At 41.7% G+C, this 72,089-nt stretch overlaps 1 protein-coding gene across 2 annotated transcripts; it reads left to right on the top strand.

The window, feature by feature from the left end:
* Window positions 1–20,135: 20,135 nt before the first annotated feature.
* TNFSF11 (TNF superfamily member 11) lies at window positions 20,136–64,982 on the top strand. 2 transcript variants are annotated; one of them, XM_010374492.2, is made up of 7 exons: window positions 20,136–20,354; window positions 24,051–24,189; window positions 28,412–28,571; window positions 38,205–38,372; window positions 57,709–57,754; window positions 57,840–57,938; window positions 63,470–64,982. In XM_010374492.2, exons 4-7 carry the CDS (start codon window positions 38,205–38,207, stop codon window positions 63,889–63,891), a joined length of 735 nt encoding a protein of 244 aa, XP_010372794.1. In that variant the 5' UTR covers window positions 20,136–20,354; window positions 24,051–24,189; window positions 28,412–28,571; the 3' UTR covers window positions 63,892–64,982. The 2 variants fall into 2 exon arrangements, with proteins under 2 accessions (XP_010372794.1, XP_010372793.2); XM_010374491.2 differs by lacking the exons at window positions 20,136–20,354; window positions 24,051–24,189; window positions 28,412–28,571 and adding an exon at window positions 30,927–31,291.
* Window positions 64,983–72,089: the final 7,107 nt, after the last annotated feature.

Genomic DNA, 72,089 nt, shown 5'->3' with positions numbered 1-72,089 from the left:
CACACACACACACACACACACACACACACACACCCTATCGGTTCTGTTTCTCTGGAGCCCCTTGACTAATGCAGCATTAATACTTAACATGGCTAAATGTCTTATTTTCTTTGGTTGACATTTGCATTTTAATAAGGTCTCAGCTTTAAAAACTGAGTGATGTTAACATTTCTGAACACCATCAGAGAGTCAGTTAAGAGTGGAGGGGTGCTTCCTAGTGACTTTGAAATCACTTCATATAAGCAGTGGTCTATTCATGAGATGGCCCTGGGCTGGTTCATATTTGGATTTATTTCCTCCTCCCTTGAAGCTGTGCATGGTACACGTAGAAATGACTTTAGCTATTGGTGCATACCACACACATTTCTTTTAGTCTGGGTTAATGTTTGGGAATCACATATAAATAAAAATAGCCTTTGTGTTGCTCTGTGCATCTGCTTTGAGTGTTGGTGTAATTCACCTATTCATCATAAACATAACAGCAAGGTAAACATGAATCATTGTTTCCTTAAGAGTCTGAAAGGAAACAAAATCAAATTTTTCTCAGAAACTTCCTGGAAGAAAGCCAATCTTCTACCCATTACATTAGGGCAGAAAAATCAATCAGTCTAAAGTCAAAGTCTTTTTCTTTTTTAGCTATTCATGTGAAAGACGGTCATCAATAAATCCTCCAGAGTCATCATGGTTCTTACAAGGGTAGTAATACTGCATCCTTTCAGAAATGAGAGGACAATGATAATGGAAGGCAAGGTGGACTTTGGAAAAGAAATGAGCTCCACCTGAAATGTGATAAAATAGCAAATGGTTTTGGTTTCTACAATGCAGACCACTATTAGGGGGATTTTTTTTTCTCTGCATGAAAATCTTGAAAATTTGTATTCATTGATAGAACATAGTTACTATATTTCTTTTTTATTGTCACTGTTTTGACAATCACTTATTCTCATCCATTCTCACTCACTCGCCTGCTCTTTTTTCTGATTTTTGGTCTGCCTCGCAAGATCATGGATACCATAAATTGCAAGAAGCAGAGGTTGTGATTCCATATCTTGCAATAGAAACAGAGCATCCAGGCAGTATTCTCCATGACAATGAGGAAGGAAGTCTGCAACAGAAGAACAATGGCAGAAATTTTAAGAAAAGTTTACTGCCTGGGACTATGACTCACCTTTTGGGAGAAAATGTGACTAACCCTTTGTGAGAGCTGGTTGAGAGCTCACTTTCCTGGGAGGAGTTGGGAGAAGGGGAGCATCAGCTGACGAAGAGGCGAAGGAGGCACCCAACAAGAAAAGCATAGAAGGACCAGGGATTTGGGGTTGGGTCTTCCTCCGGATTCCAAGGGATGGCATAAGGTATTGCCAAGTGAAGGAAGCAAAGTAGAGCCAGCAAAGGAAGGTGAACTGTTGTTTCATTAGAAATGCTATGTTGGGATAATTATATAAAGTGCTAATTAGTAAATTTCTCTCCAACCTCAACACTCCAAAAATCCCTGTACTTATATCTTGAAGGCCTCTTCTTCCCCAAGCTAGAAGACACGGTCACTCATTAGTCACCCACTGTCACAGGAGTAACAGAGACTACAAACTTTGGACAAGATGTAAGTGAGGGTTAAGCATGTGGATGCAGATGCATGAGAGAGGATGCAAGTCTTCCCAGTTCTCATGGACTTTGCGACAGATGCACAGAGTGAGGTAGGGGAGCAGACGAGGGAGGACAGTGCGGAATGCCACCATCTGTAGCAAGGCACTTCCTTGGCGAGAGCTGAGAGCTGGCAGATGATGAGTAGCCACTGACTGGTCATTCTTGCTGCTGTCTTGTGGACAATTTCCATTCTGTGACTCAGTTACTCATAAGGGTGATGTGAAGGTGGGGACCTGTGCAGTGACAAGATGGGTCTAGACTAGGGTTGCTAGACTCTGGCAATATTGATATTTTCAGCTGGATGATTGTTTATGGGGGGCTGACCTGTGCACTGTAGGATGTTTAGTAACATCTCTGAACTCTATCTACTAGATACTCTATCAGCAGCACCATCACCCTACTTATAACAACCCCAAATGTTTCCAGACATCACCAAACATTGGGGAGGAAAAATTGCCCCAGTTGGGAACCACTGGTCTAGACTAAACTAGCTTAAAATCTCCCACTGAGCCAGGATAGCAGTGAATAGACTGGTCCATTACAATAATCACTACATCTCTTAATTATATATGTATATATAAAATATCCTAAACACCTCTCAAATCTATCCTCTGTGCTCTGTCTCCAACACTGAATTTGGAGCAGCCTAAGTTTTAGGCCTCTTTAGCCTGGACAACTGCTGCCTCCTAATGGGTCTCCTATATTCCCTTCTCTGCCATAGTTTGGATGTTTGTCTCCCTAAACCTCATGTTGAAAGTTGATCCCCAGTGTTGGAGGTGGGGCCTAATGGGAGGTGTTTGAGTTGGGGAAGTGAACCCCTCACGAGTAGATTAACGCCTTCTGTGGAGTGGGTATGAGTGAGCTCTCATTCTTAATAGTTCCCATGAAAGCCGGTTGTTAAAAAAAAAAAAAAAAAAAAAAAAAAAAAAAAAAAAAAACCTGGAATTTCCCCCCACCCCCAACGCTTGCTTCCTCTCTTCCAATGTGATCTCTGCACACGCTGGCTCCCATAACTTTCTGTCATGAGTGGAAGCATCTGCATCCAGATGCTTGACTCAAACTTATTTTATTTTATTTTATTTTTTTTGAGACGGAGTCTCGCTCTGTCGCCCGGGCTGGAGTGCAGTGGCCAGATCTCAGCTCACTGCAAGCTCCTCCTCCTGGGTTTACGCCATTTTCCTGCCTCAGCCTCCCGAGTAGCTGGGACTATAGACGCCCGCCACCTCACCCGGCTAGCTTTTTGTATTTTTTAGTAGAGACGGGGTTTCACCGTGTTAGCCAGGATGGTCTCGATCTCCTGACCTCGTGATCCGCCCGTCTCGGCCTCCCAAAGTGCTGGGATTACAGGCTTGAGCCACCGCGCCCGGCTGACTCAAACTTATGTCCTGTCCATGAGTGATCCTCCAGGTGCAGATGCCCAATCTTGAACTTTTCTAGACAACAGAATCTTGAGCCAAAGAAACCGTTTTTTCTTTATAAATTCCCCAGCCTCAGATATTCCGTCATGGCAACACTAAATGCATTAAGGCACCCTCTGAAAACCTGTTCTCCACACTGAAGCCACAGTGATCTTTTAAAACATGTCTGTCTTGTGCTTAAAGCCCTTTGGGCCTTCCTATTTTCTTAAGATGAAGACAAAGTCCTCTGCTGCCTGGCATGGCCCTGTGTGGTCAAGCTGCTCTGTGTCCTCTTCTTCTCCCATTACTCCCTTGTCTTTTGGGCCCCAACAACCTTGCTCCACTTTCATTCTTCCAGTGTACTGTGATCCATCCAGCCACATGGCCTGTGCACATGCCATTCCTCTATCTGAGACTTTGTCCCACTTGTAGTGATATGTGCTTCTGGTGTTCATCTGTCAGCTCAAGCATCAGTTCCTAGGGAGAGTGTTCTCTGACCACACAGAAAGAATCAGGCTCCCCCTGCTAAATGCACTGGTATCATCATGGAGGGCTCCTTTGTAGCACTTGTCACCATCATGGTTTTACACTAGTGGGTAATTATGTAATTAACGTCTATCTCCTCTGGGTTGTAAGATGTAGAAGGCTGGTATTAACTGACTTCCTCCCTCCTTCTCTTCATCTTCTTTCCTTTTCCCTTCAGTTTTTATGGATACGTGGCCACCCAAGGCTCTCTAAAATATGACATCCATTTTTTCAGTTATTGATCATTCAACCAGCCTTTCCTTCTCTACCAACTGTAAGCTGTTCCCCAGCCCCTCCACTTTTCTGTGGAGAAGAAATCTTTTGAAGGACTTTTCTTTCTTTCCCTTCCTTCCTTCCTTCCTTCCTTCCTTCCTTCCTTCCTTCCTTCCTTCCTTCCTTCCTTCCTTCCTTCCTTCCTTCCTTCCTCCCTCCCTCCCTCCCTCCCTCCCTCCCTCCCTCCCTCCCTCCCTCCCTCCCTCCCTCTCTCTCTCTCTCTCTTTCTTTCTTTCTTTCTTTCTTTCTTTCTTTCTTTCTTTCTTTCTTTCTTTTTTGATGACCTCTCGCTCCGTTGCCCAGGCTGGAGTGTAGTGTCACAATCTCGGCTCACTACAACCTCTGCCTCCCAGGTTCAAGCGATTCACCTACCTCAACCTCCCAAGTAGCTGGGATTACAGGTGTCCATCACCATGCCTGGCTAATTTTTGTATTTTTAGTAGAGGCGGGGTTTCACCATGTTGGTCAGGCTGGTCTCGAACTCCCGACCTCGTGATCTGCCCACCTCGGCCTCCCAAAGTGCTGGGATTACAGGCATGAGCCACTGCACCTGGCTGAAGGACTTTTCATTACGATCTTTTGAATGAAAGCTGCTGGCAAGATGTGCTGGAAGCTCTCTTTGTGGATCCCTCCAAGGTAAGAAAAAAAGTCCCAGTCTTTAGTTCAAAGGATAGGTGGTCCTAAACCTTCCAATCACATCTCAGCCACAGCAGTGCTGCTCAGGGCTCTAGCATGCATAATTGGTGATTTTTTAAAAAATCAGATGGTGACAGTTAAGTAAAATCGAATTCATGATTTTTTTTTTTTTTCTTCAGACAAACTGTACTTTAGCAGAACTTTTCACAGTAGGCAAGAAAAAAAACAGTTAATGGTAACGGCTGATAGTGGTATTTCTGATGGGTCGTGAACTTGTCTGGCTCCTCAGTTTCTGGTTTGTGGTTCTATCCCAAGTCTGTAATGACATATAAAATAATAGACCACTTCTCCTGGTCATTCCTTCTCATTGCAAATCACATTTCTCGAGACAACACATGGAATTTACAGGATGTAAACGTGTCAGTACAAATGTGCATCATTCAATAGATTGCTACCGATTGAAGAACTCACACCTCATGTTCAACTGAAGCCTATTTCTGCCAACAGCTCCACTTTAAACAAATTCTCCTTGTTTCCATTTTGTCTACCCTCCATCTTAGCCCCTGCAGGCTGTTGAAATTCACTATTTCCATATAAATGCTTCAGAACGTGTTATACACCAAGGAGTAATGAAGCCTTGAGCTTTTCCAGTCTTGACGAGACAGTGATGGGAATAAAGAGCTCATAATCATAATGCAGAAACAATAATGGGAATTTATTACAGATTTCTATAGGTTATATGACACTTTTCACATCCATTATTGCATCCCAATGACACCTGTGGGATGCGAAGAGCCAATTCAAGGCCCCAGGCATAGATGGAAGAGGTGTTCTTCTCCACTGGAAATTCCCTTTTACTTGGATTTCTAGTGTAAACTCCTGGGGCCACATTCTTGTTTGCTTTGCAAACTCAAGGAAAAGTACTCACTGAGAAATTCACAGAGGACCTAGATGGGGGATTTAGCTGTTGTCCTAGTAACTGGCTTAAACTCCTAGAGCCCAGCAGAGTGCTTAGCATTTAATGTTCTCAGAAAATATCTGTTTATCTTCTGTATGTGTGGAAAGTAAACACAACATGGAGATGGCTGGGAAACCTCCCATGTAGATGGGAAGTAAGAGAAAATGTGGAAAATGAGGGAGAGTGGCAACAGGTGAGCTTACATTATTTTCTTTCATAATATTCCTTATTCAGTTATCTTTCCCAGGCTGTCTTTAAGACACCTTCTTAAAGGGATTGCTTCTTAAGGAATTGCTGTTACTTCCATTGTTCACAGCTGGAGACGGAAGAACATAAAGTCTGAGTTTCCTTGAGTGATGCAGTGAGTCTATTTAATCCTTTCTCTGTTTCAAAGTATTTTTGCTCTTTTTTGACCTTAATTAGGCACACATCTGTCTAACATTGTTGGAAAGTTCTGTTAGATAGGGACAAAAACTGTGCTACTGAAAACATGGTAGTCTAGACCAGTGAAACCTACAGGAGTGATCAGTTTCCAGTTTGTATGAACAAATTCAATTTCTCTTTTGACCTTCCATGACACTGGAAACCTTAGTCCTGTTGGAAGAATTTTCCTGGTGCTTGGGGATGGAAGTTTACCCATCTTTGTTTTCTCTTCTCCACTAGTATATAGTAGATATCATCAAAGGAATATGTTATAAACACTTTCTTAAGAAAGGGAGATGTCCATTAAGCACTGATTGGATGCCCTGCTCTATAAGATGTAAGGAACAGAGAATGCATGGTCTACTTTTTGCAGCTCAAATGTGGCTCAGCTCAAAAGTTAACAAGCTGGGTAAGGACAGTATATTACACAATAAAAAGACTGGCTTCTGATTCTCCTTTGAGGTTCAGGGCCTCGACAACTGCCTGCCACTCAGGCTTCTTATGTTTGCCACTCCCTGCTTCTATCTCTTTTCTAATTCCCAGGCTATGTCATGGTGCTAAAGCTACAAAGTCACATTACAAAACACACATACACAAGCAATTTCGTGGCTACTCATGATCTAATAGAACCACTCCACTGATTTTTTGAGTCTGAACCACTTGCTGCTAATTTGCAGTTTGACATCAGGCAGAACACTAACCTTGTTGTCCTTTTTTTTTTTTTTTTTTGTAACATTTGCCACTTGAAGATGTTCTTACTTATGCCACACAAGATAAGTCTAGGAGATTAGGGAGACATAAAGAAGAAGAAACAAGTCATGTTTCTATTTTCAGAGGAAATTCAAATGCACTTAGAGTTGCTCCCGTATTTCATTGAATCTGCATCAAATCTGCATCAGTATTGCTTGTTAACTGCAGACTTAATTGTATATGCCCTGAAAAAAACACAACACGCAGCCAATTAAACTATGACACAATGCTGTTTCTTTTTTATAAAAAAAAAAAAAAAATGAGATTCCTACAGTACATATTGTTGTATTTATTTTTATTTTTTAGAAATGGGGGTCTCACTGTGTTGCCCAGGCTGGCTTCAGACTCCCGGCTCGAGGGATTCTTCCCACTTACAAGGCATGGTGGTACATGGGACCACAGGCATAAGTCACCATGCCAGGCCACAATGGTGTTTCTCACAATAATTTTAATACATATTTTGATTTCAGAGATGTTAAAATATGAAAGACAATCAACAAAACATACATGTTCATTTCACCCATTGTTAGAGCCACTAATATGGGCATTCCCAATGAAAGCTACATTTCATGCTTTATAAAGTAGGCATTGTCAATGATACCAACTAGTATTTCAGAAACACTCTGTTTTATCACAATTATCACGTGAATTCTGAAAGAACTGAAAGCTTGGACCTTCTGACAGCTGTTTTCCTGAGTGTGGATGGACACGGTCTAATGCTCAGCATTTCACTTACATTACAGTTTTATTCTGCTTCCATGAGCCCATTTATTTGTTTTAAATCCAACATTCTTTCTATGAGAATTTCTTTTAAAATAATAGCCACTCTTTGGTGCCGTCCACAAATAACCAGCCTTGCACGCTTGCTGCTGACTCGGCACTGCCAGTTAAACAGCCTATTTCCCAGGGCTGTTGGGGTTCCTTCCGTCCCACTTGAGGGATGCTAGGGCTGAGTGGGCCAGGACGTTGCAACCCTAACTGGCTTTGGAGGTACAAGCTTATCAGTCAGGCTGCTGTCAGTCTCTGTTTAAAGGTGCAGTGGGGTTGATATTCTCCAAGGGAAAAATAGAAAAGTGTGACTTGTTTCCTTTTTTCATTTTATAATAGGAAACTTTGCTTGGTAAAGAATAGTTACATTTAAAACTGTGAGAGGTGAGTTAAGAGCCCCTGGGATCGCTTTCATCAGGAATGGTGACAGAATTTTGATGGTTTGCTTACTTGTCAATCAGCCTGACTTTTGCCTAGGAGCAAGGCGTAGGAGCTGTCAGGACGGAGGGGCTGGATGGAGAACGCTCTACGTTCCTCTGTCAATTTGTGTAACGGTAGCTATTATTTGCTGCAGGCTTACTGTGTGCCAGGCACTGTTCTAAGCAATTCACAAGCTTGAGCCACTTATTTCTGATAACACATACAATAGGTAGGTGGGTAATAGTACTAGCCTCATCTCACTGATAAGGAAACTGAGTGTTATGTGTTGCGTTGTGTCTCCTTAAAACTCTTATATTAGAGTCCTAACCCCTAGCACCCAAGGATATGACTATATTTGAAGATAGGGTTTTTACAGAGACAATCAAGTTAAAATGGGGCCATTAGGGTAGGCCCTAATCCAGTTAACTGCTGTCCTTATAAGAAGGGAAAATTTGGACACAGGCATGCAGGAATAATGAACGTTAAGATGGTCATCTATAAGCCAAGAAGAGAGGCCTGGAACAGTTCCTTCCCTCACAGCCCTCAGATGAAACTTCCCTGCTGACAGGGTGTTTCTTCTAGCTTCTGGACTAACTAGGAAGGAACTCTCAGACTTCTAGCTTCCAGAACTGTAAGACAATAAATTTATGTTGTTTAAACCACCTAGGTTGTAGCACTTTGTTAAAGCAGCCTAAGTAAACTAATCTACTAAAGTTATGAACTGACACAAGAACCTAGGTGTCTGAGTCTGGAGCCTGCGCTCAATTTGACACCACTCTCTGCATTCCTTACTGAGTTGGAATGAAATCTCTTCGTAGGCTTCATGCTCCATGAAAATGGATGAGTCCATCTGTGTGGGGTGCATGGTTCCTATACATTTTCAATATCGCATGGTAACCGCTTGTCTGCCATGTTACATTGTTGGTAAAATATCAGTTATATTATTCCCAACAGAGAAGCCAGGGCCAAATTGACCATGTACATTTGTCCTACAATCTGAAGACACACACAGGCTCAGCACCAGAAACAGACTTCAGGGATGCTATTGTCCAGGTCAGCCTCTGGATCTGATGATTAGGGTCACTATGACCTATGACTAGGGTGCAGTTTTTAAGGCATTTAAAGTCTCCTTAAACTCTATCTCTGATCATGTCATTCAATGTTCAAAGACTTGGATGGCCATCCATGTCCTTGACATGCAGAATAAAGTTGTTAGTCCTTTATCCAGCATTCGAGACCTTATACAGCATTGGCTAGGCCTTTGTTGTCAGTCTTTGCTAGAATATCCATGCCTTTTCTCCCCACATGTGCACAAGGGAAGGCATGCACACACTCAGACCCATTCTGGGCTCACAGCCGTGCTGGCCTACCCCTGTTAGTCCAGGATTCACCATGTATTTCTCATACCTCACCTCTGGCTCTAGATATTTTCTTGAGCTTAAACTTCTTCCTTTTCGTTTTTCACCTGAAGACATTCTACTCACTTGTACAGTCCAGTTCAAACCTCACAATCCCCAGACATTTCTCCCATCTCTTCATTTGAGTTATTTCCCCTCTAATTCAAAGTCTTAGGACCTGTTTCCTAGCCAGATTTCCAATGTACACAGTTGTGACTCTTAGCCCCATGAGCTCTTGGAAGGCTCAGCCTTTGTCTTTTCAATTTTTGTGTCCTGCACAGTATTTAGCATGGCCTTCTTCATACAGTGGATACTCCATAAACTGTTGTTGGACTTAATGCAGTATCCAGGTCACCCCAGTGAAGGCTTCCAAGCAGTCTCCAGAAAGTTCACCAGCCTTCAGAGATGAAAAGTGGAGACGGGGAGCCTCACCCTTCACTTTCATTTTAAGCAGAGCCAGCTCATAAAGACAGAATCACTCTTTCTCATGTTTTTCCTGGAAGACAAAGTGTGGGCATATGATCACCAAGTGTGCTTTGTGGTCTCAATTTCACTGCCTGCTAGCTTATAAGGTTTTATTTTGTTTCCAGACTTAACTACTTTGAACTCCAGGAGGAATATTACAGCATGCCCTGGCAATAACTCCTTTACCTCCGGTCAGGTAACAAAATGACAGCTCAGATAGCATGGTGGCCCCAAACAGAAACAACATTCAAGATCAAATTGGAAACTTCATATGGTCAAAGTTTACTGCATTTCTCTAGATTGCTTTCTTCTTAAGAAATGTGAAGGTAGCACCAAAGCAATATACTTCCCAGCTTATGGACCTCACTGAGCCTCCCTGTCCGGTTTAAAACTGCTCTTGACCCTGTGTCTTGATCATGATAACAGCAGCTTCATTAGCAGCATGATCCAAATCCTATGTCCCTTTGCCATGGGACAATTCATTTTGAATTTGATAGAAATTGTTCAGCCCTAAATGACAGCTGGGTGTAATTGTTTAGTGTTAACCTGGAGTCATTTGCTTGGGAACGAATCCTGGCTCCGGAACTTACTAGATCTTAGGGATCCGATATGTGACTTAACTTTCTGGACTTCAGTTTCATTATCCATAAACTGGGGGCATTTATTTATTTTAAATAAAGGACTGGTGTATAAAACTGTTATGATAAATTAATTGGTCAATACATGTAAAATGCGTTGACTAGGACCCTGGACATAGTAATTGTTGGATTTGTTAGATGTTAACTATTTTAAAGTGATCTCTTCACTGAAAAAAGGGAATGGCAGAGAATTCTATTGGCTTTGTTGTGAACTCTACCTCTAATTCCTTTCCCTCTGCTTCCTTTCTTTTTCTTTTCAGAACATATTGGAAATTATAAGCAAACATGTAAGTGATGTATGTATATTTAGTTTCATAGACAACCTCAGTGTTACTTTCTGGCATTCTTCCAAAGTATCTTACAAGTTATCAATCTTGCCAGGACAGAGTGTGTTTTCTGACCACTTCCCCTTTGCAATTAAGGACTGTGACCACTCGCTTACGCACAGACTGAGACCAGCAGCCTTAACCCCAAAGGAGGTCAGAAACTCCCAGCTCTCCCCGCCAAGGGGGCTAGCTGAGAACCTGATACTGTGTGTTTCAAGGCTGTGGCTAAGACTGTGACCATAGGAACTGGGAACACCCACCAACACCGTTTCCCCCAGCCCCACTTCCTTCGCTTCAATGCCATTAAGCATGGTTGCAGCGCCTTCGTGAATGTTTTGAGTAGAGTTAGGTTTCTGGTGTTTATTGTTGAATTGCTAAAGATTTGGAGAGAAGACAAACAGACAAACAGACATACAAAGAAGCAGATGGCAAACACCCCTGGACAGACTAGCACTATGAGCAGACATGCTCAGGATGACCCAGGGTCCTGCAGAGAGGTCTGGGAAGGTCTGGGTTCTCATCAGAACCTCAGGAATTGGTCAGTTGCTCTGCAAATAAAACCTGCCTTAGACATCCAGCAAAGAGACTTTATTTGCATAGGAAATTTGCCAGTCTGGCCTCCAAGATAGTAGGTCACAGTGAGGGTGGTGGTGAGTTTTCCTGTTTACTGTCTACCTTTGTGGACACATCGAATGTGGGGGCTGAAAGGGGTCAGCAAGGGCTGTCTCCTCTCCTGTTTTCAGGTTTGGTGTCTCAATGCAACCCAGTTCTTTGCCTCTTTGGTTGTGCTCTGTCTCAGTGCTCCTCAATAACATGTGAAGTGTAGAGAAGTAAAAGAAATGCACAAAGGTTTCTCTTCTGAAGGTGTGGGAGGGCATGGGAGGGGGCTGGTTAGTCTGATGATAGAAAGGTCAGATTGCATTGTGTCGTCCACAGGCTTTCCAGCTGGGCAGGAAGGCTTCCCCCGCTGACTGCATCATGGCACTTCTTGTACATACTCACTTACCCACAGAAACTAAATTCCACGTGGGTAGAGGACGTGCCTGTGCTGTTGGCTACTGCACACCTAGCATCACCACAGTGCCTAGCACTATCAGACTCTTCCCGTCTATTTGTTGAAATGTCTACAAATAGACTAAATGCATATCAATTGGGATGGTCTTAATTTAAAATATATTAAGCCTCATTGCCTTTGCATCTACATTTGTGTTTGCCAGAACAATCATGCTGGCTTGGGGTTTTATCAATATGGTCGTTGCATCTGTTTTCCCTTTTCTGTGGTGGAAGCAGGGATAGTGGCCCTTCAAGAGCTGGGAAGAAGATGCATTTGAGAACAGCATATCCAGGCAGCCTGTGATTTCCTGTGAAAATGCACTCCGAACGCTCTTCCCTCCTACTTGTGGAGTCTTATCATATGCAGGCTTCTCCATCCAGGATTGATTGTACTTCTTTGAGATCCTGGAATCCCATCTCTCCTTGGAGAGAAGTTAAAAGTTTAAAGAAACTGAAGTTACTGGATCTGCTGAGGAGGAAGTTGAACGGCCCCGTTTAAGATGATAAAAGTTTACATTCTTTTGAAGATTGTGTTGGCTGCAAGACTATAAATTATAGCTTAACACAGGAATCAAGAGCCTTACAATTTTACCTTTTCATCAAGTAATTCTTCGAGGAATATAGCCTAAGGATAACATATGGAAGTCAGCGAAAGATCCATACCCAGTAAAATTCATCGCATTGTTATATATGCGAGCCAAAAGTGGGAAGCAAGTTTAATGTCCAACAATGGGCAATGGCTGAGAAAATTATGGGGTGCAGCTATTAAAGTGGGAAGTAGGACATTTTGTTGTGGCTCTTTTGATACCATGAATGTTTTCTGTCCCTAAAGAACAAACCACTGAATTTCTAAGTCAAAAAAAAAAAAAAAAAAAAAAAAGAGTAATGTGTTTAATTCTTGCCGGTCTCTGGAACCCTAATTCTTTCTAGTTTTGACTCTAACCCCCAGGAGCGTTGGGGATTGGGTGGGTTTTAGAGATAGGATGAGGCCATCTACCTTTCTCATAATTTGGGATTTAGAATAAAAAGTTTAGTAATTTATTCTTAGTGCCACCAAATAACTGTGGATGTTAAAAGAAATGTGACAACCAAAAACAGAGTCAAACTCTTATGAAGATTCTATTTATTGATGATAAAATATATTTATTGATGATATTGAGATAACTTATTGAGAAATACTTATGAGATAACTTATTGAGAAATACTTATAACATCAAATAAAAGCAAAACACACATGTGCATACATTTACATAAATATACACGGGTATCATATACTCGGTTATTAACATTGATTTTCACCAGTAAGTGATTATGAATAATTATTACTTTCTTCTTAATATTTTTATATTTTTTCAGAGATATACATTGATTTCACATTAAAGTAAAATTTTATATTAAATTAAACTTACATTAAATATAACATTAAATTAAAATTATAAAAACATTAAGATTATAGCATGATGGAGTTTGGTTAACTATAAGGAGAAACTTATTGATGGAAAATCAAAAAGTATTTAATACTGTACTTGAAATGAGCTGCTCAGGTAAAATATGTGGCTGCTTCCTCCTTAAGAGTTATGGAGAAAGAAAGCTAATTTCTCTCCCTGAAAGGTTAATGAATGTGAGGGCTGGGCAACCCTGGACCACAGGACACCTCTTGTGTTCTAAACACCTGTTGAATGATGGTGACACAGGAAGGACGGCTTAGTGCTACAGCCAGAAATGGGTCACTGTCTTGCCAGGCCTTGTTTTTCTTTCTTTCTTTCTTTTCTTTCCTTTTTTTTTTTTTTTTTTTTTTTTTGACAAATGCTTTACCAGTGAGGAGGCTCAAACACCTGTCCCGGGATATTTATTATAATGCCCTCTCTTAGTAAGTTTCCTATTTTTCACCTTCCTTAATAAGTTCCCTCCTTGTTATCACCTTCCTCCATTCAGGTCCCCTTTCGGTATAACCCCCATTACAGATGGTGGAAACCTGAGTGGTGGGGTTGATTTACTTCTCCCCACTGTTCCCTATATGTTGTACTGTACTGGTGCATGAGTCATGCTAATGAAGTAAATGATAGTTTTAGTTAACAAAACCAGAGGCAGCCTAAGCTTGGCTCTGACCATTGTTCTTGAACCGTGAGGTCCATTTTTCTCAGGGATATAGATCCAGACCAGGGTAGGCATCAGAACAGGGCAGAAGAGTCCTCTGTGGTCTTCAGTAGCCTTTGGGGTTCTCCAAATATGACTAACTGTCTAATAGAATGGCTATAATATGGCCATCCTGAATGGTAAAAGGAATCACCTACTTGTGATGGGCAATAAACACATCTCATCTTTCAAGTAAAATGAAAGGCAATATACCTTTCATTTCATCAATAAGTTTGATTATTTGGGGGCAGTACACAGAAAAAAAATATTTTATGGAGCAGGTACTTTGTTCCCAGAGATCCTGACAAAAATACTACTGGGACTAGAAGAATCTGATAAGAGTTACTATTCATAGCAGACTGGGTTTTCCTAGGGCCAACCTTGAACGAATTGACTTGGACTTGGGGAATCCTTCAGAGCTTCCCTGGCCCCGCTGGGGGCAGACTGGATCCTGGAGCTGTTTCCTGGGAAGACTAATTCATTCTGGGAAATGGGAGAGAAGAAAGAAAAGGGAGAGGAGTATCAAGTAAATTGACACAACTTATTTGTGACATTTAGGACAAAGGAGTCCAGGAAGGAAAGATAGCTCCAACCTAGGTCAGAGAAGTTCCCTGTGTTCCTCCTGGCTCTTTATTCAAGACAATAAAAGAGGATTCCAAGCAAAGAGGTCCTATCCCTACTAAGAAGTCTGTGGCTTTACAGAGATGGAATGAGAAAAAGTCTGTATTTGTTTGCTAGGGCTGCTGTAACAAAGTACCAGGGACTGGGTGGCTTAAACAACAGAAACTTATGTTCTCACAGTCTTGGAGACCACAAGTCTAAAGTCAAGGTATTGACAGAGTTGGCTTATCCTTAAAGCCATGGGGGAATGATCTGTTCCAGGGGCTCCTCTTGACTTGTGAATGGCTGTCATTTCCCTGTGTCTTCACACTGTCTTCCCTCTGTATGTGGCTGTATTCAGATTTTCTGTTTGTATCAGGACAGTCATCAGATTAGATCCCAACCTAATTACCTCATTTTAACTTAAATACCTCTATAATGGCCCTGTCTCCAAATATGTCACATTCTGGGGTACTGAGAGCTAGGACTTCAACACAGGAGGGTTTTTTTTGTGTGGGGGCTAGGGGGAAGAGGTGCAAAATTCAGCCCATTGACAGAGCCCATTTATTTCAGACTATTGTAAACTCTGACGTAGGAGTATCTCCTATTCTTTAGTGCCTATAGGTCTGAGGTCTTCAATCCTTTTCACCAGTAGGACAGCAGTGGTAAAACTCAGCCAGCAAACATTGCATGCAAGACTTCGCTCTTACAGCAAGTACTAAATGAACCATGTACTCAAAGCCAGCCTAGTTGGACCTTCTGTCCTTCTAAATGGAGCAATTGCAGAAAAAGCAAAATTCTATGGTGAATCCAAACAGTCTGAAACCATGAAGCTGGGTAGTCTGGCTATGTGGTGGAGCCCATTCATTGTGGTGTGTCCTGATCGTGTTTATTTGTCTAAACTCTTCTTGGTGTTGCCAAACTGCCCTCCTTGGACATTAAATAACAGAAAAGTGAGAAGCCATGCAAGTTGTAGTCATCTGTGACTGCAGGTCTATGGTGAGGAGGTCCAGCCAGACTAATAGGAAGACCTGGGACACAGGGAACCATGCTGTGTCTCACTGGGATGGGGCCCTACAAGCCCCAGGTTCCATGGGGCACAGTTTTGGTGTGACTGGTGGGGTCCCTAGGGCCAACTGCCATCTCCTTTATCATCAGCTAAAAGTTGTGCAGGTTAAACCGATGGATTGTGGGAGGGGAATGGTTGATGAGGAGAGGGAAACACTCTCGAGTCCTTTCCTAAATGCCTTTTTCTGCCCCAGACTGTGGTAAAATAGAGCAGAGACCAGCTGGCCAGCCTTGTTTGTTTAAGTTGTTGACTAATCTCTGAGTTCATGTGCTGAGCTGGTTCATGAAGTTCTTGAACTTTTATTATCCTTGGACTTCTGACACAATGAGAATGAAATAAGAAACTGCTACTATATTTAAAAGCAGTCTATAAGATTGAGTGAATTAAATGTTTGACTTTGAATCCAAAGATTCAAGGAATTAAAAAAAATTGTATAATATTCACTGAGAGTTACTCTGCGCCAGGCACTTATTTGAAACACAATGCATTAAATGGAAAATGCTCATAAGCAAAAGTAAATAAGAGATTCTAAAAAGTGAATATAGATCTGTGCTCTCCATTGTGGCAGCCACATTTCAGGTGTCCATAGCCACACATGGCTAATGGCTGCCATATTGGACAGTACAGATAGAGAACATTCTCATCATTGCAGAATGTTCTAGTGAATACAGATAATGAACAATAAACATGGACTCATATAGAATATTTTTTATTTCAAAACATTTTGCAAACTGCAGTTTATGACACCTGGAAGGGCCAGTTAAGACTGCTAGTTTATATGTCAGGACTGGAAATAACCTTAAAGATTACTGAGATTAGCTACCCACCCAATGATTAATCCACTCTACAACTTCCCCACCAAGCCTCTGTCCATGTTGGGCTTGTAAATTCCAACAATAGACATTTACCTTCAAAGGCAATAGATTTTATCTGAACTTTTGTAGTCCAAGATGGTTAGTATAATTCAGTACATGGTTCTTAGAAATGCTAAGTTTTCTTTGAAAATATTAAGAAATTTTATATTCTTATCAATGCCTTTAGAGATGAGTCATACAATTTCCATAAAAATTGTGTATAGAAAGGGTAAATGTCAAATGTAAGTGTAAATGTCCAAAATAAAATGAAGTTATGCTGTCTGCCCACTTGTCCTGTGGTGTCCTTAAGTATGTTAATAATAATAACATAAAAGAGTTTAGGCATATTAACATGCTAACAGATGACTTACTATGAACAATGACCTTATGTATTTCTCAATAATTTTTTTCTCAAAAATATTTTACCATAAAAAAATAAGTAAATATTCTAGATAAAAGATTAATCTTAACTTTTATAACACACATCTTGAGAGAATTATAACCAATCACAGTAGCAATACTTAAATATTATCTTTTTTTTTCTTTTCTTTTCCTTTCTTTCTTTTTTTTTTTTTTTTTTTTTTGAGACAGTGTCTTGCTCTGTCACCCAGAATGGACTGCAACGGCACATCTCGGCTCACTGCAACCTCCAACTCCTGGGTTCAAGTGATTCTTCTGCCTCCCGAGTAGCTGGGATTACAGGCATACACCACCACACCAGGCCACTTTTTGTATTTTTTGTCAGCCTTGCTAACAGATGGGATTTCACCATGTTAGCAAGGCTAGTCTCGAACTCCTGACCTCAAGTGATCCACCTACCTTGGCCTCTCAAAGTGCTGGGATTACAGGCATGAGCTACCACACCCAACCATATTTTCATAGAATGCTTCTACTTGAGTAAACAGGGTATGCTGATGTACTCCGACTTTTCCTCAAGGTCTTGCCATGGTCGGCACCATGGGCCTGAATGGGACCATTGCCCTGCTGAGGGGCCCCTGCTGGGTGAGCCTGCAGCTGTCCTATTGTGTGCTCCTTGTTTCCTGTGGGATTCTTCTGGCTCCTCCCCAGCTTTCACCTATCATTTCTAATGGCCAGTGGCTGTCCTTTACTGTAGGAGATGTCTAGCCAGTGCTTCGATTTTTCTCTCTTCATATACGCTGGATTTATTTTCAAAGATAAGAGTCAGAATGATTACTCAAGATTCATTATGCTGCCACTAAGGAAAGTGCACGGACTTTGTGACAGTGCTTTTCCTCGGTGCCTTTCCTCCTACTTACAGGGCTGACTGATGTTGATGGAAATCTGACGGGCTGAATAATGATGCTGTGTAGTAGTCATTGTAACAACAACAACAAAATCATAATAGTAAAAAGAAGAATGGTGAGAACAACAACATGCATATATTAAGCACTGTTCTAAGGATCTGGTATAGATTGATTCATATTATACTTACAACAACCCCATAAGTACTGAATCAGACCGTTGTACCACTTAAGTGTACCAGCAGTGGGACCCTGTAACCACTCCCGTTGAGTGTTTTGTCTTTCAAATGATGAAACTAAGGCACAGAAATATCAACCAGCCAGTAAGTGGCAGATCTTGGAATGAATCACAGGACATGTGGGCTCAGAGTCCCTCTTTTTAGCCACTTTGGTTTAGGATAGATTTCTAAAGCTTTCATTCTGTAATGGAGCATAAATATATTCATGTGTAAGACAATCATTTATTTCTATTCTCTTATTTTGCAGGGGGTGACTTTGGTAAAACCTGTGTACAATTTCATGAGAGGGAGCTTGTTATAACAGAGAGATACATAAGATCTCCACTCAGACAGAGCTGATATGACATTGGTCCAGGCATTCAATCCTTCTTAACAAAGCTCCATCTGGATATCTCAGTTTTTACTCTTTTTCTTCTACCTTTCCTAGAAGGCTGGCAGTACCTTGTTTGCATGTGATACATGTGTATTGTTGTGATGATGTCTGCCCCCGTGGGTATGTCTGATATGTGTTTGTTCAGGAACATCTTACCATATCCATGTTTGCATCTGTATTACTGCTTCGATATTTTCAGATTCAGGAGGATCCACTGTATTCAACAACACTAATAAAGAGCCTACTATGTGCAGGCATTTTGCTGGGTGATGAGAGTACAAATGATGAATAATACAGATTCTGTATCTTCAAGGCTTTTATAATCTACTAGAGAAGACACTCATATAGTTAAAGTCACTGTAATGAGGAAAGTGATAGGATAAGGTGAATGACAGGCCGGATGCAGTGGCTCACATCTATAATTCCAGCAATTTGGGAGGCCAAATTGGGCAGATTGCTTGAGGCCAGGAGTTCAAGACCAGCCTAGCCAACATGCTGAAACTCCGTCTCTACTAAAAATAACAAAAATTAGCCAGGCATGGTGGCACACGCCTGTAGTCTCAGCTACTCGTGAGGCTGAGGCACAAGAATTGCTTGAGCCTGGGAGGTGGATGTTGAAGTGAGCCAAGATTGTACCACTGCATTCCAGCCTGGGTAATATCTCAAAAAGGTAAAATAAAAGAAATAAAAAATAAAGGTACGAGTGAGGAGCAAGAGAGGAAGGTCTCTTAGAAAATTCTGGGAATTTGGGAACAGCAAGAAGGAGATATCCCCTGGGATGAGGTTTGAAGGTTGAAGAGGGTTGTCAATGAAACAAACAAAAGCAGGAAAGGCCTCACCAGCATCTCAGATACTATGAGTGTGAAGTGGAGCTTGGCTAACCTGCTCTTCCTCCAGAGAGTTTCATTTCAGCAAGTGGCACCAATTCAGTTGCCAAAGACAGAAACTTGTGTGGCATCTTTGACTCCTTCCTCTTCCTCACCTTGCCATGGCCAGTCAGTCACCAAACCCAATGGACTCCACTCCTAAGTGCCTCTGAGACCCATTGCCTCTCTCCACCCCTTCTGCCACCACCATGCTCAGTCCTGGCCTGGATGTGGCCCGTGGTCTAGTGACCGGCTCTCTGAGTCCAGACTTGCTCTGCCCGTCTCTTTCTACCACCCTCCCTCAAACCTATTCTCCACATTGCAGTCAAAGCACATTCTAAATTACACAACAGACATGTCACTTTCCTGCGAGAAAAACTTTCAATGACTCTCCATTGCTCCCAAATAAAATTCAAATTTTTATTGTGAGTGACAAAAGCTTTGTGACTCAATCCCTGCTTGTTTTCTAGTCTCATTTTTCACTATTCTTCCTTCAACTCTGATCAAGCTACACTAAACTTTCAGTTCCTTGAATACATCCTGTTTTGCTTCTTGGCTTTTATATGTGTGTCTTCCCACTTTGCTTGGATAACTGACTCATCCCACAAGCCTCATCTTAAATATGGCTTCCTCCAAAAAGTCTTTTCTGGACTCCCAAGTCTAGGTTAAGAACTTCTCTCATGTGCTCCCAGGACACATTTTACTTACTAATTACACTTTATGGTGAGTGCCTGTTTGCTTGTGGATCAGCATGTTAAAGTGGAAACTAAATCCTAGGTGGCAAAAACTCCCATATTTCAAAGAAAGATACTTGTAGAGAAGGAATCTGGAAACCAAGTTAAGGATATACATAATTGAGGTTGAAGTAATCAAGCCATAGTTTGTTTAGAGAATCTGTGAGAGGGGCTTTGAGACAAGCAGTTGGAGAGGTTGATATTTGTTATGAAGTTTCAGGTAACAAAGAGCCTGGGATTTGTCTCACATCTAAGAAGACTGAAAGCAATAATAAAAGCTTTAATTCAATTTCAAGTTAAATCTTCTTCCCTCCCTCAATTCAGAACTTGTGAATGGTGTGGCTGAGGCTGCCTCTCTGGTGGCAGAGCTAAGACCAAGCTGCACGCAGTGAAAACAAACTGTGTTTTCGCTGACAACAAGGCAGAATGTGTACCAGGGATGTGATGTGGGCAACCAGGAAGGGGATAGTCTGAGGATCATTTTTAAAGGGACCCCATCCAAGAAGGTTTCTAGCCAGAGGCAGGCTGTAGCCAGAAAAAAAGAATGAGAGGTACTATTAGTTGCAGAAATTGAGGGGAGAATTGTAAACAGTCAGCTAGGGAAAGGGAGATTCAGTCAGATGTTTCCAGTGGGAAAATCATTAAGAAAACACGAAAGAGTCCCATGAATGAAAGAATTCACTCTGAACATTTTACCAAGCTCAGAGAGCACCAACCCAGGTTATAACTTTACTGGTCAAATAAGACCCCTCCAGCTCCATCCCACCCACAGCAGGCTCCCCTTCCCATAGTAAAGTTTCCAGACTGAAAGTTCTGAATTGAGGGAGGGAAGAAGATTTAACTTGAAATTGAATTAAAGCTTTTATTATTAACTTGGACCTCTTTTAATTTTTGAAATGAGTGTGTTCTCAGGACTAAAAGTGACCAGAGGACTTTTTATTATTTAAGTAAGAACAAAGAAATTAGGCTGGATGTGGTGGCTCACCAGCACTTTAGGAGACTGAGATGGGTGGATTACTTTAGGTCAAGAGTTCGAGACCAGCCTTGCCAATACGGTAAAACCTTGTCTCTACTAAAAATACCAATACAAAAATTAGCCGGGTGTGGTGGTGAACACCTGTCAGACCAGCTACTTGGGTGACTGAAGCTTGAACCCAGGAGGCACAGGTTGCAGTGAGCTGAGATCATCGTGAGCTGAGATCGTGCCATTGCACTCCAGCCTGGGCAACAGAGCAAAGACTCCGTCTCAAAAAAAAAAAAAAAAAAAAGAACAAAGACATTATGAAACCTACCTGAGATTTCTAGCCAGAGGGAAAAAATAGGGACTACTTGTTGGTTTTAAGGTTTTTTTCTTTGTCTTTGGGTTTTAGCAGTTTGATTATGGTGTGGCTAGGTGTAGATTTCTTTGTACATACCCACTTTGTGATTTTCTGACATTTTAAGTCAATGAGTTAATGCTTTTAATCAGTTTGGAAAGTTCTCACCATAATATATTTCTTCTATGTTCCTTCTGGTGCGTTTTTTTCCTGACCTTCTGGAACTCCAATTACACATCTGTTAGATCATTTCACAATGTCCTACATATTTCTCATGTTTTCTTCTGTTTAACTTTCTAATTATTTTTCCTCTATTTTAGAAGTTTTCTATTGAATTGGCTTTGAATTCACTAATTTGTTTTGTTATCCAGTCCATCATTGAGTCTAGTTAATTCTTAATTTTAGATATTTTTTTTGTTCTAGAATATCCACATGCTTATTTTTAAAAACATACCATTTCTTTGTTGCAATTCTCTCTCTCTTCATCCATTTTGTTTACCTTTGCCTCTGTTTTCTTTACTGTATGTATAAGAATTATTAAAAATTATTGTAGGCTGGGTGCAGTGGCTCACACCTGTAATCCCAGCACTTTGGGAGGCTGAGGCAGGCAGACCACCTAAGGTCAGGAGTTCGAGACCAGCCTGACCAATAATGGAGAAACCTCGTTTCTACTAAAAATACAAAATAGCCGGGCATGGTGGCACATGCCTACAATCCCACCTACTTGGGAGGCTGACGCAGGAGAATTGCTGGAACCCGGAAGGTGAAGGTTGTGGTAAGCCAAGATGGCACCATAGCACTTCAACCTAGGCAACAAGAGTGAAACTTCATTTCAAAAAAATCTATATATATATTGCCTACTATTTCCAATATTTGGGTCATCTGTTGGTCTGTTTTTAATTGGATATGTTTTCCCTCTTCATTATGAACCATGCATTTCAGCTTCTTGTCATGTCATGTGATTTTAAAAATTGTATACCAAGCATTGTATATAAAAGAACTAATATAGATATTATTTTGCAGCTAAGGTGAGGACTTCAATCCAATCAGAAACTGAGCTGGGTTGTAGCTTTAAGTAGTTTCAGTGCAATTCTTGTTTCAAATATCTTGAAGGATATTTTTTTTGTGCTCTTATTTTGTTCTCTTTTTCTGCCAAGGTTCTCTCATACACTGGAAGATCTCTCTCTACCTTTCCAGCCCGGTTCCCCAGCCACTTTGCCCAGTACTCAACAAAAAGTCTGTGGGAGAAGAAGATCAGTAATTGGAGAAAATAGTTGGGCATTTGTAGATTTTAATCTGTTACATTAGCTCCAGTAAAATCTCCCTGCCTACAGCAAACTTAACACTACACCTATCTGTGTTTATGCTTGACATATGTTCCCAGGGAGGAAAGGGACTGTTAATCTTTCTTACCTAGAAAAGAATGTTCATGTGAAATTCCGTCCCTTTAGATTTTTTTTTTTTTGCATTATCAGCTCATCGATAACTTTAAATATATATATATAAATATATATATATACACTAAAGAAAAAATATATATTTTCTGTAGTGTATCTGGGTGGCTTTGTCTAGTTGTTATTGTTATGGTAATGCCATGGTCTACTGAGATCTTCCATGTAATAAATAAAGCAGTTTACTGAATGGTTTTAAACTAAACTCTCACTGCAGGGAGGAAATAATATGCTTTAATTTCTCTTGGCCTCTATTGGGTTCTATTCTTTCAATGTTTCTACAACATTTGCCTTAGAGTGTGAGCTTTGTAGGCACGACAATTATCTATTTTATTCAGCATTATGTCTCATGCCTACCAGAGTACCAGCCTCATGGTTGGTATGCAGTACATGTTTGTTGAATGACTAAATTATTAACATGAACAAAGAAATAGAGGTTTGAAATGAATAGTATGACATACAAGAAAACTACAAGTTATTCTTTATGTTTTAAAACTAGAAATTTAAGTGCAAGGCAGTGATGGATATTAAGGCTAAAGAAAGAGATGGGAAAAAAATTAAGGAAGAGTTTGTAAAGAGCCTGGACTTGATCTTAAGTGTTGGTAGGCTGCTGAGTGGTTTCAAGAGGGGAAGTTATACATACAGTTGTTCATGAAAAATAGATCAATCTGGAAGATGGGTTTAAGTGAGAGGAGACTGCTGGAAGGATGAAAGGGAAGCCATTTTAGTACTTAGGCAGGAAATGATGAGAGGCTCATTTACAGACAAGAGGAAGGGAACAAGCACTCTGGGAATATGGCATAGGCTTATTCCTTGACACCCTCCCACTCCCATCTCAATAACACAGAGAGTATGTGGGGATACGAAGTCTACCTGAGGCTTTAGGACCTAAGGAGACAGTATAGGAACAGAAGAGCGCAGGCCAACTTCTGGACAAAATTATTTACAACAATGAGCAGACCTAAGTATTAGTAGATTTGGGGAAGTCTGACAAGAGAATCAATCCCATAGCTTATTGAGAGACTATAATCACTTGGCCAGGTGATCCCTATGCATCCTGAGAGACATATGGAATCTACTTGAAATTTCCAGCCCTGAGAGAGCCCCAGTCCTTCTTAAGCTGCCATCCTGGTAAGGAAGCACCTTCCTTACCCCTCACTTCATGGATGTCTACCATTGCCTAAGACCCTTCTAATAATCTGACATACCAGAAGCGATGGGGAGCAACACCAATGGACATTGGTAGGAAAAGAAAGGTCAGGTATCACCCAAAGGGTCTCAGGAGCTTGAAAGAGGGACTTGAATCAAATAAACTCAGCAGCTTATTGACCGAGAAGGTTTGGTAAAGAAACAGGTGAATTTATAAATGATTGTAAGGAGAATTATTGAGGAGGTACAAGAAGCTATTGTGAAAGACCAGTTGAAGAGAGAAAAGGATTTCTTGAAATAAAATTTAATTTTGGACTTTAAAATCCAACAGATTGCCTGAATAATAGAACAGAAACTGCTGAAAAATTGAACATAGATCTAGATCAAATGAAGGAACATACTCAGGATGAAAACATAAAGGCCAGGCGCGGCGGCTCGTGCCTGGAATCTCAGCACTTTGTGAGGCTGAAGTAAGCAGATACTTGAGGTAAGGAGTTCAAGACCAGCCTGGGCAACAGAGCGAAACTCCATCTCTACTAAAAATACAAAAATTAGCCAGGCATGGTGGTACATGCCTGTAATCCCAGCTACTCAGGTGGCTGAGGCAGGAGAATTGCTTGAACCCGGGAGGCAGATGTTGCAGTGAGCTGAGATCACGCCACTGCACTCCAGCCTGGGTGACAGAGAGACTCCGTCTCAAAAATAAATAAATAAATACATAAATAACATGAAACAGCAAGTTAAACAATATATTATGGAAGATGTAATATGGTAAAAATAAGGGTTTCAAAGAAGAAATTATTAAAAAATTATTTTCTGAGGAAAACTCAGATTCTGGAAACATTTAGGAAATGAATATAATCAGACCCTTTGATATTATTTAATTATGTTTTCAGAAACAGCGACAATCTCTCTAATTAATTTTTGTATTTCCCAAAAGTTTATTTAAAAGCTGTAATACTTTAGATTAATTTTATTTTAGGAATAAGCCTGAGATAATATTAATGAATTAAAAACCTATCATACAGAGTTGCTTTCCAGTAAGTAAGAGATAAAATTACTCTAAATATTTCTAGCATTGTGCATAGAAGAGATAAACAGTTATGGACAGGTTTACTTCCTTCATATATGACCAAGATTTTTTTCCTCTCCCACCTCCCATCTGGTTTTCCGTGATGTCTGATAATTTACCATTAAAAATGCACTCCTTTAGGGGTGAGAGCTAAAAATAAAATCCTAAGCCTCCAACCAACCGAATAGGCCCTGTTTGGCCAAGGGGACCTCAGAGAAACCTTAAAATAATAATAATAAAAAGACCCACCTGAGTTCCCGACCATGATGGGATGGTAGGTCAGACGCCTCATTATATTCCCTTCCTTTTGCTGTTTAGACACAACAATTGACAGCATTAATGTTAAAACAGAGATCATAAGAGTGACAGAATAGACTGTTTATGGCAATAAGATACCAAATTGTAAACAAGACCTATGGCCATGCCAGGCAAGGGTTAAGTCGCACGCTTTGCACTTAACGAATAAACTGTGTTCTAATTCCCACAAGGTTTCTTCTCCCTCTTTCTCCAGCAGCTAAACAACACTGGCTTTGAGATAAATGATGTTGAAGCAGTTACAGCTCCCCAGCATCAGACACTGAATAACTGAGCCCCCACCTGTTACACAAGCCACAGTGACAGCTTTGATTGGACAAGAGACTGATTTCTGTAATTTTCTCCTGATAAGAGACCACCAACCATGGACTGGTTCTGGCTGGTTTTACAAAGGATATACCTTTGAGTGCCTTCTTGTCCCTTCTTCACCTAATTGTATACATTTAAATGTTAAATCTCCATCCCAACGGAACTTGGGACGCAGGTAACATGCATGTTTGCCTATCACGCATGCTCACGCCCTTTCATGAATATTCATAGCTCTTCCTATTTCCTGTTGAATATGTATACTTTGCCAACCCCTTCAGCTTAAATTCCTGTGTTACTCTTCCCTCTGTTGAAGGGCTTGCTTTAGGTTTTTTCCAGTGACAGGCTGCCCTTCCTGCCTGCAGGTTGTAATTTCATTCTTAAGAAATAAAACTCACCTTTCTAAATTTATAAATTGTGTGATTTAAGTTAACAGGGGTAAGGCAGTATATTTCCAGAAGACTGCCAATGTAAAATTTTAATTCAATTGTCCATGGACACAGTCAGTGTTAATTTGTTGTCACTTATTAGTTAATTTGTTAGCTGAAGGGAATGTTATAAGACCAAGTTGCCTGTAAAGGGTAACGGGCAAGCTGGATTAGATTATTAGGGAGGCCAGTCCTACGTGAGAGGTTTCATTGGGTTTTCAGTGAGCAGCATATGAGCCCAGACCTGAAATCAGAAGAGGTGGGAACAGACAGAAAAGGAAGAAGAGTGATCAAAGGACAGATGTTAAGTACCAAAGACAAAGTCCACCAGTTTCATAAAGTTGCTCAGGCTGACCCCATTTCCAGGGTAAGATATTTTCACAAACTTATTAGTTACGATTATACGCATTTTAAAAATTGTTATTAGCATGAGGGGTTGCATATATATTTTATAATACCCACACTTATAAATTAGTTGTAACTGGCTTCAGATTTAACAAGTATATTATACAGGATCCTGGCAGGAAATAGGTGGCAAATCCAAAGGATTTAACTGAAAAGATTTTAATTTGAAGAGTTGCGGTCAGGGTTAAGCAGATTAACAAGGGATGGTAAGGAACCCAGGGGCTAGCAAAAGTGGGATGGCTTTCCCACACTGCAGTAGGTTGATTAATGCCCTCCGCCGCCACCAAGGTATCCATATCCTAAGCCCCAGACTCTCTGAATATGTTACCTTACATCGCAAAATGGACTTTGCATATGTCATCAAGTTAAGGATCTGGAGATGCAGAGATGATCCTGGATAGTCTGGGAGGGCCCAATGTAATCACAAGGGTTCTTATCATAAGGGGGAGATATTAACCAGGCGCGGTGGCTCACGCCTGTAATCCCAGCACTTTGTGAGGCCGAGGTGGGTGGATCATGAGGTCAGGAGATGGAGACCATCCTGGCTAACACAGTGAAACCCTGTCTCTACTAAAAATAGAAAAAATTAGGCAGGCCTGGTGGCGGGCACCTGTAATCCCAGCTACTTGGGAGGCTGGGGCAGGAGAATGGTGTGAATCCCAGAGGCGGAGCTTGCAGTGAGCCGAGATCTTGCCACTGCACTCAGGCCTGGGCGACAGAGCGAGACTCTGTCTCAAAAAAATAAAAATTAAAAAAAAAAAGAGGGAGATACTAGAGTCAGAGAGAAGTTGTGAGGACAGAATCAGAGGTCAGAGACTGGAGTAATGAGGTTTGGAGATGAAGGAACCAAGGAATTTAGGTGACCTCTAGAAGCTGGATCCTCTCTGGAGTTCAGCAAAGTGAAAAGTGTGTCATCATAATAACGAATGACTTCCTTTTTCATTTTCATTCATACAGTGAAGTTTTCTAGAGGCTGCATGATGTGCAATATTGTAGCAGAGTGAGTGCAGGACTGAATGTGACTCTATCAGGCCAATAGTAGAGATGTGAAAAAATGTAAAACAGTGGCACGTTTCTCCCTATTTTTTGAAAATCTGTTTTTTTTTTTTTTTTTTGAGACGGAGTCTTGCTCTGTCGCCCGGGCTGGAGTGCAGTGGCCGGATCTCAGCTCACTGCAAGCTCCGCCTCCCGGGTTTTACGCCATTCTCCTGCCTCAGCCTCCCGAGTAGCTGGGACTACAGGCGCCCGCCACCTCGCCCGGCTAGTTTTTGTATTTTTAGTAGAGATGGGGTTTCACCGTGTTAGCCAGGATGGTCTCGATCTCCTGACCTCGTGATCCGCCCGTCTCGGCCTCCCAAAGTGCTGGGATTACAGGCTTGAGCCACCGCGCCCGGCGAGAGTCTTATAATAATACTAGGGTCTAAAGACCTAATTGTATACATTTAAATGTTAAATCTAACATTTTTAATCTCTAGTCTAAATACCCTAGTATTATAAGATTCTCATTGTACTTGCACTTTGCCTTCAAAGTACTAATCACGGTTTTGTTAGTGATTTGTGTGATGATTTGTTGAATCTTTTTTTTTCCCCACTAGGGTGTAAGGCCCATGTTCTATCTTGATCACCACGTTTCTAGGATCCAGCCCAGTGCTGGCATATAGTGGTTCTCTCTGACATATCTGTAGAATAAAATGAAGAAATGCATGAGTGACATGACAGGAGAATTTAAGGGTGCCATGGGAGCATAAAACAGAGTGAGCCACCTGGGTTAGGAGACCTGAGAAAGACTTCTAGGCATTTGAGCTGAGTAAGGAAAGACAAGTGGGAGAGTCCTCCAGGTGTAGGAGTTGGAGAGAGGAGTACTCCAGTTAAGGGTAAGCATTTGAAGCTGATATAGAAAAGGAGTCTTGAGCCAGCTTGTGGAGGAACATTAGACGGTTTTATTTTTATCTTTTTTTTTTTTTTTAATTTTTGAGACAGAATCTTGCTCTGTCTCCCAGGCTGGAGTGCAGTGGCATGATCGTGGATCACTGCAGCTTTGACCTCCTGGGCTCAAGCGACCCACCTATCTCAGCCTTCTGAGTAACTGGGACCACAGATGTGCACCAAAATGCCTGGCTAATTTGTTCATTTTTTGTAAAGAAAGAGTCTCCCTGTGTTCCCCAGGCTATTCTCGAACTCCTGGGCTCCAGTGATCCTATGCCTCGGCCACCCAAAGCACTGGGATTACAGAAGTGAGCCACTGCGCCTGGCCTATTGAAGGTTTCTAATTTCCAGAGTTTTGACTTTATACCAACAACTCTTAGAAGCCATTAAAGAATTGCAGGTATGGAAATTACATATACTTTTGCTTTTAGAAGAAAATCCTGATCAGTATGCACAGAATTCTTCAGGAGGCAAGTGTGATTCATTCAGATAAGATATAGTGTGGCTTAGACTGGGAGACTGGCAGAGGCTTTGAAGATTCTTTTGCTCAAATTTTATTCAGCAAGTATTTACTGTGCACCTTCTATAGCAGGCAACAACATTTTAGGAAATGGTGAATGTTATAGAGGTGAATAATACAGCAGGAGTCCTTGAACATATGGAGTTTACCTATTAATTGGAGAGTGAATGTTGACAAAGGAATAAGTAAATACGTAGGCAAGAAAAATACATTACCTGTGAAAGCGCAGCAGGTAGACTGACAGTGGAGTATCTAATACAGTCTATGGAAGCCAGAATATAGTAGGATGACATTTTTGGAGTGCTAGCAGAAAGGTCATATGAAGAACTCTGTAGGAATGGTCCCATATATGAAACTCCTGGGTCAAGCACACCTGAACATGATTTGAGGGACTTTCTTGTAACCTGAGAATCAAGATGTCAAGGAATTAAAAACATGTATAAAACATTGTATAAAAACCCATTAAAAAGAATGGAAGACACTACAGTAAAGTCATTGTGGGTTTAGTTGTTATAACACTTTTAAAATCTTTGGTCCCAATAAATATTTATAAGAAAGAAGAAATATGGAATTATTTCCTGAGTCAAGGAGGGAGAATAGAATGAAGAAAAAGAGGAGGAGGAGGAGGAGGAGGAGAAGACAATAAACCTACTTCCCAAAGTTAACAAACAAAAAATAGGAAGAGGCTAAAGACTACAAGTAGTAGAAGATTGACATCAATTGTTTGTATGTTTGAGTTTGAAAAGTTTTTGTTCCTTCTGCACCAAGCTAGATACACATATAAATGCTAAAGGCATTTTTGAATTTGAATAGATCATTTTCTTTGTATGGGTGCCTTTAAAACAAATCCAACCTGGTCACTCTTCTTTAACATTTACTGAGGTCTAAGTGTTCAATTTAGAACACATGCTTTAATAACTCAGAGACCTGTCGTTTGTCACAAATCTTGCCTAGAGAAGGACTCATTAGCGAATTAGGCAGAAAGAGGATGCAAAATAAAAAGGCATAGTAGTCCCTTGATATCCATGGAAGACTGGTTCCAGGACACCACTAAACCCCTGCCCGCAAATACCAAAATCCATGGATGTTCAAGTTTCTTAACATATCCTGGCATAGTATTTGCTTTTAACCTACAGACATCCTCCCATATACTTGAAATTATCTCTAGATTATTTATAATACTTAATACAATGTAAATGCTATGTAACTAGTTGTGAATTATTTAGGAAGTGATCACAAGAAAAGTCTACACGTTTAGTCCAGACATAGCCATCCTTTTTTTTTTCCAAATATTTTTGATCCATGGTTCACTGAACCCACAGATGTAGAACCCATGGATACTGTGGGATGACAGTATTAATAAAAAAGTGGAAACATCCTAAGTTTCATGGGTGTTTAAATTGGTCAGCAACTTCCTTCTGAAGTATCAGAATTTTGTAAGTAATGTTAATATTTTTGTTTTCTCACTAAGGGCCACAGTTCTGAATAGAGGTTTTTAAAAATCCCTAGCAAGGTTTCTTTAGCAATGAAACTAACATTTATATTATCAGCTTCGTGTTACATCTCTTTCCTGACGGTTGGGTGAGCCCTCCTCGGATGCTTGCTTCTGGCTACACACCCCTTTACCCTTTTCTCTGCACCGTTTTCACCTTTATAAAGTCAGAGTTGGTGTCTATAGGCTCTCTACTGCCACATTCCAGACCTGCCTCACTCAACATCACGTTCAAGATGCAGAAATAGGGATTTGGGAAGGGGATTCTGGAATTTTCGAAGTCTTCGAAAATACTTTGAGAAACTATTTGGAAGCACTTTGGGGGTCGAGGTTGGATAGGAAGGGTCTTCAGAGACCATCAAATTCAACTTTCTAAATCCCAGGGAGGAAACCGAGACTCCAGGATGTGAACTGCAGGAGGAATATCTGAGGTGCAATCCTTATTCTTTAGCAAAGGTCTCCTCTGCGTCTTCCTTAGCCCATCTCTTGGACCTCCAGAAAGACAGCTGAGAATGGCAGGCGGAGTCTGGAACCACTGGAGTCGCCCCCAGCCTCCTCCTCGGAGGGCCCCCACGAAGGAGGCCCTTCAGTGACAGTGATTGAGAGAGAGGGAGGGCGAAAGGAAGGAAGGGGAGCCAGAGGTGGGAGTGGAAGAGGCACCCTCGCCTGGGGCTGATTGGCTCCCGAGGCCAGCGCTCTCCAAGCGGTTTATAAGAGTTGAGGCTGCCGGGCGCCCTGCCCGCTTGCCCGCGCGCCCCAGGAGCCAAAGCCGGGCTCCAAGTCGGCGCCCCACGTCGAGGCTCCGCCGCAGCCTCCGGAGTTGGCCGCAGACAAGAAGGGGAGGGAGCAGGAGAGGGAGGAGAACGCCGGGGCCAGAGGGCCGAGCGCCATGCGCCGCGCCAGCAGAGACTACACCAAGTACCTGCGTGGCTCGGAGGAGATGGGCGGCGGTCCCGGAGCCCCGCACGAGGGCCCCCTGCACGCCCCGCCGCCGCCTGCGCCGCATCAGCCCCCCGCCGCCTCCCGCTCCATGTTCGTGGCCCTCCTTGGGCTGGGGCTGGGCCAGGTCGTCTGCAGCGTCGCCCTGTTCCTCTACTTCAGAGCGCAGGTGAGTGGCCACATTCCCATGGGCGCGCGGCCGGGAGCGCCCATCTCGTTCCCCGGCACTTGGAAACCGAGTCCGGCCGCGGGGCTGGGCTCCCCAGAGCTTGCATATTCAGGAGGGGGAAAGTGACTCTGAGAGAGGGAGTGTCGAGTTTGGGGACAACTTGGCGCGGGGCTGTCGGGCGCACTCTGCTTTCTCTGGGCGCACTCTGCTCTCTCTCCGCGCACGCACCCCAGCTCCGCGGTGCGCCGAGGGCAGGCTCCCCTGGCCAGACGATGGGTTTGAATCTCACCCCGTCCCCAGGCTGGGAAACAGCACTGGCCTCTCACTTTTTCTGGTAGCGATTGCGTGCTTTTTCTCCCTGTCATTTCTCACTTGAAGTTAAGAATCAACTTCTGTTCATGTAGGAAAAAAACTGAGCGCCTTCACTTGGGCATCTACCTTTCTCTTCCCACCCACCACCCGGCGGATTTCGGTTCCTGCGCCTGGCTGCTCTGCAGGTGTGCTGGGGCCACAGGGCTGGAGGGCTGCGCAGAGCGGGAGGTCGCGCTCGTGCCCAGGTCGCCCAGTGGGTGGGCAGAATGACACGGCGCGACCAGAGAGGCGCGGGCTCGGCATGGGGGCTCTGCGGCTGTGGCGCTGTCCTGTGGGGGTGAAGGAAGAAGGACTGCCCCACGTGCCTGTCAGGGAGGTGGGCGGAGGAAGGAAGCGAGGTGTGTGTGATGGCACGGTGTTACTACAGTCTAGCAAATAACCAACCTTCGAAAAGATGAAGAGGTTTTTTGCACGACGGCTAGGAACTGCAGGGAGATAGTAGGAAGGAAGGGGTAAATTTGTAATATGCTTTCTGGTGGTTTATGCTCTTGTGTTTTCTTGGAAATTGCAGTGCAGTTGGTTGGATTCATTCAAATATTCTTGTCTGGTGCTGTGAACTCTTTCTCAGAGGAAGTGGGGGGCTGACTGTGCATTTTTTTTTTATGGGAAAAGAAAGTTGGGTTTGGACTACATTCGTTTTCAGATTCAAAGGTGATTACTAAACCAAACGGGATGCATCAAAACATGGCATTGCTTGGATTGTATGGTTTTTTGACATGTGCCAATGTCTCGAACTCCATTACTTTTAATCATAGGCTTTTTGTTAAGAATTCATTATCCGCTAGTTTGCATTTTCTAGAACTAGTGTGATTACCTACTAAAAGTAGAAATGCAATGAGCCACACTTAAGAAAATCTGCATTAAATATAATCTACCCATTGAGAGTTTTTTTCTAAAAAGACAACTTTTGAGTGATTTACTTGCAACACAGATAACACAAATCTATGTGAAAGTGACTAAGCGTCTTTCTTTCATTGGAGTGTGTTGCAGTAAGAATGGTGTACCCATTTTCCCATCCAGCATTTTGTTAATAATCATCCCATTTAGTGCTTGTGCATGGAGTGCCAGCGTTGTGCATGGCACCATCACATGCCATGGAATGAGTTAAGAATCATTTATTCAACACACAGTGTCCACTTACTATAGGCATGGAGCCGAGGGGCCTAATAAAACCATTAAAATTCTTAGTCAAACAAAAGAGAAACATTCAGAAAAGGGATCAAAGAGGCAGTAGTTCTCCACTGTCTATCTTTTCTAATACCTTAGGGACATGGCATTTTCATTGCCATAACAGTGAAGTGAGTGTCCAATGTTGAAAGAGCAGTCGGAAATGAAGGAGTTCTAGGAACCATGAACAGCTTGAACTGGCAGGAGCTGTGGAAATCGGTGGCGTGGCTATGTAGGAAAGAGTGACCTGCTGGGCTCTTGTTAGACTTTTTCAGCTTTTCCCTAGGAATTCTCGGTGTTCCCCGTGGGCTGAGGAGTCGGGGCTTTCAGTGATCTCCCATCATCATTTAGCAGTCTTGATGCTGTATGGATAAATAGTGAAACACTCAGAACTCTTTTTCAAAGTAAACATGTGAGTTAGTAAGTCTAGCCAGAAAATATTCCTTTGGAGAAGTTAATATCATCAGACTTCTGGGTACGGTTTTCTTAAATACCATGAAGATTCGGTTCCTTTGACTTGTGCAAAATAATTTAGCCATTACTCCGAACCCAGTTTCGTACTGCATTTTAAAAAGGCCATCTCCTTCAGTAAAGAAAAAATATTAGGAACAATGTGTTCATTTGAATATACCACTAGATCTGGATGCATTTTACTGGATATTGTGTCTACAATTGTTACCCAAAGGAATCCTAATCATTTTGAGATACATTCTGAAATCATTACAGATAAAACTGCTATGGTGTCTGGAATATGTTTCAAAATAATTTCTGGTTGCTTACAGATGAAAAAAGATTTGCCATACATTGGTAATAGCTGAAGCGCTAATGGGTGCATTGGGGTTCACTCTGTAATTCTTTCCCCTTTTATATGTGTTAGAGACCTTCTTTCAAAGTCCTAGCTAAGAGAATAGTCTCCATTTGACCTGCCGCTGATTTAACATTTTCACTTATGTCGGCTCTTTTGGATTGGAACTTGGTACCAAATAAATCATAGTAGTTTTATGATTCCCACTAAAGTTGTGAATCAACTATTTGGGGTTTCTAAATGCATTTGAATGAGAACAAAGTATCCAGTAACATGTTTGTAGTTTACAGTTAAAAATGAGGGATTCGTTTTATTGTTTTTGTTTAAAGGTGGAGAAAAGAAGGTATGCAAATCCTCAAGGAAAAGCAGTTTGAGTTTTTAAATGCATTTAGAAGAATGCCCAGAATAGTGTAAAAATTACAGGGACGATTTTAAAAATTTTGTTTTCTTAAATATTTGAATAGATAAAATTGAATCAGCCTCCTAAATGTTTGCAGATTGCATGTGCCTCGATGTTAAAAAATATATATCTACTTGATCCAGTGTAGCTTGGCTTTTCCCCCACCACCCTGACAAAGAGAAAATAGTGTGTGGCTTCTGCTATATATTTACCACATAGTATTCATACTTTGGTTTACAAAGAAAAAAAAGAAAACCCTTTCAAAAAGTTGCTCTGTGTGTGTGTGTGTGTGTGTGTGTGTGTGTGTCTTTAACATCCGCATAACCATATTCAAAGCTTAGGGTTTAGCTATAAAGATAAGCTTTTCAGAAAACTTAAGATCTTTTGCTCTTTTAACTTCTTCCCTCGATCCTCCAATATGCACAAACCAACCTCCCTGGTTGTTTGTTACCATAGGACAGCAGTCACTACTGAAAATCTGATGTAGAGGTGTGCACTGCCTGTTTGAAAACACAGATAACAAAGTAGCACAAACGTCAAGCATCCTGCCTCATTTAACCCTACAAATGATTAGGTTTCAAGGAAGTTAAAAGAAAATGAGACAGTTTATTTCATAGGCACCACATTATCTGACAAATGCATTTTAAGTCAGATATTCAAGATTTACTTCATGTTTTCAGACATGTCTAAGTACAATGAATTCATTTGCTACTCAGTTTACTGTGACTTTTGGTTGAATTTCTGTGTTCCTCAATGAGGTGTAAGTTCCATAAAGACAGGGACTGCTTGCTTTGCACACCACCTTATTTGTAGCATCTAGCCCAGTGCCTTGTATGTCTAATTTACTGCAAAGTCTTTTCTAATGATTTGCAACACTACAAATATGTCTGTTTCTGATCGTAATATGCGAATTATCAGATTAGTAGCTAAAAGAGTATACTTTTTCAATCATGCAGTCCTCCAACCAGACTAATGTGTGTCAATAGATAAGTTGTCGGGTAGGTGATACATTCGTTCAGTCAGTTTGTGGGCATTTGCTGAGGGTCCAGCATCAGTCTGGCTGCCTCCCTGCTCTGCAGTTCCTTCAGCTTAGAGACCCTCATTTACCTGTGTGTGTGGCTGGCCTTGCACCCTGAACCTCTCCTCCTCCCTTTTCTCCTAGTATCCATTTTCAGGAAAGGAGAGCTGCAAGGGCACTGGAATGAGAAAGACGTGGTTGTAGGTTAAAAATAAATTTCTAATGTGTGATCCTTGAGTAAACAAAATAAATGAGTATATTAAAAGCAGTTATGCCATGCATTCTTGATTTCTTTTGGGAAAAAACAATGGATGGGGTTTTATACATATTTTAGCTCTAATGCTGCCTTCCAAAACAGTGGTTCTCAATTGCACATTCGAAGTATTTGGGAAGAGGTTAAATGATTGGACCCTACCCTTAGGGATGTTGATGAAATTGGCCAGTGAGGGGTGGGGTAGCAGTGAGATGGGATCTGGATGTGGGCATTTTTTTAACAGAAAGGGGACAAAATCTTTGCACTGTACTTATTTGCATCAAATCAGTAACCATGATTAACTGTTGGAGTATCTTTGTACTAATTGATGTTACTTGTGAAACAATTTTAAAATTGGTGTCCAGGGAACTTTGGAATTGTTTTAATAGTAGAAAATCTATATTTTAAAGCATGACTTCTTAAACTTTAATGTGTGTAAGAATCACCTGGGATCTAGTTAAAATGCATATTCCCAGGCAGTATGCCAGGGTGAAGCCTGAAATTCTACATTTCTAGCAAGCTCTCAGTGAGCCCACGGTGCTACTGAGTGGACTACCCTGAGTATCAAGAATATAGGGGCTAGGTGCAGTGGCTCATGCCTGTAATCCCAGCACTTTGGGAGGCCAAGGAGGGAGGATTGCTTAAGCCCAGGAGTTCAAGACAAGCCTGGGCAACATAGCAAGACCCCATCTCTACCAAGATAAAAAAAAAAAAAAAAAGAAGAAATTAGCCAATTAGCCAAGCATGGTGGCCTGCACCTGTAGTCCCAGCTACTTGGAAGCGTGAGGAAGGAGGATTGCTCGAGCCCATGGATTTCAAGGCTGAAGTGAGCTATGATTATGCCACTGCACTCCAGCCTGGGTGGGGGTGACAGAGCAAGACCCTGTCTCCAAAAAAAAGAAAAGAAAAAGAGAAAGAAAAAGAATAAAGGGGACTGCTGCTTCTGTTAGACAGCTCTTAGCTTGTTGGCAGGACTCCAGATTAACCAAGTTTAGGGTCCCCAGGCATTTCCCCACTAAGGCCACATTATTCCTTTGGCTCAGCAGTTTTCTGGTGGTGCGTCAATTCAGGCCTTTGCATGATTCTTCTTTCCTGAGGTCTAAACCCAGTGACCCTTCATATCAGTTGCCTAGGCTTTTCTGGTCTTGTGGGATACACACTGGCATAAGTAAGCCTTTTTTTTGCCAAGTGTGTGATTGAAAACTTTCCTTGTATAAAAATTCACATATTATGACTTGTATTAATTATTCTAAAGAATATAGGAAAAATAAATACAGATTGTACACAGTTTTGCTTTACGGTGGTGTCTCTTCCGTGATGATTATAGATAGTCCTTATATGTGCAAAACTAAAGAATAAAATTTGTATTCGTGAGTGTACATTTGTTAAAAGGCTGTCATTTTGGCCGGGCGCAGTGGCTCACGCCTGTAATGCCAGCACTTTGGGAGGCCAAGGCAGGAGGATCATGAGATCAAGAGATCGAGATCATCCTGGCTAACAGGGTGAAACCCCGTCTCTACTAAAAATACAAAAAAATTAGCCAGGTGGTGGCGGGTGCCTGTAGTCCCAGCTACTTGGGAGGCTGAGGCAGGAGAATGGTGTGAACTCAGGAGGTGGAGCTTGCAGTGAGCCGAGATGGTGCCACTGCATTCCAGCCTGGGCGACAGAGTGAGACTCCATCTCAAAAAAAAAAAAACAACGAAAAAAAAAGGCTGTCATTTCATTTTGAGAATCTCAGATATGGATAGGCTCTTTTTAGTTTATTTCTAATGGTTGGTTAATAAACTAACACATCATTCCCATTACTTTTTAAAAGAGAGAAAGAGAGACTTGTCATTAATTTGACTGAGCTTTGTAAACTTACGTAGCTTTTCTTTTTCACCTAGTTTGTGCCTGCTAATAAGAAAATACAGATGAAGTACCTTGAATATTAAACAAAGAGGACAAATTAAATTCTCATTATTAAAACAGGTGATAGCTAATTATTGCCACCCTTTACCTGGCAATTGAAACCACTGCAAAGGCTTGGCAGGAGCAGGCTGACAATTTTAAAGAGTAGTGATTAAAGATATTCTAATGCTGGACACCTATTCTTAACAGGCAATCAGCTAATTACTCAATGAGTATATTTTGGGTGGGACAATTCCTTACATGACAGGAATCTTAGCATCCCTCCACCACACATCTGTAATATCTGCTCATGCAGCCCCCCCCACCCTAATGTGATGACACCAGATATCACCTGCACCCATTCCCGAACACCCCCTGCCAGGTATACCATTCCAGCTTGAGAAACACTGATGAGAGAGTCAACAAAAAAGAGAGATTACACGTCTGACTTCGAGTTTTGTTTGGAGGTAAAAAATGGATTTTTCTCTCCCTTCTTTGGCTGATAAAGGAAAAAAGGCCAGGCAAACATAGTGGTTAAAGATGATGTTGATTTCACCTGTTTTATGTAGGCTTCATGCTTTGCATTTCAAAGTGGGCCTTATAATCCCAGCTAGCATGTTGCATATAGTTGATTTAAAGACAAAAAGCTTCCTCTCCCTACAGTGATCACATGTGATTTCCTTGGTGCCCCTCCCCTCTATGAACACTTTTATATTGTCAGACAATTTTGACAATTTCCCCCATGAATCATGCACATACACTTCTGTCATTGTTAAAAGCCCACCCCAGGACTAACTGTGCCTTGTCCTGTGGATGACAGTTAGCTACTCATTCAAATGAATTAGAAGTTCTGTTTTCACATCTTGAGGGTCATTTTATTAACTATTGATTGTCGGGGACATAAAGACTCTTGCAAGTATGAATTTTTTGTTCTGAAGTCACACTTTATTAAATAGCAGGATGATTAGTGATAAGCACTCTAATGTCCTTACTGTTTCTCCTCCTCAGATGGATCCTAATAGAATATCAGAAGATGGCACTCACTGCATTTATAGAATTTTGAGACTCCATGAAAGTGCAGATTTTCAAGACACAACTCTGGAGAGTCAAGATACAAAATTAATACCTGATTCATGTAGGAGAATTAAACAGGCCTTTCAAGGAGCTGTGCAAAAGGTAAGTCCACATTGAGGCTGATAAGTCAAGGGCCCTTGCTGACTCTACCAATACTGAAAATTAAAACTGGCTAAGTGCTGTTGACTTTGTTCTTTTTATTCTAATAATTTGTAAAAGAGCTACAGGGAATGCTTTAAAGAGATTAGCAGAATTCTTTTGAAGTTGGTAGTGATTGATTATGACAACCAGGGACATTCATGCAAATATTCTTTTCTTTCTTTTCTTTTTTCTTTTAAAGAGGAGGGATTTAAATTCATGCTTGGAAGAGAGACTAAGGTGGCTGTGGCCTCTCTGTGAGTCAGTTTGCTAGTTTGAATTCCCTGACCTAGAAACCATCCGCTCAGTTCACAGAACTTTCTGGTAGCTGTTTCCTTTCTGTTTGGCTTCATAATGGCAGGACCCCCTATTGCACATCTGTTGATCCAGGGCTCTGATGAGAAGCAGTTGTAACTCTTGGTCCTTTGCTGTCATCTGCGGTGAAGTAGAGAGAGCAGGAAACAATGTGAGATGGAGATTCTGTGTCCGTGTTCTCGTTTTCTGGGAGAGCTGAGTGACAAGAGAAGAGTTAGGGACAGAGCAAACCAATGACTTCTCTTACACCGACAGCCCCAGTTGGGAGACACTGTAATAACTGCCAGTTTTACTTTCTTGAACAAAGCCACCTGAGAATTCTGCAGCCCAAGAATTATTTTACTCACTGACTCCACCAAAACCCAGGTAGAACACAAAGAGTGACCCAAGTGCAAAACCTGTGTGTGCGTTACATACCTGCATGCATGCATGCATCCATTTACGCATCCCAGCCTCTATCTAGCAACTCCCCGGGTCTCTGGTCATTATTTAAAAAGAGGACATGTGTCAGAGGTAGAGGTAGGAAGATGTAGCTGTTTTGTACAGCCAGCTAACAAAGGTGAACGTCTGTAATACCATCAGAAGTAGAGGTAGGAAGATATAGCTATTTTATAAAGCCAGCTAACAAAGGTAAAGGTCTGTAATAGCCTGAAAGTTAAGATTTGCTGTATTTTATTGAATCTAAGATACCAATTTTCAGCCTACTTTGTTATTTCATGCATCACTAAGAAAGAAGAGACTGTTGATTAAAAAAATTAAACATGATCATCATAGGTTCTAGTTGCATCTTAATTCCAGAGATATCAAAATGTTAAAAATTGTGCATTGTAGAATGCATGAAGTACCTCTTAGTTTAATGTGTCTATAAGAAAACATATTGCTTATGAAAATTACTTTTTCCTTATAATTAGTGTGTAGGTGCTTGGCTTTATGCAGAGTAGATGTATATGTTTAAACTCAGTGATCCTTAATCTTACAGTATAATTTTTGAGCTATAGCAACAGCAATTCTGTTAATCTATTCATTTTTATTGTTTTGTTTTATATTTTGTTTTCATTCGTTTGCTTTTTATCCCATTTGTGAAGCTTATCTCTTAAATACTGAGTAATCTGTCTATAAACAACCTATTGACGTGCACTAGGGGTAATCTGCTAGTTCAAAATGGCATTTCATATTAAGGTAATTCTGATTAGGCAAAAGATTGTGCCCTAATGTTCTGTTTAGATTGACCCATGTTGTAACTCCTCAAAATGACGAGATAAACTTTTTATTTCAGTGGTGTGCTGGTTCTTAAAAGTTACCCTTTGAGTTTCTTATGGAGGAATAAATATGGAAAATCAGCCGAGTTAATTCTGAAAATAAATAATATTACGAACGAGGGCGGGTGTGGTGGCTCACACTTGTAATCCCAGCACTTTGGGAGGCCCAGATGGGAGGATCACGTGAGTCCACGAGTTTGAGAACATGCTGGTCAACATAGTGAGACCTCCATCTCTACAAAAAGTAAAAAAAAAATTAGCTGGGCATGGCAACCTGTGCCTGTGGTTCCAGCTACTCAGGAGACTGAAGTGGGAGGACAGCTTGGGCCTGGGAGCTGGATGCTGCAGTGAGCTGCGGTTGCACCAATGCACTCCAGCCTGGCAGCCTGGGTGACATAGCAAGACCCCGAAAAAAAAAAAAAAAAAAAAAAAAAAAGAAAGAAAGAAAGGAAGGAAGGAAAGAAGGAAGGAAGGAAGGGAAAAGATTATTAACATTATTTATGAGACTGCAAGAGTGGTTCAATCCCAACGGGTTAAAGGAAAACAATATATTATCATCTTATAGATCCTGAAAAGTGATTGACAAAATTTTGCACTATTTCTGATGTTTAAAATCCATTAGAAAACAGAACTGGATGGATTCCTGATGTTGTTATGAATGTCTCAAACTAAAAGTTACCTAATGATTAAACATAAGAGTGTGTTTCTTAAAGTCAGGAACACGACCAGGATGCCCACTGTCTCCACATTATTAAACGTCGTTCTGAAGGTGCCAACTAATGTAATTACACAAGAGAATAAAATAAGAAAATATATAGAGAGAAAAGAGGGCAGAATTTGCATGCGATATGATTATATACTTAGGAAAATTCAAAAGAGGCTGAATTGCTACAAGCAGAATAAAATAAATCAGTTTGTAAAAATTAATAAGTAATAATCACTAGCTGTCCTTATTTCAAATAACTAGAAAACATAAATGAAAGATTTCATTCATAATTTTTTAAATGCTCTAAAAATAAATGTAACAAGAAATGTACAAGGCTTACAGGAATAAAACTAGAAACCTCTACAGAGGCATTTAAAATATGATTGGATAATGTAAAGACATAACTATGCACAGTCATCATAATTTTTGCAGTATAACTTGGGCCAAGGATAGCAGACAAATCCATGGAAGAGAACAAATGGCTTACTGTGTGGCTCTCTGTGTGTGAATGTATGTGTGTGTATAATTTAATATAATACAACCTTACTTTAAATAGGTGAACATCCTCTGAATTCTTAAAAAACATATTGTTTATCCTTTTTTAAAAGTTAAAGTAATTTATCTTGTCCTAAGTAAAAATAAATCCCAGATTGAGAGAGTACTTGGTAGTCAATTGTTGCTCCCTGGCAATAGTGTCCGTTAACACTTAGTGTGGCTTCAGTGAACTTTTCTACCACCTCCTGCCTCATCAGAACATCGTTCCACTTCCTTTGAGATTTCTAAGTGACTCATTAGGCAGTATGGAAAAGCAATTTGTGTATAAAGGTGTTAGTGAGCAATAATGGCTGAATTTTCACTATTTTAGGATCCTTTTGGAGACATGCCTCATTCCAAATGAGTAACACTAATAATGAGAGATTCACTACTTGGCAAACCATAAGGAGAAAATTGGTGGTCAGGCAAGAATAATCAGCTGCACTTATTAAGGGCACATAGTCTTAATTATACAGATAGGTTACTATGACTCAAAGGATGAGTAGAACTTTATTTCATCAATTTCACATTTGCTTTTGTTTTGTTATAGGATCTTAGCCTTTTTGCATAGGTAATAATATCAGACACAAGTAATCCTTTTTAAAGAATTATAAATTAAAGCTGTTATACCAATGTGTGTTTGGAGGTAGAAGATGCCATTTCTTCCCCCTAGATAAGATGTTTAGGAAAGAGACGAGTCTTATTTATACCTTATCATTAGAATCAACCAATGTTCATTAAGTGCATTTAATGTGCTCGGCACCTTGCCATGTCTTTCCCTATATCCAAGGATTTACCCTTCCCTTACTGTGTTCAAATAATGATTTGTCAAATGTGTTATCCTTCGATGAGGATTATCGGTTAATGTGACATTCTACACATCTTGCCAAAATAATCAGATTTCTCATTTCTCTTGCCAATGCTAAAAATAGGATGGATGCATTAGGCATTCTTAAGTCAGTTTGTACCTTAGTTTTATTTCTAATACAGATATTGAGTGAACCCTTAAAACAAAATTACATGTGTGGCTGCAATCATTATTGAGAGATCAACCCCTCCAGCAGTAACAGATACCAGACATAAGCACAATATCACATTATATGTGTGCGAAAAGTGGTGTTTACCCAGAATGTCTTTGGTCAGACTTGTAATGCTGTTTTTTCCCCCATTTTTGTTTGTGGCTGGGTTTTCTTGGCTTCCCCCAACCCCTTTAGCACAGAACTCTGAAAGCCTCTTAGTGATCCAACCCTACCAACCACAATTTATAAAGTCTATCATAACAGTCTATGACAATAAAGAAAACACTAGTGCAAATATGGTGTCTGATTTATAAAGTGATTTTTGTTTCTAGTTTTGGCAGCCTCCCTGCTTCTGCCAGCCGGGGGGTGAGGAAGGAATGAGCTCAGATCCAAACGAGGACTCCCAGTGTGGCAGAGACGACACTCAGCCCATAGACCCCCTGGCCAGACTGGGTGGAAAGCCATCTGTTTCTGCACTTACTATGCATTCTGAGCACTTGAGCTGTGACTGCACTTGACTTTAGTGTGCTGGCTTGTTAATTTCACATTGGGTACCTGTTTGCAGATACCTTCCTGAAACTTACTTGCAGAGGTATTTGAAAGAATAATGTGCAGGAGGAAGGTCAATAAACACATAGCACAAATCACTTTCTTCTCCAAAATGGGATGTTCAGTGCATTCAGGATTGTCCCCTGGGATGTGGGAAAGAAGCATAGGGACTTTCTGTATATGTATTTTTTAATATTAGCTTTTAAAAGCTGTGCTTTAGTAAATATTTTGTAATGTACAAATATACGGGTGTGGTTTTATTTAATATTTAAATAAATAAATGTGTACGTTTGAGAGCATGAAAACTTTTTTCCCTGATGGCGCTGCACAGTCAGCCATTTTTAAAGATCATGGAGTGAAGCTGCAAGCTCCATCAGGACAAGGGCCGCAGCCATTTCGTACACATCTGAATATATCACTCTTAATTTATTCTCGGGAATGAATGAAGAAAAGCATGAACAAATGATCAATAACTGATTGAACTCTGTAAACTAATATTTTACATCAACCAACTCGTAAAGCCATTCAGAATGTTATGAGCCTGATTCTCATTTATACGATGCTGTCTTACCAGTCCTACCATTGATAATTGGGAATATTATAGCCTGAGGCAATAGTGCTTCAGTACAATAATAACACAGGTTTATTTTTGCTAGAAGTTACCTCCAGCTGGCCCTCTCACATCAGTCACGTTTTCATCAGGCTTCTTTGCCCTGCATAGCCTGCTATGTAGAAGGGGGCTTATAATGTGAACTAAAAACATGATTCTGGCTCCATATAGTTGAATTTTATAAAACTCTCTAACTTCCCTCCAGAATATGAAAAGCCAATGGTATTGTAATGACTGCCCATAAGTTATCTTGTTGTCATATCCTCGACCAACCATTTCCTGGAGTATAAGCCTTGGAGTCTCTAAAGACTTAACTGGAGAACAGGAAGTAAGACCAGGGAGCCATAATTATTAAACAATTCATTTTTACCTGAAATTATTTTTTTATTCCCTGGGGATCAGGTACATATTTGGCCTCATCTTCAGAATTCATAATGTAGAATTCAGAATTCACAGTATTCTCTGATATTAAGATTAATGTACCCAAAGATTTGTAGCACTTTGATCCGCAGTGAAATATTCGCTGTTATTTGCTATAGTCTGAACTGGGTAACAGAGAGACCCATCTATTCTGTGAACTAACTAAGAAGCTTTTTCTCTCTCACATAACAATCCAGACATGAGTCATCCAGGACCAGTAGGGATGCTCCTCTGTCCTCAACATGAACCTTCCATCTCTGTTTCCAAGTTGGCTTCTCTATTTGCTGTTATTTCTAGATAGGGGAAGGGTAAAAGAAAACTGAAGACAGTACCTGGGAGTAGAGACATCACTTCTAGTAGTGTCGTATCGGCTGGAAGTTACTCATAAACCAGATCTTGCTGCAAGGGAGGCTGGACAAGGTAGTCTCTAACTGAGCAGCCATTTGTCCACAAAGCTGGAAGAAGGGAGTTGCCTATAACTAATAGGCAAAAAGGAGTGGAAGGAGATGAGGGGACAATGAGCAGTTTCTGATGCTCACTAAACCCCATTTAGGTAGGAAGATGGACTCATTATATGAGCAGGAGTTAACTCTGAGAATACATAAGTCTACTAAAAATTTTAATGGTCAAGATTGTATTTCCAAAAGGTAAAAATACTTTGGGATTATTTAGATTGTGAGAGAGAGAGAAATTTGAAAGTAGATTCAACAGCATTCATCTTTTTGAGGAAGTTTTAAAGGTCTGTTTAGAGATTGCATCTGTAATTATTGAGTAAACCTGGATTGTCACCTGCACAGCTTTTGCTAGGTTTTGTAGATTAAAAAGAGCGTTAATTAAAAACTAGCAAGTTTATCAGATTAGGTGATTGTGTTTTCTACATATGGGAAACATATGGGAAACAGATCCCCTTGAATTGCAATCTTCATTATTAAAGGAGCCCATTCTTATTTTAAGCTAAAGTAAATAATAAATCAATTGAAATTTAAGTAGATTGTAACTGCTTGTGAAATTGTAATCATTGAAGTTGGTATATGCCACTATTTCTCATTTGCCTATTAGTTAAAAAAAAGAGGGGAGAGATTAAACCCCATTCATTGCCTCTTTGCCTTTGTATACAAGAGTATGTGTCCGAAGAAAGTTTCTCATAAACCCACAAGGGTACTTGGGTTTTGGAGCACTCATGTTCCCAAGTCAAGATGTTAGTCATAGTCATGTAGTGGTTTTCCAATAGGATTTCATCTCTGTTTGCCATAATAGTTTTGGAAACTGCAATTCAACCCCAATCACATTTAGCGTTTATAAAAACTGTCTTTATGGGAAAGCTGAAGTAAGACCACAGAGTTTTCCTACAAAACCAAGGCCATCTATTGCCTTTAGCTCAACAATAAGTTATTGGCTTTGTACTCAACTTCAGGGGAGACCCAGGGAAGAAGGTAGGAAGCAGGAGGGTTTGCAAGAGGAAAATAACGGGTGAGTGATGTCAGAGGTGGGCTTTTCTTTGTGCTACAAGTATCCCAGGATGGAAGAAAAGATATTCTGCATGGCATCTTCAAAGGAACAGAGAGCTGGAAGGACATGCCTGAAAGAGGAGCCATCATTATGTGGCCTGGGATCTTGGGCTAACATTCCAGAAGTGGATGAAACTGAGGGTCCTTGGTTGGAGAGCATGACGACAAGGGATAGATTGGATTGTTCTACCAGCAGCGGCAGGAGAGGTACAGCCTGTGTAATTGAAGAATGGGATGTGCTTTAGAGCAGTGTTTCCAAACCTGCTGGATCTTAAGACTCAGTTGGGGCCCTTGTTTTAAAAAGAAGAGAAAAGGCCTCCAGATCTATCAGTGGGGACTCTGATTTGGTAGTTCAGGGGTGGACTCTGTGATTTCTTCACAGCATCCTAGGAAGAGGTGAGAGCCACTGGTAGACAGGGAAGCCATGGTGAATGAAGTGACTGTATTTGAGAAGGAGGGTGAAGCCTGTGGTATGGAAGAGGTGGGTCCCAGAAATTGTCAAGAGCTGTCTGTTTCTGAGATGACCAGACAACAAACGCTTGCTCAAACCTTTGCAAGTTCAGGGTGTGAGGGAGTTCCATTCTCACTTAGCTTCCGCATCACTAGGCTGCTACCCCCGTCCTCGGTCTTTGCCCTTCAAGAACACTAGGTAGTGGCGGTGGTGGCGGTTGTGGTACCAGTAAAAATAATCATTATAATGATAAACCTGAAGGCTCATATGCATCAAAAAGTTTGAAAGCACTCAAAACTCTTCTTCTCAGTGCCCGTGGCTGCTTCTTATTTCATCTAGTCTTTCATGGTGAATGACAATACCGTTATCTCCACCACCCCAAACTAGAAGTCAGATGGTCTTATCCTTTTACTCACCCACTCTTCACCTCTTCCGGCTCCTGTGCATTCTACCGACTTACAAAACCTTCAAGTATTGTCTCTACTCTGCACACTGTGGTGGTCACATGAACAGAGTTCATCATCCTCTCTTGCCTGGATCCTTGCACCTGGCCACCCCGTCCTGGTCTCAATGCCGCTGGTCCATCCTTTCTATAGCTGAAGGACTTCTAAAATGCACATCTGAACAGGTCATTTATTTTCCTGCTTAAAGCATCCTTCAGTAGATCGCTATGGTTGTCAGGATGAAGTCTGAGCTGCTGAACATTTAACAAAAAGTCCTCTGTATTCTGGAAAGCCTCGTTCCAGCCCCTGCCTCTTCAGGCTCGTTACCTTGAATGCTCCATGGCATCAGCTCCATCGCAACTTGTACTCCACGGTCTCACCACACTATGGTGCTGAATTCTCCTGACCTAGCCATACCCTTTCACCTCTCCGCCTCTCTGCTGTAATCAGCAAGTGCAGAGAGGGCAGAGGGCATGTCTGTCCTGCAAACAGTGTCCTCAGAAACCCACAGGACGCCTGACTCCTAGCCTCCATCAGTAAACTTTGTTGAATGGATGAATGAATGAATGATGAGCCTTTGTGCATAGTCGTTTATATGCCATTCCATGCCCTGCTTTGTGTAGTCGGTTTTGTAATTGTCTTTTAAAATCCAACTCAGGCATTACTTCCTGGAGAAGGAGCCCACGGATGCCCGCCCACCCACCTGTGGGGTTAGATGCCCCTCCTGAACACACACAGGGCTTCTAGTAACAGCAGTAACCACATGGACCTGGGATGGGCTGGTTCACTTGAATGTGAGCTTCCCAAGGACAGGGTCTGTGTGATGTTTCCTTTCTATATTTCCAGCCCCAGTGGCAAGCACATAGTTGGTGCTCAATGACAGTTTAAAGAACAAGTTCAATGAACACGCGAGTGACCTGTGCACACTGTGCACTTGGTGTGCTCAGGTGGTGAGTTATTTAATATTGCCAGAAGCTAGCCAGCCATGTGATCAATCCACAGGATTCTTAAGGGGCTGGAGGTCACTCGCAAGCTCAGTGTTTTCCTGCTTCTTTGAGAGGAGAGCGCTTTTCCTCTTTGGAGCGTGAACACGTTAGGGACCTTGGGGTTGGGGGTGCATCTTCACTGGCAGCCTTGGCGCTTTCCTTCCTGGCCTCATGGATCTAAAGCAGCTGGCCTGGTACCTCTGACCCCCTTTGCGTCTCATTCTTAGAGAGAAGTCTGTGAGAGCAAAGTCTTTTCCAGAAGAGATGAGGCTTTATCAATGTAGAAAGCACTGCCAAGGTAGGGTGGCATTATTTTTCAAGTGGCAGAGGAAAACAGAGACATGGTAAATAGCACAATTAGTCCAAGATGCCACACTGCAGTTACTCTGCCAAACTTTTAGGTGACACTTTTTAAACAAGTAGTATAGTGTAAGACATTTGAAAATTGGACTCTTTATGGAGACTAATATTGCTGTCATAAGACTATTTTATGAAAACCCAAGGGGACCTTTAGCTGTAGCAGAAGCTTCCTCATTTAAACCATGAAGGTTAAACAATAAAAACTAATTTTCTATTCCCAGCATACCCATCGCACTCCCAGGAAAAGCATCAGTCTGCTTTATGAAAACAAGGACACACTATTCTTTAGCCCTTTGGTAGGTAGAGGACACGAGCTGTTTGCAAAAATGTGTCTCTTCCAGTTAGCAGACTCCTTTTGGAAGAAATGATCCACCAGTGACTGTATGTGGGGTTTGGGGAGGAGGCCAACTCACACATTGGTAAAGTGTTTCACTGAGGATTTTCATAGATGGGCATGGGATGGTGGCCGCTGATTCAGTAGGAGCTGGAGCATTAGGAGGCTGAGTGCAGTGGTAGTGGTGGTGCGGAGTGTGTAGAATTCATGCTGAGAAGACTTTGGCTTTGGGAGAATTTGATTAGTCAGTACTTTTTATATTAAAAATAAAGGATTATAGGGGTCAGAATGTGAAGTTGCAAATTTAAGATGAGGATGGCTTTTACCTTCAGGATGAGTGGGGTTTATACCCTACCTGCCTTCTCTCCTCCCGTCTGCCTGCTGGGCCACTGGACCCCTCATCCACCTCATGATATTCCCCCTCTCTCTGGGGAGGGTGAGGACCTGCGCTCTCACCTCCTGCAGTGCTCCTGTCCTCTCCCTTCCTGGTGTCGTATAGGGCTCTGCTCTAAGGAACCTAGGCTGAGAAGGGCAACCCACCGTGATCTTTTATAACATGTATTTAGGCAACAGAGAACTCAATGAATCCTGCTCTTAAAGTTCTTTGCTTTGGGTGTTTTTGCACTATGGACTCTTCATAAGGAACCCGTGGTCACCAGCTCCATCCAGGTGCATATACGTGTTCCCCCAGATCCTGTGGATTACAAGGTCAGTGTGAGCTTTAGGGGAGGGAGGAAAGCAAGAGGCTGAGGCAGCGATACTAAAGCCTGTCTCATTAGCTATTGCACAGCACCTGGCGGCTACTCTTTCTGCGCCTTGTTAGCCAAGAATGCCATGGAGATAAGAGCTTTGCAATTAAGGATGAGATATTGATGAAACACTGGCTAAGGCATCTTTCCAAGGGAGAGTGTGTGCAAAAGTCTGCATGTACAGGAGGGTGGGGTTCTTGCAGGTGGAACTAACAGTAATTTCATGTGGCTGGAACCTATGGCATCCCAGAGCATCCTTCCAGGTTTTGAGGTTTGGGGATATAGGGGAGGAATAGTAGGGGGTTTGGGAGTGGTAACCAGACTAAGTGAAAAATTAATGTTTTTCTCTATACTCTCATAACCCATCTGACACCAACTATGTGGAGTTTGCCCTCACACGAAGCAGTTCTCCAGCTCTTCAGACACTAATTGGGTGTTCTGCAATTGAATTATGACACTAACTCATGGGAGGTAACACAGCCCCAATAGGTTAAAGGCTCAGCACCACAAGACTGCCCCACTTCAGATGCCAGTCGCAAGTGCCAGGTTGTTGCCTGTATTTTGGACCAACCAGCTACAAATTGGGGGTTCCCATGACCTCCTACTCAGGTTTGGTAGTATTCTTGAATCGCTCACAGAACTCAGGAAAGCACTTGACTTACTATGACCAGGTTATTATAAAGGATACAGTGAGGATCCACCCAATGGAAGAGATGCTTAGGGCCAGGTATGGGGATGGGGAGGGTCATGTAGCATCCATGCCTCTCAGGGCATGCCACTCCTTCAACACCTGGACATGTTCACCTGCTAGGAAGGCAGTGGTACCCTGGCTGAAGCCCATTGTTGAGAGTTTTTATGGAGGCTTCATTACATAGACATAGTTTATTGAATCATTGGCCATTGGTGGTTAACATCAACTGGGAAGTCAGGAAGTCAAGGGGTGTGATATGGTTTGGCTCTGTGTCTCCACCCACATCTTACCTCAAATTGTAATTCCCATAATTCCCACGTGTCAAGGGCAGGACTAGGTAGAGGTAATTGGATCATGGAGGGTGGTTCCTCCATGCTGTTCTCATGGTGGTGAGTCTCATGAGATCTAATGGCTTTCTAAGCATCTGGCATTTCCCCTGCTTGCACTCACTCTGTCCTGCCACCCTGTGATGAAGGTGTCTGCTTCTTCTTTGTCTGCTTCTCCTTTTCCTTCCCCCATGACTGTAGGTTTCGTGAGGCCTCCCCAGCCATGCGGAACTGTGAGTCAATTAAACCTCTTTCCTTTATAAATTACCCAGTCTCAGCCAGTTCTTTATAGCAATGTGAAAACAGACTAATACAGGCTGGGACTGAAAGGTCCGATCTTCTAATCACATGACTGGTCCCTCTGGAAACCAGACCCCATTCTCTAAGGGTCACATCATTAGCATAAACTAAGGTAAGGTTGGAAGGGGCCGATTATGAATAACAAAGGATGCTTCTGTGACACCTGTCATGCAGGAAATTCCAAAGGCTTTAGGACCTCTGTGCCAGGAACCTGGGATGAAGACAAATTGCATATTTCTTATTAAATTACAATATTACACAGGCCTAGTTATGCAGGGCCTTCTAAGCCCTGGTAAGGAACGTGGACTTGTACCCGAAGTCTGGAAGCAGCCCCTGGAGGATTTTAAGAAGGGATGTGTACTTTAGGATGCCCTCTCTAACCGCAGTGGATCAGCTTGAGGAGGGCAGGAGACAGGAAGAGGGGGTAGGAAGCTATTATGGTAGTCCTAATGAGAGGTGATGAAAACTTGAAGGAAGGCGGTGCTACCCAGGTTGGAGAGGAGGGAATGGATTTCCTAGCTCTTTACAAGGTGGAAATCTGCAGGACTTCTCTGCAGGAATTGGAAACTGGCTATTCATTTTCAGAAATAACCCATGTGTGGCATTCATGTGCTAACTCGGCTGATGAATGCACTATTCTTGTAACTAGGTTGGAGAAGAATTACATGAAGGGTATCATTAAGATGTTGAAATGAATGCATTACATATGTTAACAAGTGTATGAACCCTGTATTATATCTGGCAAACGGGGTGTTAAATCCTTGTTCAACCAGCCAGATGTCTCTGCAGCTGCTGCTGGTATTGCAGAGGGAGGCAGCCACCTGAGACCCCAGCTATGAGCTGGTGCCAGTGATTTCCAAAGCATCTGGCTGTACAAATTCCTTCTTCTATTCTCTGATTGACAGGTACCACATGGATCACACAATTCATATCACAACGCACAGGTGAGATTTTCAGTCTGATAAGCTCAGACTCCAGCAACTTGACCTTTTCAGAATATCTTTGCAGCTGAGAATGTTCTCAGTTGGAGCTGAAATTATTATTATTATTATTATTATTATTATTATTAAGATGGAGTCTCACTCTATTGCCCAGGCTGGAGTGCAGCGGTGTGATCTCAGCTCACTGCAACCTCTGCCTCCTGGGCTCAAGCGATCTCAAGCCTCAGCCTCCCGAGTAGCTGGGATTACTGGCGCCTGCCGCCATGCCCAGCTAATTTAAAAAATATTTTTAGTAGAGATGAGGTTTTGCTGTATTGGCCAGGCTGGTCTCGAACTCCTGGCCTGAGGTTGATCCTCCTGCCTTGGCCTCCCAAAGTGCTCGGATTACAGGTGTGAGCCCCTCCTCCAGGCCTATTTATATTATTTTGTAAGTTGGAAAAAAAAAAAAAAAACTGTAGTCAAACAATCTTAAAAACAATTTAATAACATTCTCTCCTGAAGTGGAATGTTATCAAAGTCTTGTTTAGGGCAGTTATTCAGCTGAATTTACAAAGAGGGGCAGGCGTATCCTTTGCTGTAAATGTTTAAATTGCCTGGAGCAAAATTCCCATAACTACTTAAAGGAGTTGAAAATACTTGTGCTTATATTTATTCTTACACAGTACCATCTCTCCTAAGTGGCCCTAGTTTATTGAGACTGAGCCAGCTCTGAGACATCTCCCTCCTCCTTAAGTTTGGCAAATATCCTAAAACGTTTGAAAAGATGTTTAAAAGATCTGAAGGAAGCTGATCTCAATGGACCAGAGACAAAGTCTGCACAGCCAGGCTCCTGGGAATTGCACTTTTTGGATGCTGAGTTCAGGAGAGACAGTACTAGAGACCACAGTTACACAATCACATTGATCTTTTGTGTACTTTGTTTCCTGGAGAAGAAATTGTGTAATCCCAGCATTTTTTTATGAGTCAAATAAAAGTTGAAATTAAAAAAAAAATCACATTGGTTGTTTTCCTGTCTGTTTAAATGTACTCTGACAGCAAAGATGAAAAGTTAATGCAGTCTAAATAGAAAAATACCACAATGAGAAGATTTTAAAAATATGTTGTGAAATGTCCTCATCTCTATTGTTTTCAGACATTGGGGTTTCAAATCTGCAAAGACTGACTGCGACGGTGTCCCAGGCTTGTCAATGTGGGACAGTGTCCACTAGGTGGCAGTATGTCAGAAGGTTTCTTTTATCCTTGAATGGGCAGAGATTTCTTTGGTTGCTCTGGTAGTTTGGTTTCCTTTTTTTGTCTTGTTTTGAAGGGTTAAGTAAAGCTATCATAATTTACTTGTTTAAAATTGCTCTTATCTAAAAATGCATAAATTCGTTGCAAGGCCTACTTGTTACAGGGTGACCATGAATAAGTTGATTCATTCCTGTGAATTTTCTTGGTAACTTATTGTAAGTTATGATCCTCATTGTCATGGTTGCTTATAGAAACCAAGGGGCAATTCTTTCTGCCCTTTGCATGTAACAGATGATGAATATGCTGTATCCTGAGAAGGTAGATCACAAATCCTCCTGGGGAGCTGGACATGGTGCTCATTAGCCAACAGAAGAACTTAGGGGCGCCCTTTGCCCGGCTTCCTCAGCCTGGGAACTGTTTCTGGCTTCTGCTCCAGGCTGTTCGTTGTTGAAGTTACCTGCACTTCTCTACACAAATCTACAGGCATTCCGATGGCGTGGGTAACATGTGGTTGCGTTGGATGTTTATTCAGAGTGTTAACTAACTGGTTTTTGTTCGTTTACAGCTGGCTTAAAATAAGATAAAACATACATAAATTTTTTAAAAGATCTCTTTCATGTGAATGATTTGTTCAGAAGAAAGGAGTCGGGATGTTCTTTTGTACTGTTTTCCCAAAATTAGATTATCAGAACTTTCTGAATTCAAAGAAACCGGCAGTGCCGTCTGAATGATAAGATTTTGGAATAAAGAACTATAGAAATTTTAAAACACTCTAATTAATCTGGCAGATGTAGAGGACTAATGTGGATGAAAAGAAATGTAAATGCAAAGCTTAGAAAATAAACGGGATTGTCAATTGGGGTGAAGTTTTGGGTTCTTCTTAAGAAGGACTCCTATAATCCTGAAAATGAAAAATATTAAGGGGCCATCAGAAGGTCTGTGCTTGGCATGTGTATAGCAAAGTCTCTGATCTTTGAGAAGATGGCAACACGGAATGGCTCCTGCTCTGTGGAGTGGACTCGATAGGGTCATGTTTGGAGATGCGACGTCCCTTATCCATGTCCTGCAGGTCTTAGTCTTGGGGGTTCATCAGCCGTAAACATGGGTTGGCCGGTTCTGAGCCAGTTGTTTTCTGAAGCCCCTGGAAATTCTGAGATCATATTTTCTGATGTCCCGGCTCCTTTTTGTCAGATCCCAGGATCCCCAGATGCCAGTCAAGGTGAGCCACCTTTTTAGAGTTACTACTTCAGGGAGGGAATCGCGCTAAGGATTCCTGGGCAGACGAGTGGTATTTTGTCCCAGCTTTCATGAGTGTATTTTATGATGATACCTTGTAAAAGGATATGGGTGTGTAGATCCAGAGACCAAAGTCAAGTCTCAGCTTTATTAGGTGAAGCCTTATTCTCTCTCTGCCTCTATTTCTTAGTCTGAAAAGTGAGGTTAGTAGTAGTTATGGTTTTCCAGCCTCTGATTCTAATAAAAATAAAATATGGTAACAAGGAAAATACTTTGCTGTCTACAAATGTAAGAGGTTATTAAATTTTCAATATGTGGAATATATATTGCAAGTCGCGAGACTATAGCAAACCCTTAACTGAGATGTCACCAAACAACTATTCGTGGGAACACTTAATTAGTAACAATGTTTCTCAGTACCTGCTACATATTAGTATCATCTGGGAGCATCTTCAAACAACTACCAAGTCACTGTCAGACTAATTGGGTTCGTTATCCTGGCTGAGGTTGGGGGTATGGGTATCTTCTAAACTGCCTAGGTGGCACTGGAATGCCTCAAGTACTACCTACAAAACTTCAGTTACAATCTCAAGACCAGAAGCCACCCTAAAAGTGTAGTCTTAGGAGAATGTTATTTTTTATGATTGATATATGTGCACATAAATAACAATGGTTTTAGAGCTCAAAAAGCTGGGGTGCAGATACAGATACTGGGAATACTTTCTTTGTACCTTGAGGTTATAGACACATCATGTGCTCTCTTTTTGACTGAAACTTACCTATAAGGTTTCTGAGGGGAATTGCAATCCTTCGACATCCAAAAGATATAAAATGAGAGCATCATTACCTCATGGGTCTCTAGCTAGAGTTTTAATTCATCCTGGATCATGAAGCCTTTTGTTCTTTTTTTTTTTTTTTTTTTTTCTTAAAGCAGACATTGAAAGTGCATCTGAGAGGTGCTGCTGGTTACTGAATTTTCTTGAAACAAAATGAGTCTGTAGCAACTCTGACCTAGAAGTTTCTGATTAAATGGGAAAGAAAAGTTCATTCCCGGGTAGAAGAGTACGAACTTTCCCTGTCCCTTGAATCAGTGGCTTGAATCTGCTGCTTCTTTGGCCTGGGTCTCAAGCTTCCAGAAAATCTCCAGTCTGTGCCTCTGTGACCCTTTTAGGATGTGAAAGGGATTGTCATTCTTAGATGAGGCCCCAGGCCAGCAACATCAGCTCACTGGTGCTGAATGCAAATTCTCAGGCCCCACCCCAAACCTGCTGGATCACAAACTCTGGGGCTGGTCCCAGCAGCCTGTTTTACACGCCCTCCAGGAGCTGGTGGTACAATGCATACATGCTCAAGTTTGAGGACCACCGAGCTAGGACAAAGACGCTTTTCTTGTTTTTCTTTTTCTTTTCTTTTTTTTTTTTCAGACTGGGTCTTGCTCTGTCACCCAGGCTGGAGTACAGTGGCACATCACAGTTCACTTCAGCCTCTACCTCTTGGGCTCAAGCAGTCCTCCTGCCTCAGCCTCCTGAGGAGCACAGGTGCATGTTGCCACACCCAGCTAATTTTTTAAAATTTATTTTTATAGAGATGGGGTCTCCATATGTTGCCCAGGCTGGTATCAAACTCCTAGGCTCAAGCAATCTTCACACCTAGACCTCTCAAAGTAGTAGGATTACAGGCATGAGCCATCATGCCTTGCCTGGCTTTCTTGATTGTAGATGTGTTTGTATAGAAAAATCACAGAACAGGTATTTGTAGATATATGCCAGACTTAGTTCTGCTTCCTTCTCCCCTTCCCTGTCTCTCCTCTGATGGAAAGGCAGATTAGAGCTAGAGGGAAAAAGAGGGGTAGCGTTAAATCTCAGAATTACTCTGTCACCAAGGTTCCTCTTCCAATCTGTAAGAGCCAGTAATCGAGTAAAGATATATTGTGTATATATAACCATATAAAGATATACACTATGTTTAAAGATATACTGTATATCCAGCTTTGCTGGCACCAAAGTGAAGAAGAGATGAGCAGAGGAAGGTCTGTGCCCTAAGGCCACCCATCCACCTGCCTGACAAGAGCTGGGTAGAAAGAAGAAACTGCTATCAAGGCACATCCCTGTTGCGTGTCAGATCCCTCCACACACTTCGACACTTCCATAGCACTTGCACCTGCTACAACAAGAAAATGCCCGGAAGCCACTAAACAAGTGGCAGCGTTTGAAGGATAAGGGGCCCAATGGCTGGGAAACTGCGGATGGGAGAAAGACAGCACAATTATACTCACATTTGCAGCAGGTAGTAGAGCACCATGAGCAGCTTAATAATGACATCCTCCTATAGCCTTAAGGGAGAAAATAAAAACCTGCAGAAAGAAAGGAAAAAAAAAAAAAAAAAGATACACTGTGTATCTGTAAGTCTGTCTTGAAGGCAGGGGAGACAAAACCAGGAAATTCCAGAAATTGGGCACCATTGAGGTCTTGAGGAAATCTTGGAAGACTGGAGGTCAACATGAGTGGGGAAGAAAACGAGGCCTGGTAAGGGCCACTCAACCCAAAAGGGGCCACCATGTGCCTAAATACCCGCCCTACACACGGCGCTCCCAGAGCTGTGCAGTGCAGTGCCTGGGTCTAAGCAAAAGCAGAAGGTGGCTTTGGGTGAGTCCTAGGGTTTCTTTTGAAGAGTCAGCCACACTGTGACTTTAGAACTTCAGAACAGATCAGTGAAGACAGCTGTGCTGTCTCCTCCAATGGTCATTAAAAACAATGTAGATTCTTGTCTCTCTCTCAGAAGTTTGGAAGCAGAAAGAAGAATAAATGTTATCTTATCTCCAGAATCCTTCCAGCTAATAACAATTGAAATTATGTTATTGCCTCTATCTATCTATCTATCTATCTATCTATCTATCTATCTATCTATCTATCTATCCATCCATCCATCCATCCATCCATCCTCTATCTCAAAGCACTCCTCTCTAGACAGTTAAAGAACTTAAGCTGCATGGCCTACCTTTCAAACATCGTGGGGAGAATGGTTAGCATGAATAGTTATTCCAGTAATAGGGGAAATTAGGAATCTCTCTGGAGTGTTTTGTTTTGTTGTTTTTTTTTTTTTTTTTTTTTTTTTTTTTTCCAGTATTCATATAATAGATATCTCTTTTGGTTTTTGTTTTTGTTTTGAGATGGAGTCTCACTCTGTTACCCAGGCTGGATTACAGTGCGATTTCAGCTCACTACAACCTCTCCCCACCCACCTCCTGGTTCAAGCGATTCCCCTGCCTCAGCCTCCTGAGTGGCTGGGATTATAGGCACCCACTATCACACCTGGCTAATTTTTGTAATTTTAGTAGAGACGGGGTTCCACCATGTTGGCCCAGCTGATCTTGAACTCCTGACCTCAAATGATCTGCCCACCCCAGTCTCCCAAAGTCCTGGGATGATGGGTATATAATAGACATCTAAATTTACCAGGCACTATGCTAAGTGCCTACACACATTATCTCCTTTAGTCTTCACAAGCACCCTGTGATGGGGTGCTGTTAATATCCTCCGTTTATGCAGGGACTTGAACCAAGGCGAAAGCCTGAGCTTTCATCCTCTCCACCTTACTCTTGCCCTAAGATGTGACATTTTAATGTCAGCTAATGGCTTGATACAGGTGGTCATGTGGTTACCTATTTCATCTTTTATTCTCAGGATTCAAGTTGAGATATGCAATTACCTGTACTCTTTATGTTTTTTCTTTTTTCTGGCTTGTGCTTCTAACCCTCTATTTGTGGCAATATTTTAAGTTAATTATTGGTACTCTAAAGGCTCTTAGACTTCCATATAGTGCTTTAAGTACACTGTAACTTTAAAGTAAAAAATTAACCACTGGGAGCTAAGCATCATTCTCTTTCCTGTGGGCTGAGCTTTAGTATTATAACAGAAATTCACTAATGAAATAGACATGAAAAGAGCCTTCCAGAAGATTTAAGAGGGTCATATATTCTGTGTATTGTTATTTTCTTAGTTAACTTTATCTCCATTTGTGTACCTGCTACAGATTTTTAATTATGTTTAATTACGCAATGGTTTATAATCTACATCGTCTTTTATTTCCTCTTACTGTCCAAAGTATTTTGTTTGAAGTTGGGTATGGTCTCAAACATGTCAACACCAATTCTTTGGGGTGAACTACCGTTGATAGCCGCCTGGTACACATAGGAATTTCATTGCCAGTGCTATTATGGCACCTTTGGAAGGAAAAGAGGGTTAATTTGTTGCATATATAACAGCCCCGAATTCTTACTGCTTTACAGAAAGAATGATTTTACAAATAAAATTATTTTTCCTTTTTATTTCAGGAATTACAACATATCGTTGGATCACAGCACATCAGAGCAGAGAAAGGTAAGCATGGATCCATATGTATGTGTGAAATGCCACAGGGTCACTACTCTTTCGGCTATAATAATACGGTTTCTCTCTTCTCCAGCAATGGTGGATGGTTCATGGTTAGATCTGGCCAAGAGGAGCAAGCTTGAAGCTCAGCCTTTTGCTCATCTCACTATTAATGCCACTGACATCCCAACTGGTAAGCTCCATTTGCATCCAGCCTGAAAAATATTTTAAGAGTCATTTATCAGCCCATTTCAATACTGAAACCTATTTTCAGTCTGTCACTAAATTTTTGAGAGCCCTTACTTCAAAGCCAAAGGAAAGACCATTCATCCTCAGGTGATGACTCACATCCTGGAAACCGTGATTCTCAAAAATGTCAGAATGGACATCATCACCCTATTCATTTTCAGATCATCAGAATGGATGCTTATTTTAAATGACTGTCAGCTGAGAGCCTGTAACCTGGAAGGACGATCCTTTGTTATGCTCGTCTGTACTTTCCCAAGCTGAAGTTGACACAGCCCTGCTGCTGACCTCAGAGGTGAATGAATTCATCAGGTAGTCACATACTCAGCTATCTCCTGCAGAGGTCCAGGGAGGACACTTTAGATCCCTGTTAAGTTCCTTAAGAGACAGTAACCCTCTAGAAAATGAGATCTCCCCCCCTTCTCCAAGAGCTTATCATTTTCTCTGAGTAAATGTTTAGCTCAATGGACTAGAGACCTGATTATCTTGAAAATGAAGAAACCTGGAGCTCTCTGCTTACAGCTACCCTAATACACCAGTTATTCCATCATGCAACCCCCACCGGTTACTTCGCCATGGGCTAGATAGCTATCAAAAACATAAAGAAAGTTATGATAGAGTGACGATTGAACATTCTTGTTATCATCATGCAACTAATGGAACACTTGAAGATCTTAAAGGGGGATCTTGAAGTGTCCTCCCTAGCACTCTGCAGGAGATGGCTGAGTCTGTGACTACCCGATGAACTCTTCCACCTGTCAATCAGGCATTTTCCCTTCCTCATTACCTCTCATCCTTACTGCAATCCTGCAAGGTAGGGATTATCACGCAGATTTTGCAGACAGGGAAACTGAATGATACATAGGTTGTCATTTGTTCCCAGTTCATGATGATGGTAGGATTAGAAGTTGAATTCCCGTCCCGTTGATTGCTAAGTCCATGCTTTCCATGCTCTCTATTATCACATAAGCAGGCCGCAAGGTATTTGTGGTCAGTTGGCTTGGCCAGAGGGAAAGCATTCAAAGCCGCTATGTTTCTCTTTTCCTGTGAGAAGTAGATTCATGTAACGTCTAATAACAGGGGTGCTAAAATCTGACTGCCTGGGTTTGAGGCTCCATTGTACTGGTTCTGTGACCTGGTACAATTTATTGGAATCACTTATGCTTCGGCTTCATCACGTCTGAAATGGGGATGATGATAGCATCTGCCTCAAGGGGTAGCTATGAAGATGAAATGAGGTAGAGTACTAATGTTCTTGTGTGGACGAACAGCCAAGTAAGCACTTGTGAGTGTGACTTGTTATTTTTGAGTTTAATTAAGTAATTATACATATTCCACCTTTTTCCTGCAAATAATTTAAGGCAAGTTTTTCTTGGAGTTAAAGAAAGAAAGTTCAAGTTTTGCTGAATTATTTGGAAAACTTTATTACGGCATGGATAAGGGAGGGCTTTTTCCTGACCAAAGACACAGACAGGGAGAAACCAATTTTTTGGCTTTTAGAGGATTTTCCAAATGACCTCTCCTGTCCCAGACACTTGCTTCATAAATAGTTTTTTCTCTCTGTGTGTCTATGCATGTCTTGTGATGGAGCTACACTAATTTTCTCTGCGTGGAAAACTGTTTTGCATGTTAGCAAAGGCAATCAAATAAATATGGATGCATGTGTATTAATTTCTCTGAGTGGAAAACTATTTTGCATGTTAGCAAAGGCAATCAGATTAATACGAATGCATCAGCTGTGTGTGCTATTAATGTATTATCTTTTATCTTTTGAGTTCACTTTAAATGGCATATGATAAATATTGCATTAGACTGTGTGCCAAAGTCTGTTTGGCAATAGCAAGCGTGTTTTAGTTATCAAACTCTCTCTGCAGGCACCTAGCATCAAATCATTGCCAAAAACACAAGGCAAAACTCCTGGTTATTTTCTGACAGTTATTGAGTTTGTGACTGAGTGAAAAGAGGTAGTGTATACTTCTGTTTAAGAAAATAGAATCTGTGGCTCTGGCTGGGCCCACAATTCCTTGAGTCCATTTATTACCCGGTTTTGGCCAGTAGTGGAGGTTTCAGAGGAAGTGGCTTTAAATGTGCATGTTCATTTTGGGGCTCTGTTTTATACTTATTTACACAAGTAAAATCAGAATCTGCTCTGCCTTATATGGACTGATACCACTTGCATTTTCAAGATGTCTTAGATGAAAATGCATTGGGAAATATTTCATGAGGTCAGAATACATGGCTTTCTTTAGGAGGATACTCAGGCTAAATATTTGCAGAGACCTGTCCTGCAGCACTTAGCAGGAGGGACTGAAGTGTAGGGCAGGGGAGGCTGGGAAAGCTGGCAGGCTGGAGTCAGAGGTTGTCAGTGTGCCTCAGTGATGAAAATCCAGGTTTCCATGTGAGGCCCGCCATGTGATCACTGCATACTTCTCTCATGTTTTTTCCTGGCGTGGTCTGTTTCTGAGTCTTCTCTTCACACTGACTGGCTCTGGTCCTTTTCACCCATATGTGCCATGCATATTCCATTCTTTGGTCAGTTTCCCTCACTGATAATACCCTCCCTTTTCTCAGCCCATCCAAGTCTGACCCAAGGCCCCGCTGTCCTCTGGCTTCTCTGTCCCCTTCCTGAGCTGAACTCTCCTGCTTGCCATGAATTTCTGCAGCTTTCTCTTGGCAGTTGCTTATAACTGAATGTCGGCCATGTGCTATGCAGCATGCAGAAGTGAAAATGCATATTTTATATGCTTATTTTCTATTTTCTCTACTATTAGTGGTAAGTGTCCTTAGGGTACAGTTGTTTGATATAATTCTTAATTACGGACGGAGTGACTGTCCCTAGAAAGCACCACATAGATATTGTGTGACTGATCAAAAGCATGAACCAGTGAATGTATGAGTAAGTCGGTGCACAAAAATAGAGAGATGTTTAGTAGGAAATAAGGGCACTTCTTCCACATGACTTACCTAACAATGGGAGTGGTAATCAGTCAAGGTTCCTATCTTCTCCCGCCTCTCTATTTCATACTCTTTCCTTGCCTTCCTAGGCCATGTCTTGCTCTAACGCTAGCTGATTCAACCCATTGAGAGGGTAGACTTCTCTTCTGTTAAGAGATAACTACAAGAAAAAATCACTGATTGAACAATGAATTGACTACAAGAGTGGGATAAGAATGAGGGCAGCATGGGATAACTTGAGATGGGAAGCATCTTGAATTTCATGGGTTTTGTCAATGGATTCGAGGAATTGCTTTTACTAGTGTTCATGAGGGGCGTGATGATCATGCTCACTCACTTGGGACCAGATGATGGTATTTGTATCTGGGGTGCTTTAATCTGGGATGACCTGAAATAAGACCTCCAATGAAAAAGAAGGGTGTTTATTGTGGTGAGCCCAGGAGGCAAGAGGGCCTGTGATGACCCCGCTCCAGATAGGTCGTGGAGTTCAGGAAATACCCTGTTTCTGGACAGACAGATTGAAACCATTGAATTCTTAGTCTTCTCATGATGGGTTGCCCCACCATCGGATGGCCCTTGCTGCAGTTTTTCTCCCAAGTGTTGAAAGAACTACCTGTTTGGTTCCTGCAGCCTAGTTTTGAGGCTCCCAGATCACACCCCAGGCTCCCAGTTCTTTAGAAATAAAATAGTAGAACATTCTCTAACTTGTGGGTCTCTAGAGAAGGATGTAGATGTTCAAGGTCCCCCAAACCAGACTAGGCTGGGAAGGTAACTAGTGTGTGTTTCCGTTTTTTCATTTGTTTAGTTTGTTTGTTTTTTGAGACAGAGTCTTGCTCTGTCTCCCAGGCTGGAGTGCAGTAATGCGATCTCGGCTCACTGCAACCTCTACCTCCTTGATTCAAGTAATTCTCTTGCCTCAACCTCCCCAGTAGCTGGGATTACAGGTGCCCGCCACCACGCCCAGCTAATTTTTTGTATTTTTAGTAGAGATGGGGTTTCACCATGTTGACCAGGCTGGTCTCGAACTCCTGACCTCGTGATCCACCTGCCTCGGCCTCCCAAAGCGCTGGGATTACAGGCGTGAGCCACTGTGCCCAGCCATGTGTTTCTTTTTCTCTATGAGGTTCTCGTAAGGATTCACTCTAACCAGAGAGTTGTCAGTTTTGATGGATCTCTGGAATCCACTATAAGTCTTCATCTCTGGGGGCTGATGTATCTCCCTCAGCATCTCAGGGCCTAAGTTGTGGGTGGGTGTGACAGGCAGCAATGAACTTCTCTTGGTTGCAGGAACTCTGTCAACTCCAGTCTGAGACTCAACTCTGTTTTGTTTTGCTTTCAAACTGTTGACCACCTTAGTTTAGGATAAGTATTTACAAAATCCTCTGGAGGAAAAATGTATTTTTGTACTTTCCACAGTATTACAACTTTCCCACCATTAGTTACCAGCTTTTCCAGTTGAATAATACTGTCCACATCACTACAAATGTTTGATTAATTGGGTTTACCATAGAGGTATTGCCAATTTTTAATGACCCAGGAAATTACACCAAGGAAAATACACCAAGGACCCGAAATATGAAAAGCACTGGACACTTTGCTGGTTTAGAAGGTTCTTTAGAAATGTTTTACTGCACAGAAGCTGTAGCAAGAGAACCAGGTGCCACCTCATTTCAGGGGTGAGTAGGGCTAAATGAGAATTCTGGTCAGTCAGGAGAAGCTTTATAGACCTTTGGTCAGAAGGATTGTGTGAAGTTGTTAAGCTAGGGAGTGCAATGCTAAGAATATGTTCTTTTTGAGCTTCTCTGGGGTTAACTTTTTAGTTGTGCAAGCCAAGGAGGGAGACATTTGGGCTACTGGAGGTGAAGAAAATAGATCATGAGAATTGAGTTTAGATGTCTGACCTTTCAGCCAAAGTTACTGTGACCCAGTTTTTCATCTCCTACTTTCCCTCTTTATGAATTAGAAGAGAAGGTTGAGACTTGTGACATATGGAAATTGTCTTCCTATCCTAGTTTCTTGCTTTCCTGTCTCAGTTGCCTTTGGCGAATCTCTCCCTTCAACCTGGAATGACCTTTCTGCTCTCGTCTGTGTGGCTGAATCCCATTTCTCTTAAGTTTTCAGACTTAGCAGCAACTCCACAAAGGCATTCTTTACCCTTCTGGGTGGAAAGTTGTTCTTGCCTCTCCCTCCTTTGAGCTCCCATAGGAGTTACTGAACCTTGCCTATTGGTACTTATGCCTTACTTCTGATGTGAACACATATCGTACTTACCCCTGGTGCACTACAGGTGCCTTGAGGGCAGGAAAAATGAGTTTTCATTTTCGTACCCTCTACCATGCCTAATAGAAGCACCAAGTACATCTGAATGTATTCTCCCCTTCTAGAAAGGAAATCCCAAGAAGTTATTCTCCCTTTGGAATAATGACTGCTATGCTATTTTTTCTCCCTAACCTCATAGAATTGTGAAGACGTCCTTCTCTTTTAAGGACTGACTTTTAAATCATATGCCTCTCTTCTCCACAGGTTCCCATAAAGTGAGTCTGTCCTCTTGGTACCATGATCGGGGTTGGGCCAAGATCTCCAACATGACTTTTAGCAATGGAAAACTAATAGTTAATCAGGATGGCTTTTATTACCTGTATGCCAACATTTGCTTTCGACATCATGAAACTTCGGGAGACCTAGCTACAGAGTATCTTCAGCTAATGGTGTACGTCACTAAAACCAGCATCAAAATCCCAAGTTCTCATACCCTGATGAAAGGAGGAAGCACCAAATATTGGTCAGGGAATTCCGAATTCCATTTTTATTCTATAAACGTTGGTGGATTTTTTAAGTTACGGTCTGGTGAGGAAATCAGCGTCGAGGTCTCCAACCCCTCCCTACTGGATCCGGATCAGGATGCAACATACTTTGGGGCTTTTAAAGTTCGAGATATAGATTGAGCCCCAGTTTTTGGAGTGTTATGTATTTCCTGGATGTTTGGAAACATTTTTTTAAACAAGCCAAGAAAGATGTATATAGGTATGTGAGACTACTAAGAGGCATGGCCCCAACGGTTCGAGACTCAGTATCCATGCTCTTGACCTTGTAGAGAACACGCATATTTACAGCCAGTGGGAGATGTTAGACTCATGGTGTGTTACACAATGGTTTTTAAATTTTGTAATGAATTCCTAGAATTAAACCAGATTGGAGCAATTACGGATTGACCTTATGAGAAACTGCATGCGGGCTATGGGAGGGGTTAGTCCCTGGTCATGTGCCCCTACGCAGCTGAAATGGAGAGGGTGTCATCTAGCACAAGTGAAGGATCATCTGAAGGGGTAAATTCTTTTGAATTGTTACATCATGCTGGAACCTGCAAAAAATACTTTTTCTAATGAGGAGAGAAAATATATGTATTTTTATATAATATCTAAAGTTATATTTCAGATGTAATGTTTTCTTTGCAAAGTATTGTAAATTATATTTGTGCTATAGTATTTGATTCAAAATATTTAAAAATGTCTTGCTGTTGACATATTTAATGTTTTAAATGTACAGACATATTTAACTGGTGCACTTTGTAAATCCCCTGGGGAAAACTTGCAGCTAAGGAGGGAAAAAAAAATGTTGTTTCCTAATATCAAATGCAGTATATTTCTTCATTCCTTTTAAGTTAATAGATTTTTCAGACTTGTCAAGCCTGTGCAAAAAAATTAAAATGGATGCCTTGAATAATAAGCAGGATGTTGGCCACCAGGTGCCTTTCAAATTTAGAAACTAATTGACTTTAGAAAGCTGACATTGCCAAACAGGATACATAATGGGCTACTGAAATCTGTCAAGAGTATTTATATAATTGTTGAACAGGTGTTTTTCTACAAGTGCTGCAAATTGTACATTTTTTTTTCAAAATAGAAAAGTTATTAGTGGTTTATCAGCAAAAAATCCAATTTTAATTTAGTAAATGTTATTTTATACTGTACAATAAAAATATTGCCTTTGAATGTTAATTTTTTTGGTACAAAAATAAATTTATATGAAAACCTGCCTTGTGATTTTGTACTTCTTCATGTCTCTTTTGCTGTGTGATCCTATTATTTTCAATATGGTAATGTGGCTTCTATCTCTTTCCAAAGGTTACTGGGAGAAATGCAGATTTAATTAAAAATTAGAAGCAGATTCAATTAAATTAATGATCCTTGGAATTTGAAAAATAATTTGCAAGGAATTTGTATGCAAGGATATACCCAGATAGAAAATGGAGGCTACTTCACTCACAAAAGCCAAAATTTATATGATGTTGATATTGTGAGAAAAATACGGTGCTTTGTATAAGTTCATAATGTCTTAAAGAATAACTGTGCATGTTGTGCACATGTACCCTAGAACTTAAAGTATAATTTAAAAAATAGTAAGAAAATGCACACACACAAAAAAGAATAACTGACCTGGAGGAACACCTGAACATTTTATAACTTACTATGGTAAGTAAGGAAGAATTAACAGTGTCCTGGACTCTTGTTCTCATGGAAATTTATACAGGAAAGCTGTCTGACCCAGGTTGGCTACTTTTGTGGGAGAGATATAAGAAAATGAGCAGCTTGGGAAGGCATTGTACACCATAATCTAAGGCACTTTTCATTTATGGATAAATGTTTTTAGATGACTGTGACAGGATAGAAGGAGAGAAGAAACAGCAGATGTTACAAAGAAGAAACTGTAAAATTCACACAGCAGAGCTACAATGGTGGAACTCAATCATTGGCCAAAATAGACCTACTATTTAAAAACCATCAGTACGTCTAAGGTCAGTTGGTACAAAATATGACTTCTGTGTTGCATGTCCCAGTTGCTGAGCCTTGGTTTAAGGAAAAAATAATTTTGATAAGCAATCAGAGAGTTTCTCCACTCTCCATGGGCACTGTCTTCTTATGTAGAGTGCCTCATTAGCTACCCTGGCTCTCATGATACGATCCTGTTATGGGACTCACAGGTTCATGTGTCAACTGCACAGTAACAGTCCAAGTACACTGAGACAGCAGAATTTGCAGCAGAGAAAGAGTCTAATGATCTCAGGGCACCAAGTAAGGGGATGGAAGGGGACTCAGATTCATCTGCCCCGAGGAGTTCTGGGCTGAGGTTTTTAAGCAGATTAGGGAGAGTGAGGGGTTAGAAAATTGGGGTCGGCAGGGTGCAGTGGCTCAAGCCTGTAATCCCAGCACTTTGGGAGGCCGAGATGGGCGGATCACGAGGTCAGGAGATCGAGACCATCCTGGCTAACACGGTGAAACCCCATCTCTACTAAAAAATACAAAAATCTAGCCGGGCGAGGTGGCGGGCACCTGCAGTCCCAGCTACTTGGGAGGCTGAGGCAGGAGAATGGCAGGAACCCGGGAAGCGGAGCTTGCAGTGAGCTGAGATCCGGCCACTGCACTCCAGCCTGGGCAACACAGCAAGACTACGTCTCAAAAAAAAAAAAAAATTGGGGTCATTGACTGGCTGGGGTAAGAGGGATGAAATCATCAGGATGTGGAAACTGCATTCCTCGGTGAGGGAGCTTCTCATGGGGTCCTCTTCAGACCAGCTGGTGTCAGTAGTTTTACTGATATGCAGGACCTGAAAGAATGTCTCAAAGGGAAAACTTCACATTTTGTGATGTTCAAGCTGTTATCTATGGAGTATTTAAAGGGAACCATAATCTTAGAGTCTACATGATTCTAAGACAATAGGCAAATAGCTATGAGGAAGGGGTCGGAGAGCAAGCTGACCTAGTGATGGATGCTGAGTGTGTTGCAAGCTTGCTTTATTTTTGTTTTCCCCACTCCTTGCTTCCCTGATACATTTTATAAAGTTTATAGGGACAGTTTCAAATCTGTCATTTCCAAAGTTGAATGACATTCATCCATTTGTTTGTTCCGTATTATTTCTTGAGTACCAGCTATGTGCTAGGCGCTGTACCAGGCACTGCAGATGCTATGGCACTCTCCCTACCCTTGAGGAGTTTCCATTCTGGTTGGGAGCCAGCCTAGCAAGGGTGTGTGTGGTCAGCCCTAGGATGTGGACATACACAGTGGGGTGTGGGCGCAGAGAGGAGGCTATGGAACCCATCTTGGGAGTCACAGAAAGTCTGAAAAGGATATCAGACTGGATAGGAAGTGGGGTTTTAAAAAGTTTTGAAAGTGGATATAGAATATCCGTTACCATTTTTAACTTAGAGGTAACCGAATGTGCAGTCTCTCAAAGAGGAGCTAAAAATCCAAGGTCTAGGAAAGAAAAAAACAAAAAACAAAAAACACCCCAGGACCTAGTGAGGTAAGACATGGTGGCACCAGCCAAACTGGAGAACTAACATGGTAGAGAGCCTGCAAAGCCAAGGGACAGCCTCTTTTGAAGACCCCAGGCCAGGCGTAGTGACTCACGCCTATAATCCCAGCACTTTGGGATGCCGAGGCAGGTGAATCAGGAGGTCAGGAGTTTCAGACCAGCCTGGCCAACATGGTGAAACCCCATCTTTACTGAAAATACAAAACATTAGCTGGGTGTAGTGGCAGGCACCTGTAATCCCAGCTACTTGGGAGGCTGAGGCAGGAGAATTGCTTGAACCCGGGAGGTGGAAATTACAGTGAGCTAAGATCACACCACTGCATTCCAGCCTGGGCAACAGAATGAGATTCTGTCTCAAAAAAGAAGAAGAAGAAGAAGAAGAAGAAGAAGAAGGAGGAGGAGGAGGAGGAGGAGGAGGAGGAGGAGGAGGAGGAGGAGGAGGAGGAGGAGAAGGAGAAGGAGAAGGAGAAGGAGAAGGAGAAGGAGAAGGAGAAGGAGAAGGAGAAGGAGAAGGAGAAGGAGAAGGAGAAGGAGAAGGAGAAGGAGAAGGAGAAGGAGAAGGAGAAGGAGAAGGAGAAGGAGAAGGAGAAGGAGAAGGAGAAGGAGAAGGAGAAGAGAAGGAGAAGGAGAAGGAGAAGGAGAAGGAGAAGGAGAAAACCCCAATAATGGTGCCTGCCTGTAATGTGAATTTTATGTACATTAGCACCATAGTAGGTCAGAGATGTTTCAGAGCTTTGCTGCAATGAATCTATGACTTAAGGAAAAGTGAGTATAAACTGGCCTATGCCTTGAAGGAGGCAGTGGTAGCAAGTGGATATGCCAGGAGGTATGGAAAAGGCTTTTTCTCTTTTCTAGTCATGCTCAAGTCTTACCAAGCTGAGTTGTAGGGTCTAAAATGCAGGATGCGATACCCTACTTTCTTCTTCACATGCTACTTTTTTACTTCTGTTTTTCTTCTCACTCATCCCTTTTACCCTTTTGTGTGTGTTTGAACTCTTCCCTTTTTTCTTTTCCTGTTCCCCGCAATGCCTGGCTCTTGCCTCGAATGACCATTTTGTGTCTGTGGTGGGCCTTGGGGAATAAGGAGGCTGCTGCATCTAATAGAGATGGAACCAGGTCATGTCAACACTCAGTGACAGCTAAGTGTGTTGAGGTGTGACAAAATCATATCAGGAAACCAACACATATGATGGCAAACTCAATTGTTTGCTCATTTTAATGACTTCATTTCAATCTTATTCTTAACACATGCCAAATCTGAAGGATGGAAAGAGTGTCAAATTTGAAGCCATCTGTCTTCTTGAATTGACTTACAACTACACCAGACCAGGCACCCTCGCACCTTTCAAAGCACCACATGTGCACCATTTCTTGTTTAGTATACTTGCTTCCCCCTCTTTGCCTATTTCCTTTTCTCTGTTCATCTCCATTAGGCCATCCTAGAAAAAAATATCTGGAGAGGATGATCTATTTCCCGAGTGACTCTGGGGGGAAGCTGGGCACCTCATGCCTATCCTTTCCCTCTGGGTCTGATTATTGGTTTGGCTTGAGCTAGTGCCATCAGTTTATACTCGTACATCTTGGGAGCACAACTTTGACTCAGATTTCACTTCTACGTTTAGCCTGGCCAAACACGTGCTTGCTTCACTTTTGGCTTTGTTAATCGATTCTTCAGCTTCCTTGCTATGAAATTGAAATATGTTTCCAAGTAGCTGCATTTATAAATGCTAATTAGTTATTGATTCACATTATTATGATTTAGCCTGTGTCACTTTCTACAATAAAAATGTATACACAGTGAGTGTTAGATTTCAGTTACAAAGCAGAAATCTACCCTTTTGATTAATAACACTTTTATGATACTTCTACTCTTCTATTCTTGTAATTAAAAATTTTTATTTCCTAATCATCTACCATCACCTCCCCTCTCCTTTGGTGACTGATTTTCTTTGTAGGGGCTTGTCATTATTGCGCCTTGACTACAGCTCTGGCTGTTTCTTGTGGTAGTCTCTTGATATCATCAGATGTGGACAAGTTATAACAATATTATTCGTATTGATACTGGCTTTCAATGTCTGGAAAGAAACCCTGTAGAGTCTTCTGTTTTGAAAATTCTTAGATGTGTCTCTTCCAGTTGACAAAGGAGTGAGCTAGAAGTTACTCCATTAGCAGCACCCAGGGGATCAGAGGTGGTTTCAGAGGCAAAGAGTTTTTCTAAAAAGGTTGATAGTTACTTCATTCTCCCTAAAGAGGGTCCTAGAATCATTGGATGTCACTCTCTTGGGCAAATGCCAGTTTCTTCCTTTTCCTGCAGACACTTCATTTTCTCAGAAGTGTGATCTCAGTAACCTCAGGTTGGTGGAACAAAACGCCTCATGAGATGTGAACATCTTTTGAAAGAAAGATTGCAGATTTAGGTGTCAGCCAGACCCAGGCCTGGAGTCTGATCTCCACTGCCTGGTACCCTGGGCGGGCGACCATCATTTAGATTCAGTTTCCTGCTTGTGAAGCAGGAGTCATCCTGTCTGAGCTGAGTCATAAGGATTGGCCCAAGACAGGGCTCAGCAAATAGGAGCCACCATCACCATCCTCCTAGCCCATTTGCTATGTCCTTGTACAAAGCTTATGTTGTTTTTTCTCTAGATGCTGTGCAGGGCCTACATTAAGCAAAATACTATGCTCTGCATTGTGAGTGATACCAGAATAGATACTGTATTAATTCCCTACAGCTGCCTAGATAACAAATGACCACAAACTGGCTGGTCTAAAACAACAGAAGTACATTTTCTCACAGTTCTGAAGGCTAGAAGTCCAAAAGCAAGGTGTGAGTGGGACCATACCCCACTGAAGACTCTCGGGAGGAATCCTTCCTTGCTTCTTCCAGCTCACGGTGGTTGCTGGCAGCCGTGTGTTCTTTACCTTGCAGCTGCATTGCTCCAGCCTCTGCCTCTGTCTTCACATGGCTTCTTTCCCATGTCTCTTCACGTGGTTCTTCCCCCTTGTGTGTTTTTTTGTGTTTGTGTGTTCTCTGTGTCTCCAAATCTCTCCCTCCTTATGAGGACACTGGCGACTGGATTTAGGGCCCACTCATCTTACCTTGATTAAGTCTGCACCAGTTCAGAAGGACATAAATTTTGGGGAAATGCTATCCAACTCAGCATAGATAAAAGGAACTTAGAGTCCAGGGGTGAAATAAATATTTAAAAGTCAAGCCATAAACAAACTAGAATGAAATAAATGCCACAACAGAAGCACAAGCAATGAGCTATTCAATTCACCTAACTCAGTGAGGGTTTGCTTTCACTGAAATATGAGTGAAACCACATTTTGATGACATTTGAATAACTACAATGTGCTGGTGTGGGCTGTGTGTTTTCAAGAGATTATTTTGGGGTTGGGACAAGGCTCATATGCACTCCTTTTTACCTCCACTCCTTAGAAGTTCCTCCCTACGCGCACACACACACACGCACGCACACACGATTCCCCCATCCTACACGAGGACATCCTGGCTCTGCAGGTGACTGCCACCTGATTTGTACTTGCTTCTTCCTTCTAATGGTGAATGTGATTTTGCTCATGGGTTAGAGTTTAACCAGTTTGAAAGAGTCCATCTCTTTAATAAATATGGAATAAGATGAAAAAATATTACTCCCTGGAGCTCCAGAGTGCAGAGGAAGGTGGACCAGCTAGACGGAGCTTTTCCCAGGGGCATTTGCAGGGCTGGAATTTAGCATAGTGTTCTGCCTGCATGCCAGGGGGCCACACGACGATCATATGGTGATGGCAGGAGGCACAGGTGGGCCAAGAGGACAGAACCATATTGGTGACTCTGAAGTCTTTGGTAAAGTTGCCAGCAACCTCATGAGTCTGTTTTGTTGCATTCCGATGTGAGCCAGTGGGAAGGCAGAGTTTGACTGGCACTACCAGATACGGAATGCAGCAGGCTATAGAAGCAGGAGCAGAGAGAAGCACAAGGCCATGGCCCGACCTCAGGTGTGGAGATGCTGGTGCCTTGAGGCAGGGTCCTTGAACCTTCTCTGGGCACGGAGGCCTTCTTGTGTTAGTTAGTGTGCTCCAGAGATACTGAACCATAGTGTATTGGTGTAGGCTGGGAAGTCCCCTTCCTGCAAGCTGGAGGCCCAGGAAAGCCAGTGGTGTAGTTCTAGTTCAAACCCAAATGCCTGGGAACTAGGATGGTGTAAGTCCAGGTCTGAGTCTGAAAGCCTGAGAACCAGGAGTGCTGATGTCTAAGGGCAGGAGAAAATGAATATCCCAGTTCCAGTTGAGAGAGCAAGTTAGCTCTTCCTCTATTTTGTTCTATCCAGACCTTCAATGGATTGGGTGATGCCCACCCACTCTGTGGAGGGTGGGTCTTCTGCACTCAGTCCACTGATTCCAATTCTAATCTCTTCTAGAAAGCCCTTCACACACATATCCAGAAATAATGTTTTGCCAGCTATCTGGGCATCCCTCAGCCCAGTTAAGTTGACACCTAAAGTTAACTGTCATGCTGCACTGAGGACATTTGGGTCAGGTATAAAGTAGCTTGTTCCAATTTAGAAGGAAAACATCTTAAACCCTAATAGATGAAAGGGGAAAAGTCCGCACACAACTCTAGGGGAAACCCAATAATAAACCAAACTTTAAAAAAATTTCTAAATGAAGCATTAAGTCATGAAATAGGGCATAAGAGTTAGTGTAAGTTTGCCTAAATAGCCAAGGTTCAGAGAGACATTATCTATAGCAGCAGGTGAAAAAAAGACCCCCAGATAGCATCAAATACATGCAGCAGACGCAGGACAGGTGCAGCACCTTCCACTTCCCTCTG

This window comes from Rhinopithecus roxellana, chromosome 18, assembly GCF_007565055.1.
Source record: "Rhinopithecus roxellana isolate Shanxi Qingling chromosome 18, ASM756505v1, whole genome shotgun sequence".
Classification (NCBI taxonomy): domain Eukaryota; kingdom Metazoa; phylum Chordata; class Mammalia; order Primates; family Cercopithecidae; genus Rhinopithecus; species Rhinopithecus roxellana.
The sequence above is the reverse complement of the archived record's forward strand: the minus strand, read 5'-3'. Positions and strand labels throughout refer to the sequence as shown.

Bases quoted from the DNA above. Each gene is read 5' to 3' on its own strand.
- TNFSF11 (XM_010374491.2), top strand. From the start codon at position 31,073: ATGCGCCGCGCCAGCAGAGACTACACCAAGTACCTGCGTGGCTCGGAG. The intron at 31,292-38,204 runs GTGAGTGGCCAC...TCTCCTCCTCAG, and splicing joins TCCTCTACTTCAGAGCGCAG to ATGGATCCTAATAGAATATC. The intron at 38,373-57,708 runs GTAAGTCCACAT...TTTTTATTTCAG, and splicing joins TTCAAGGAGCTGTGCAAAAG to GAATTACAACATATCGTTGG.